This window comes from Oncorhynchus mykiss, chromosome 1, assembly GCF_057628025.1.
Source record: "Oncorhynchus mykiss isolate SJ-2025 chromosome 1, ASM5762802v1, whole genome shotgun sequence".
Taxonomy (NCBI): Eukaryota; Metazoa; Chordata; class Actinopteri; order Salmoniformes; family Salmonidae; genus Oncorhynchus; species Oncorhynchus mykiss.
In genome coordinates, this window is record NC_143022.1 from 35,425,237 (window position 1) to 35,486,184 (window position 60,948).

Genomic DNA, 60,948 nt, shown 5'->3' on the forward strand with positions numbered 1-60,948 from the left:
GTCATTTGTAGATAAGTGCAGTGCAAACTGTCACATCTTGGTGTTGAGGGGGGCCTGAGTAACTACGGGGTAAGGGCTAGGGAAATGGTATTCAAAGTCAGGGTCATGAACCTAAGCGGGGTCATGGGGGAACTGCAGTGGGTTCACCATCATTTTAATAAAATATATGACCATTCAAACGTATGGGGTCAGTTAGAAATGTCCTTGTTTTTTTTTTGTTCCATTAAAATAACATCAAATTGATCAGAAATACAATGTAGACATGGTTAATGTTGTAAATGACTATTGTAGCTGGAAACGGCAGATTTTTATGGAATATCTACATAGGCGTACAGAGGCCCATCAACAGCAACCATCACTCCAGTGTTCCAATAGCACGTTGTGTTAGCTAACCGAAGTTTATAATTTTAAAAGGCTAATTGATCATTAGAAAACCTTCGTGCAATTATGTTAGCACAGCTGAAAACTGTTTTTCTGATTAAAGAAGCAATAAAACTGGCATTCTTTAGTCTAGTTGAGTATCTGGAGCATCAGCATTTGTGGGTTCGATTACAGGCTCAAAATGGCCAGAAACAAAGCACTTTCTTCTGAAACTCATCAGTCTATTATTGTTCTAAGGAATGAAGGCTAGTCCATGTGAAAAATTGCCAAAAAACTGAAGATCTCGTACAACGTTGTGTACTACTCCCTTCACAGAACAGCGCAAACTGTCTCTAACCAGAATAGAAAGAGGACTGGGAGGCCCGGTGCACAATTGAGCAAGGGGACAAGTACATTAGAGTGTCTAGTTTGAGAAACAGATGTCTCACAAGTCCTCAACTGGCAGATTCACTAAAAAGTACTGGCAAAACACCAGATTCAACGTCAACAAAAAATGGCGCCAGAAGAAATGGCAGCAGTTTTACAGGCGCCTAACCAATTGTGCTACTATGTGGGGTTTTTTCGCGTTATTTGTAACTTATTTTGTACATCATGTTTCTGCAACCGTATCTTACCGCAAAAAAGAGCTTCTGGATATTAGGACAGAGATCACTGACCTCAGATTAGACAAAGATTTTTTCCACAACAAAGACGACGCACAAGACATTCTCCAAACACCCCACAGGACCGACATCCCCGTTATTTGCAAGAGGAAGCAACGCAGGTACAGAGGACAAAGAGCCGGATGCATGGTCAGGACCCAGCGAAGGCGACTGGGAAAGCTGCCGCTACAGTCAATACTACTCGCCAATGTGCAATCATTGGACAATAAATTAAACGAGGTACGATCACGAATATCCTACCAATGGGACATCAAAAACTGTAATAATATGATTCACGGAATCGTGGCTGAATGACTGCATGGATATTCAGCTAGCGGGATATGTGCTGCACCGGCAAGATAGAACAGCACACTCCGAGGGGGGGGGGGTCTGTGCATATTTGTAAACAACAGCTGGTGCACGAAGTCTAAGGAAGTCTCTAGATTTTGCTCGCCTGAAGTAGAGTATATTGTGATAAATTGCAGGCCACACTACTTGCCTAAAGAGTTTTCAGCTATACTTTTCGTGGCTGTTTATTTACCACCACAGACAGATGCTGGCACTGAGACCGCACTCAGTCAGCTGTATAAGGAAATAAGCAAACAGGAAACCACTCAAAGAGGCGGCGCTCGTAGTGGCCTGAGACTTTAATACAGGGAAACTTAAATCCGTTCTACCAAATTTCTATCAATATGTTAAATGTGCAACTAGAGGGAAAGAAATTCTAGATCACCTGTACTCCACACACAGAGACGCGTACAAATCTCTCCCTCGCCCTCCATTTGGTAAATCTGACCACAAATCTATCCTCCTGATTCCTGCTTACAAGCAAAAATTAAAGCAGGAAGCACCAGTGTCTATAAAAAAGTGGTCAGATGAAGCAGATGCTAAACTATAGGAATGTTTTGCTATCACAGACTGGAACATGTTCCGGGATTCTTCCGATGGCATTGAGGAGTACACCACACCAGTCACTGGCTTCATCAATAAGTGCATCGAGGGCGTCATCCCCACAGTGACTGTGCGTACATACCCCCAACCAAAAGTCATGGATTACAGGCAACATTCGCACTGAGCTAAAGGGTAGAGCTGCCGCTTTCAAGGGGCAGGACTCTAACCCGGAAGCTTACAAGAAATCCTGCTATGCTCTGTGACGAACCATCAAACAGGCAAAGCGTCAATACAGGGCTAAGATTGAATCATACTACACCGGCTCCAACGCTCGTCTTATGTGGCAGGGCTTGCAAACTATTACAGACTACAAAGGGAAGCACAGCCATGAGCTGCCCAGTGACACGAGCCTACCAGATGAGCTAAATCACTTCTATGCTCGCTTCAAGGCAAGCAACACTGAGACATGCATGAGAGCATCAGCAGTTCGGACGACTGCGTGATCACGCTCTCCGTAGCCGACGTGAGTAAGACCTTTAAATAGGTCAAAATACACAAGGCTGCGGGGCCAGACGGATTACCAGGACGTGTGCTGACCAACTGGCAGGTGTCTTCACTGAAATTTTCAACATGTCCCTGATCGAGTCTAATACCAACATGTTTCAAGCAGACCACCATAGTCCCTGTGCCCAAGAACACAAAGGCAACCTGCCTAAATGACTACAGACGCGTAGCACTCACATCCATAGCCATGAAGTGCTTTGAAAGGCTGGTAATGGCTCACATCAAAACCCTTATCCTTGAAACCCTGAACCCACTCCAATTTGCATACCACCCAAACAGATCCACAGATGATGCAATCTCTATTGCACTCCACACTGCCCTTTCCCAACTGGACAAAAGGAACACTTGTGTGAGAATGCTATTCACTGACTACAGCTCAGCGTTCAACACCATAGTACCCTCAAAGCTCATCACTAAGCTAAGGATCCTGGGACTAAACACCTCCCTCTGCAACTGGATCCTGAACTTCCTGACGGGCCGCCGCCAGGTGGTGAGGATAGGTAGCAACACATCTGCCACGCTGATCCTCAACACTGGAGCTTCCCAGGGGTGCGTGCTCAGTTCCCTCCTGTACTCCCTGTTCACCCACGACTGCATGGCCAGGCACGACTCCAACACCATCATTAAGTTTGCAGACGACACAACAGTGGTAGGCCTGATCACCGACAACGACGAGACAGCCTATAGGGAGGAGGTCAGAGACCTGGCCGTGTGGTGCCAGAGTAACAACCTATCCCTCAACGTAGCCAAGACTAAGATGATTGTGGACTACAGGAAAAGGAGGACCGAGCACGCCCCAATTCTCATTGACGGGGCTGTAGTGGAGCAGGTTGAGATCTTCAAGTTCCTCAGTGTCTATATCAACAACAAACTAGAATGGTCCAAACACACCACGACAGTCGTGAAGAGGGCACGACAAAGCCCATTCCCCCTCAGGAAACTAAAAAGATTTGGCATGGGTCCTGAGATCCTCAAAAGGTTATACAGCTGCAACATCGAGAACATCCTGGTTGCTGGTTGCATCACTGTCTGGTACGGGAATTGCTCAGCCTCTGACCGCAAGGCACTACAGAGGGTAGTGCGTACGGCCCAGCACATCACTGGTGCTAAGCTGCCTGCCATCCAGGACCTCTACACCAGGCGGTGTCAGAGGAAGGCCCTAAAAATTGTCAAAGACCCCAGCCAACCCAGTCATAGACTGTTCTCTCTACACCGGCATGGCAAGCGGTACCGGAGTGCCAAGTCTCGGACAAAAAGGCTTCTCAACAGTTTTTACCCCCAAGCCATAAGACTCCTGAACAGGTAATTAAATGGCTACCCGGACTATTTGCATTGTGTGCCCCCCCAAACCCTATTTTTACGCTGCTGCTATTCTCTGTTTATCATATATGCATAGTCACTTTAACGATACATTGATGTACATACTATCTCAATTGGGCCGACCAACCAGTGCTCCCGCACATTGGCTAACCGGGCTATCTGCATTGTTTCCCACTACCCAACACCCACCCAACACCCACCATCCCCTCTTTTAGGCTACTACTACTCTCTGTTCTCTAACCATATCTACATGTACATACTACCTCAATCAGCCTGACTAACCGGTGTCTGTATGTAGCCTCGCTACTTTTATAGCCTCGCTACTGTATATAGCCTGTCTTTTTACTGTTGTTTTATTTCCTTACTTACCTAACACCTTTTTTGCACTATTGGTTAGAGCCTGTAAGTAAGCATTTCACTGTAAGGTCTACACCTGTTGTATTCGGCGCACTTTACCGATTTTAAGGTTGTGTCATTAGATTTGCGGTGGGGTAGGAAGAAATTTGCACTCCAAAAATGGGGTCCCCAGAAGTTCTGGCTGAAAAAAAATGGGTCCCAGCTGAAAAGCATTGAATACCACTGGCTATTTCTAGACTGGACCATAGCTGTGTCCTGTGGTAACTTGGCCTTGATGGGGGCCATGCTGAGGGCCTAAGGTGTAGTGGATGGGAATACGGATTGTTTCTGGACCGGACCACAGTCAGGTGAGTCCTGCCTGGGGTCACATCTTGGCCTTGAGAGGGACCATACTGAGACTCTGGAGGAAGGTCTCTAAGGTGAACAGGTACTCCTGGGGGTGTCGTCCCAGGTGGCCTGCATGTGTTGACTCCTCCCACTTCCTGTCCCATCACCTCCATCCCTCATTTCCTCCAGTTACAGTGCCTTGCGAAAGTATTCGGCCCCCTTGAACTTTGCGACCTTTTGCCACATTTCAGGCTTCAAACATAAAGATATAAAACTGTATTTTTTTGTGAAGAATCAACAATAAGTGGGACACAATCATGAAGTGGAACGACATTTAATGGATATTTCAAACTTTTTTAACAAATCAAAAACTGAAAAATTGGGCGTCCAAAATGATTCAGCCCCTTTACTTTCAGTGCAGCAAACTCTCTCCAGAAGTTCAGTGAGGATCTCTGAATGATCAAATGTTGACCTAAATGACTAATGATGATAAATACAATTCACCTGTATGTAATCAAGTCTCCGTATAAATGCACCTGCACTGTGATAGTCTCAGAGGTCCGTTAAAAGCGCAGAGAGCATCATGAAGAACAAGGAACACACCAGGCAGGTCCGAGATACTGTTGTGAAGAAGTTTAAAGCCGGATTTGGATACAAAAAGATTTCCAAAGCTTTAAACATCCCAAGGAGCACTGTGCAAGCGATAATATTGAAATGGAAGGAGTATCAGACTACTGCAAATCTACCAAGACCTGGCCATCCCTCTAAACTTTCAGCTCATACAAGGAGAAGACTGATCAGAGATGCAGCCAAGAGGCCCATGATCACTCTGGATGAACTGCAGAGATCTACAGCTGAGGTGGGAGACTCTGTCCATAGGACAACAATCAGTCGTGTATTGCACAAATCTGGCCTTTATGGAAAAGTGGCAAGAAGAAAGCCATTTCTTAAAGATATCCATAAAAAGTGTTGTTTAAAGTTTGCCACAAGCCACCTGGGAGACACACCAAACATGTGGAAGAAGGTGCTCTGGTCAGATGAAACCAAAATTGAACTTTTTGGCAACAATGCAAAACGTTATGTTTGGCGTAAAAGCAACACAGCTGAACACACCATCCCCACTGTCAAACATGGTGGTGGCAGCATCATGGTTTGGGCCTGCTTTTCTTCAGCAGGGACAGGGAAGATGGTTAAAATTGATGGGAAGATGGATGGAGACAAATACAGGACCATTCTGGAAGAAAACCTGATGGAGTCTGCAAAAGACCTGAGACTGGGACGGAGATTTGTCTTCCAACAAGACAATGATCCAAAACATAAAGCAAAATCTACAATGGAATGGTTCAAAAATAAACATATCCAGGTGTTAGAATGGCCAAGTCAAAGTCCAGACCTGAATCCAATCGAGAATCTGTGGAAAGAACTGAAAACTGCTGTTCACAAATGCTCTCCATCCAACCACACTGAGCTCGAGATGTTTTGCAAGAAGGAATGGGAAAAAATGTCAGTCTCTCGATGTGCAAAACTGATAGAGACATACCCCAAGTGACTTACAGCTGTAATCGCAGCAAAAGGTGGCGCTACAAAGTATTAACTTAAGGGGGCTGAATAATTTTGCACGCCCAATTTTTCAGTTTTTGATTTGTTAAAAAAGTTTGAAATATCCAATAAATGTCGTTCCACTTCATGATTGTGTCCCACTTGTTGTTGATTCTTCACAAAAAAATACAGTTTTATATCTTTATGTTTGAAGCCTGAAATGTGGCAAAAGGTCGCAAAGTTCAAGGGGGCCGAATACTTTCGCAAGGCACTGTAGGTGATGATCTCCTCCATGACCTCAGGGTCACACAGCGTGTCGTTCTGGCAGAAGAAGATGAGGGCGACAGGGTTGTTCCTGAAGATGCCAGACATTGATGCCAGTGTTGAAGTAGTCGACCGTGTGGCATTTGAAGGCTCTGAAGTAGAGTATGCTGGCTCATTTAACCAGGCTCTCCAGCCGGGGGAATAAGTTCTTACTTAGACCTGAGGAGATAATCAAATACACACACAAGGTTTAAATGGCCTTAGGAGAGAGGACAACGTCAGCTCACTGGTTAACCCCTAACCAGGCTCTACTAGACAGTACTAGGCTGTCATACATGTGTTACACCTGACGGTATATAACCTTTAACCTCTAATCCCTGACCCCAAGACTCACCGGTAGCCATCCTCTCCAGTGAGCCCAGCACTAGGCTGTCATAGATGTGGCCTTTGATCCTCTTAATGAAGCTGTGGTACTTCTGTGTGTCGTGGGATATGTGCACCAGCAACTGGGTGAAGGTGTATCCTCCTATGGAAAAGGCGTGCACGAGTAAGGGGCGTGACACAAAGCGGTCACTCTGCTGGACATCCAGTACCCTTGCTCCATAGTCTAGACCCCAACCAGGCCACAGAAACTGACTTACCTAGAGCAGAGGGGGGATCGGAGGTGTTTTAGACAGAAAGGAGAGCAGAGAGAGTATGACGTTTCGTCTTTAAACTTTAATCCATTCCTCACCTCGCTCTCCACTATGAGCACGTCGAAGCCTGTACGGAAATAGATCTCACAGTACTTGGCCACAGCCTGGGGTCGCGACCCCAACCAGGGAAGCATTAGCAGCAGGGGCTTGGTTGGGGTGGGGGTACATGCTGCATCGTTCAGGGCAGACAGAGGGCTAAGGGGAGGCCCAATGGGAGACCCAGGTGAAGGATTAGGTGATGCCGTCTCGTTCAGGTAAAAGACGATGGTCTTGCTGATGCGGTGAGCTGTGATCCCACGGAAAAGCATGGTGACAGCAAGGTTTGACAGTGAGCGCTGAGTTAGGGAGCCTGTAGGGGGTGCTGGCAGTACAATAAGGCAACTGTGGTAAAGGCGTTGGTATGGAAGGGGAAAATAATGAGAAATTGAAAAATTATATTTTGTAGACAGATTTGCTGTATAAACATGATATAACATTATAGATAGCTAGTACTTCTATTGTATTGTAATTTGACCATAGTCAATTATTCATTCATTCAGTTATTTATGTATTAATTAATTGCAAGCTAGCCTATTGACAACTATGAGGTTGTTCTAGCTGTAGCAGTTGGACCCCTGACTTTCCAAAGGGCACACTGCATGTGCAAACATAGCTGCTTTTAGCAACGCTGTATTGCCACACTAGTGTTGCTGGAAATTGGATTGCAAAAAAAAACGAACAGTCTGCTGGAAGCCAGTAGTTAAATAACGAAAATGTAAATGTACTCTACAGGTAGTCTGGACAGTTGGTCCTTCTGCAGGTGGAAATGTATACCCACAGGAACATTTTATTAAACAGACTTCAAACCGTGAGTCCCTGTGTGGCTATCACGATTTGTTAACTCATCACCTAAGACATATGCACAAGACAGAAGTACAGTACATCCACGCAATGCATACATACTAACCGTGATCGTGCAGGTGTTCATTTTGTACTCAATGTGCCAGATGATAAAAAGTTCAACAGCAGTACCAGCGCTCTAAAAAGTAATCGTAAATAATAGCTACTTTCCTGCAGATATTTTGTCTCCAATTTCCACCAGCAGAAGGACCAACCGCACAGACATGCGGTAGAGTAAACTGTATTTTTACTCAATATTCTGGCTTGTAAATGAACTTTCCACGTTTTTGTAGTGCTTAGTTTCAGACTGTGTAACTAGCCTAGGAAGCCGATGGTGGCCGCTAGATCTGCACTATCGTCTAGGTTTGATATGCCCAGCTGGTAACATACTTGTGTCCCCCGTGGACCGGCTCGTACTTAAAGTATCCTCCATTCAGGCTGCAAAAGCATACTTTCCTCCTTAACTAGCTTTAATGGCAGTCCGTTGGGAATATGTGTGCCGTCTCAATAAAACACAATTTTCCACTAACGTTTTCAGATTTTCGGACAACATAGGATGTTGCACACTGAAAATATCAATAAAAAAAGCTGCTAGGTTAATTGGTCATCATTTCACATTTTGAAAAGGCATATTAACGGGCAATTAGTGGGCAAGATTAATTCAATAACTCAAAACATGATGATCTGTCAAAACTGGCATAGCTAACGTTAACTAGCTATTTTACCGCAAGTAAACAATTCCAATCACTTAGCTAGCTACTCATTTTTTTTGTGGTTTTACAAACTGAGGGTCGACAGGAACCTAGCTAAATTCTGATGTTGCTAATGGTTTAATATCAAATCCTGTATTGACACATCAAAACATTGGAAGGCTGCTGACTAGCTAGCTATCATATGAGAACATTCCTTACATGTGAAAATGCTTCACTCACTAGACGCTTCAGCGACTGGTATTCTGCCAGCAGCATTAATGACGTCACGTTAGTATGGTAATGACGAAACCCTGCAATGTGGATAACTCATTCAAAAGATATGGAATTTTAATCAATGGCCACTTTTATTGTGCCAACAAGAAAGGCAATGAGTAATTTATGAAAACAAATAAAAAATGTTTTTTTTTTTTTTTTTAAGACCAATAATCAAAAAATACTATATTGACACTGGTATGTTGAGAATATTGGGCTGTAGAGATAACTTTTTCACCTGTCTCAGCTAAAGTTGGGTGGGAAATAGTCAGTAGGGTCTCTAATAACCAAATATGGTTACTTTTTGGGGGGGACTGTCACACGGCCACAGCCCCCAATGCATTACACTGTAATAGACTGTACATAGGATACATTTGGGCTTGTATAGATAACCTTTCTACCTGTCTCAGCTAAAGTGGGGTGGGAAATGCTCAGTCTCAGCTGAGACAGGTATAAAAGTTATCTCTACAAGCCAGAATGTTTAGCATGTACAGTCTATTACAGTACATTGCATTGGGGGCTATGGAGGGGGCAGAATGAAAAGCCAGCAATTCAAATTGTATTTGTCACATACATGTGTTTAGCAGATGTTATTGCGGGTGTAGTGAAATGCTTGTGTTTCTAGCTCCAACAATGAAAAGCCAGCAGCAGGCCGGGTGACACAGTCCCCCTCCAAAACGAACCATATTTGGTTAGTAGAGACCCAACTGAGTATTTCCCACCCCAGTCTATATGAGACAGGTAGTAACGTTTTTTTTCTCTACCACCCAATACTATAAGTATCCTATATATACTATTGCAATGCAGTGAATGAAGTGGGTGGAGTAAGGAGTCACCAGACTCTATTGAGTAATTCCAACAACATATATTTGTATTTTATTAAACATTTTTCTTTAAATATAGCCTACACAATACCTTTCAACATACATCTGTGTAAAGTTAGAAAATAAATGCTGGTATAAATAATACATCAAATTATGTATTTATTTTTTCAAAGGTGGTTGCGATGTTGGGAAAAACTGTTTCCCAACCCTGTTCCTTCAGTACCCCCAACAGTTCACTTTTTTATTGTAACCCTGGACAAGCACACCTGACTCAACTTGTCAACTAATCATCAGGCCCTCAATGAGTTGAATGAGGCGTGTTTGTCCAGGGCTCCAATGAAAATGTGTGCTGTTGGTGGTACTCGAGGACCGGGATGGGAAACACTGCACTAGAGTGCAAAGTTTAGCATGTCTTTGCAGGGGGACTCTTAGTTTGAAGAAAAAAATCCACGCTCGTGGTGCCAGCACGATATTCTGATGCTAGGAGAACCATAACTCTTCAACGTGAGCCATGTCGCTCCGCCCCAACGTCCACGAAGTACTCATTAGAGACCGTACTCATGTAGTGATGCCAATTTAGCAATTTTGTTTCTAGATTTAGCAACTTTTCAGACTACCCTGGCAACCTTTTTTTTCAAATAGCACCTAGCAACAAATGTAGCTACTTTAAACATTTATTTGGAACTTTTAGCAACTTTTGAAAAGTGACTCAAACGCTCAAATCCACGCAATTTCCCTCTAAATGACACAAAAACGATGTTCTCTGTCACACACTCAGTCACAACACACGTGCCTGGCTGCAAAAGTGCGTTGTGAGTGACGTCTGCAGCATGCGCTCAGCTCGTGCATAGGCAGCAGCAGGCCAGCAGCAATTTCACTGTTGGCTGACTGCAGCAGCAGCAGTAGTACGAGTTCGACGAGCCAAACCCAATGAATATAGTTGGTCACGAATGTTGGATCTTGAACAGAATTTACAACATCAATCAACATGTCGCAATCAAAATTGTACAGGAAAGAGAGGGAGTCTGTACCTGAACAAATGCCAGCCGAGCTGGCCAGTCAATTTGAATAACGTTATTGTGTATTCAACGTAATGACGCATTGTTACGTTTTCACGCAATGATATCACAACGTAATTATTAACAAATCAACCTGCCTCTAGCAATTTACCCTGAAAATTAGTTGGCAACACTGTACTCATGTCCCAAGTCGGTGAAATCGTTCCTACACATGGGGGCGATGATCGTTAGGTCATCTAAAGAACGAGTTAAATAAACACTTTTGAGCACTCTAATTCTTATCCAAACAAAGACTATTTTATTTTCATTGAATAAGGTTTCATCACTTAATTCTGAAGATTTTATAACGGTTTCATTTTAGAGTGTTGTCAACAGTTTAGTGATAGTCCCTTGTATTTTTAACCAGCCCTTTACTGTAAAACCGAATTATTTTTCGGAGTGAGCGAAAACGCGTGTATCTTTTTAATTCCTTAAGAAAATTGGAAGGCTGTGCTTTTTTTCAAGGCGAAATCTGTAGATGAATGTATTATTGTGACTTTTCATTTGTGAATTCAGAATTGAAGAACTTGAAAGTTGAAGACCCAAATGGAAATACATAACTTTTGTACTTATGTATTATGTTTTTATCCTCGATCATTTTAACGTGTGTTATTTTCTCATAGTTGAAACAACCATGTGTTTGAAGAGTATTTCATTCATTCAATATGGCTGTTTCAGTATGCTCTGCAGCTTTTGCTGTAATTCTCATTGCCAGATATGAGCTGGCCTGTATCTCTCTGACATGCAAATCATGCTGCCTTTCTGACTCACACATATAGAACACATTGGGCCCCCAGTTTGGACAACTCATCCCCTGTCAGGCCTGACTCAGCAGTCATGCAGGCAGACAGTGAATGCGCGCTCTGGCGTGGTGTGCTTGATGTCTGTGCGCATGTGTGCATGTGCGTGTACGCGTGGTGTGTGTATGTGTGGGCGTGGTGTGTATGTGCATGTAGTGTGTGTTCCTGTGCAAGCTTGTGTGTGTTCTCCTGTTTTTAAGTGTGTGTAGGTAATTATTTGGGGGGTTGGCCATGCCCAACGCTGAGGTCATGTGTTTGGTCAGTCATTGTTCCTCTCCTGAAACCCTTAGTTCCGGCTGGTTGGTGCCTCCTGTGCAGTCATCACTACGAGTGTCAGTCAGCTCTGGTGTGGCTCTCCTAACGCCCTACAGCAGGGCTGGCCAACTGTTGTATGAAACCTGAAGACCGGTGTTTGGTCCCAGAGCTTCAGCTCAGCTGGCTAACACAGTTTTGAGTGGTACAGAACACCCCTGGTTTAATGCCTGGTAAGTTTTTCACCCCAGGTGACTACCCTGTACTCTGTGACCCTCCACCGGCTTACCCCACTGTGAGCAGGTCCTGTTTACTGTTATTGATCCATCATTGATCAATTATTGGGCCTCTCTCTGGTTATGGATCATTAACTCTGCTGTTTCCCAGGGACAGATAATGCCTCAATCCTGAGACCAAACTATCTCATTCTACACCGATGGCTGTCTTCCTGCCGGCCTGTGTGTCTGTTTGATCTTCCCCAGGTATATAAATAGGTCAGGGACGAGCTGCTCTACAGTAGCTACAGGAATAAATAAGAGCTTTCTGTTCCATCAGCGCAAACCTGCCTGATAGTCTGACCAACAGACAGGAGAGATGGAGGAGATATTGAGGCTGAAGACGATCCATTCATCATTGCTCTAAATCCAATTTATTTTTGGTCAGTATAAAAAAAAAGAACATCCTGGAATACTATATCTCAATGCAGCTCTGTTATTGCTCTATGATATTGCATAGACAGTGGCTAGACGCATTGGTTCATGCTCTGTGAATGCACTGCTGTAATCAATGACGCTCACCCATAATCCAAACCCCAGTCGGTCGTATACTAGCAGAGCAGATCTATAATATACTGTAGATACAGTACAATGGCCCATATCATCCTATTCAACTCTGGTCAGTCAGAGTACAGATTGAAGATGTACACAGATTAACACGGTCGTGTATGTGGATCAGTGTTTATTTTCAAGTATTCACAGAGGAATTAAATGAGGACATGAGCCTGGACTTTACCCCCCAGGGAGATGCAGTGCTATATCTATCAGTCTGATGACATCAACATGTTGAGTAGAAGGAGACAGATAACAAGAAATAAAGACAGAGAGAAGTGGGTATGTATACGTATGAGCGAGAACGAGAGATAGATAGATGGTGTGATGACAGAGGGCAGAGGACACACACTCCATAACAATATAAAACACCAGTTGTGCGTGCTAGGCTCACAAGCAAGTTACAAATTCCTTGTGATGTGTGTACCATCATTTGTGACGTGCTTTTAATTTGTAGTCACTTTTACACTGACTATTGCTTTTATGTAAAGTATCACGGAGAGGGTTGGTTTAAACTCAAGCCGCAAATTACATCCAATACACTGTATTGATCTGATAGTTAATTCTATATGCACAGTGCCATCCTCCAATTAATGATTTATTCTCACTGACGTGTGTGTGTACGACCAGACCGCACAGATAAATAATTTACACAGTGAGGTGTATCCACGGGAACCATGCATCCCCGGCACACATCAGAAAAAGAGAGATACTGAACGAGGGAGGGACGGAGAGAGAGGGGGAGAGTATGTGAGTGATACTGAGAAGAGGAGTGAGCCTATAACTCACACTCTCACACACACAGACAGATGGAGGGATCTATGTAGCAGCAGCAGAGGCAGCAGCAGTGTGGTGTGGGACAGAGGGGATTGTTGTTGCTTGGCTGAGCTGGGACCTGTCCTGTCTGATGGAGAGCAGAAGGATGCAGCATAGTAAGTACTACAAATGTGTGTGTATGTGTGGTATTTGTCTGCTGTCTGAACAATAAGAGGGTCTAGAAGACTGAGGCAGGGGTGGGGGAATTGTGAAGAGACAAATAATAGAGAATGATGGAGAGGGATAGCTTAAAGTGGTTGGTGTTGCTGTGCATATCTATGGTGAGTGCTGTGCTACTTTCTGAGTACATTGGCAGAGATAGGCAGGAAAACAATCTAAAGTAGCTATGCATGCATACATGGGAGGGTTTGTTTTTTCTAGTGGAGGAGGAGAGGACACTGCTATAGTTTCTTTGTATGCTGACTGCGAGGAAGGCCCTAAACATTTTTTAAGACTCCAGGCACCCAAGTCATAGACTGTTCTCTCTACTACCGCACAGCAAGTGGTACCGATGCACCAAGTCTGGAACCAACAGGACCCTGATCAGCTTCTACCCACAAGCCATAAGATTTCTAAATAGTTAGTTAAATAGTTAACCAATAGTCACCCAGACTATCTGCATTGACCCTTTTTGCACTAACTTTTTTGACTCATCACATACACAGCTGCTACTGTTTATTATCTATCATGTTATGTAGTCCCTTTATTCCTAGTTATATATACATATCTTCTTCAATTACTTCGTACCTCTGCACATCGACTCATTACTGCTACCCCATGTATATAGCCAAGTTATCGTTACTAATTGTGTATTTATTATTACTTTTATTATTACATGTTATTACTTTTCTATTATTTCTCTATTTTCTTTCTCTCTGCACTGTTGGGAAGGGCCCATAAGTAAGCATTTCACTGTTGGTCTACACCTGTTGTTTACGAAGCATGTGACAAATATGTGGTTTTATTTGACTTTGAGGTGTGTGTTGTCTGTGTTCTGCAGGTGAGCCTATTCTTAAGTATGTGGCGTTGAGGTGAAAGAAGTGTTCGTTGGGAATCATGTGACTTCAAAGAGAATATTACACTACAGGGACTCCATCATGGCTGCTGTGATGTGGACCTCTCTCCTCCTCTCCCTTGCTCCTCTCCTCCATCTTCAAGCCTTTACCTTGGCCCCAGAGGGCACCACAAAGGCACCATCACACCCACATACAGACAGACAGATCGATGACCCAGTACTGGCCTCACACAGCACTGTATGGCCCTCCTGGGCTCCTGTAGTCCCCACCGCTGGAGCCAGAATGGCCGACTCTCTGGACTCGTTAACAGGGCTGAAAGACTCCACATTGGCACCCGAGGAAACTGAGAAAAAGGACAACAAAGACGAGTTTCAGGGAACTATCAGTGACTACACAGAGACCCAAGGCTTTAATCCACTCACTAGACCTACATCACCAGCCCCAGTGAATGCACAGCTAGGGTCTACAACTTACTCGGACCAGGACCAACCCAGAGCCCAGGCCACAAACAGAGAGTTGTTAGCTCTGGACTTCTCAGCCACTCAACAGAGAGACATACTGGAGGGAGATATCATGGTGGAAGGGATTGGAGACGAGTTACAGGACTTCACAGAGGAAACAGGAACAGACATAAGTAAGAGTATCCCTTCACCCCCATGTCACAGTGATATGTCCACTTTTACAACACCCTCAGGGTGTTGGTAAGAATAGTCTCCCCTAGTATTTAAAGGATATTTGGCAGAATTGACCTATTTTCGATTTTGTAAAATACTGATGGTGAATGTACTGATTTACTGTGGCAGTGTGATGAGAGTAACCCCTTACAGTGCCTTGTGAAAGTATTCGGCCCCCTTGAACTTTGCGACCTTTTGCCACATTTCAGGCTTCAAACATAAAGATATAAAACTGTATTTTTTTGTGAAGAATCAACAACAAGTGGGACACAATCATGAAGTGGAACGACATTTATTGGATATTTCAAACTTTTTTAACAAATCAAAAACTGAAAAATTGGGCGTGCAAAATTATTCAGCCCCTTTACTTTCAGTACAGCAAACTCTCTCCAGAAGTTCAGTGAGGATCTCTGAATGATCCAATGTTGACCTAAATGACTAATGATGATAAATACAATCCACCTGTGTGTAATCAAGTCTCTGTATAAATGCACTTGCACTGTGATAGTCTCAGAGGTCCGTTAAAAGCGCAGAGAGCATCATGAAGAACAAGGAACACACCAGGCAGGTCCGAGATACTGTTGTAAAGAAGTTTAAAGCCGGATTTGGATACAAAAAGATTTCCCAAGCTTTAAACATCCCAAGGAGCACTGTGCAAGCGATAATATTGAAATGGAAGGAGTATCAGACCACTGCAAATCTACCAAGACCTGGCCGTCCCTCTAAACTTTCAGCTCATACAAGGAGAAGACTGATCAGAGATGCAGCCAAGAGGCCCATGATCACTCTGGATGAACTGCAGAGATCTACAGCTGAGGTGGGAGACTCTGTCCATAGGACAACAATCAGTCGTATATTGCACAAATCTGGCCTTTATGGAAGAGTGGCAAGAAGAAAGCCATTTCTTAAAGATATCCATAAAAAGTGTTGTTTAAAGTTTGCCACAAGCCACCTGGGAGACACACCAAACATGTGGAAGAAGGTGCTCTGGTCAGATGAAACCAAAATTGAACTTTTTGGCAACAATGCAAAACGTTATGTTTGGCGTAAAAGCAACACAGCTGAACACACCATCCCCACTGTCAAACATGGTGGTGGCAGCATCATGGTTTGGGCCTGCTTTTCTTCAGCAGGGACAGGGAAGATGGTTAAAATTGATGGGAAGATGGATGGAGCCAAATACAGGACCATTCTGGAAGAAAACCTGATGGAGTCTGCAAAAGACCTGAGACTGGGACAGAGATTTGTCTTCCAACAAGACAATGATCCAAAACATAAAGCAAAATCTACAATGGAATGGTTCAAAAATAAACATATCCAGGTGTTAGAATGGCCAAGTCAAAGTCCAGACCTGAATCCAATCGAGAATCTGTGGAAAGAACTGAAAACTGCTGTTCATAAATGCTCTCCATCCAACCTCACTGAGCTCGAGCTGTTTTGCAAGGAGGAATGGGAAAAAATGTCAGTCTCTCGATGTGCAAAACTGATAGAGACATACCCCAAGCGACTTACAGCTGTAATCGCAGCAAAAGGTGGCGCTACAAAGTATTAAATTAAGGGGTCTGAATAATTTTGCACGCCCAATTTTTCAGTTTTTGATTTGTTAAAAAAGTTTGAAATATCCAATAAATGTCGTTCCACTTCATGATTGTGTCCCACTTGTTGTTGATTCTTCACAAAAAAATACAGTTTTATATCTTTATGTTTGAAGCCTGAAATGTGGCAAAAGGTCGCAAAGTTCAAGGGGGGCGAATACTTTCGCAAGGCACTGTATATATTTTCTGTTCATGACATCCTACCTCTGATATCATGAAGCCTCTCCCTCTCTCTCCCCTCTCATTCTCTCCTCTCCTTCTCTCATCTCCATCTCTCCCACTCCATCAATCCTCCTTCTCTCCTCCCTCAATCTCCCCTTCATCTCTCCCCTCCGTCTTCCATCCATCGCTACCACCTCTCACTCTCCTCTTCTTTTCTACTCTATCACAGACACTTTATTTCTCTCCCTTGCTGTCCTATCTTCTTAAATAGCTACGCTGAGGGAGACTGTTAATGTGTTACTGAGGACAGTAAATGAGATGTGAATGAGAAACACAGTGGACTGGTGGTTTTATATAGGACATTGTAGAAGCCTCTTGCCCCTCCAGCCAGGGAGGGGTAGAGAGCATAGGTAGAGGGTAGTAAAAGGTCTAAGAGGGAGGGAGACAGAACTGGGTTAGCTCTGTGTCTCACATCTCTCTCTCTCTCTCTCTCACACACACACACACACACACACACACACACACACACACACACACGAAGAGAAGAGACCAGAGAAGGTCTTGTTGTAGAGCTCAGTAGGCAGTAGGCAGGCACATAGGGAATGAACTTGTCTACATTATTCAGATGTTATGTAATCATAGGGGACAGACATACAGTATAGAATAAAGTAGCAAGAAAAAGTATGTGAACCCTTTGGAAATACCTAGATTTCTGAATAAATTGGCCATAAAATTTGATCTGATCTTCATCTAAGTCACAACTATAGACAAACACCGTCTGCTTAAACTAACAACACACAAACAATTATAAGTTTTCATGTCTTTATTGAACACACCATGTAAACATTCACAGTGCAGGCTGGAAAAAGAATGTGAACCCTTGGTTTTAATAATTGGTTTACCCTCCTTTGGCAGCAATAACCTTAACCAAACGTTTTCTGTAGTTGCGGATCTGACCTGCACAATGATCAGGAGGAATTTTGGACCATTCCACTTTACAAAACTGTTTTAGTTCAGCAATATTCTTGGGATGTCTGGTGTGAACTGCTGTCTCAAGGTCATGCTACAGCATCTCAATCGGGCTGAAGTCAGGACTCTGACTGGGCCACTCCAGAAGGTGTATTTTCTTCTGTTGCATCAGTGTTTTGGGTCATTGTCCTGTTGCATCATCCAACCTCTGTTGAGTTTCAATTGGCGGACAGATAGCCTAACAATCTCCTGCAAAATGTCTTGATAAACTTGGGAAATCCTTTTTTCCATCGATGATAGCAAGCTGTCCAGGCTCTGAGGCAGCAAAGCTGCCCCAAACCATGATGCTCCCGCCACCATACTTTACAGTTGGGATGAGGTTTTGATGTTGGTGTTCTGTGCCTTTTTTTCTCTACACATAGTGTTGTGTGTTCCTTCCAAAAAACTCAACTGTAGTTTCATCTGTCCACAGAATATTTTGCCAGTAGCGCTGTGGAACATCCAGGTGCACCTTTGCAAACTTCAGGTGTGCAGCAATGGGTTTTTTGGACAGCAGTGGCTTCTTCCGGGGTGTCTTCCCATGAACACCATTCTTGTTTAGTGTTTTACATATCTTAGACTCATCAACAGAGATGTTAGCATGTTCCAGAGATTTCTGTAAGTCTTTAGCTGACAGTCTAGGATTCTTCTTAACCTCATTAAGCATTCTGCGCTGTGCTCTTGCAGTCATCTTTGCAGGATGGCCACTCCTAGGGAGAGTAGCAACAGTGCTGAACTTTCTTCATTTATAGACAATTTGTCTTACCGTGGACTGATGAACATCGAGGCTTTTAGAGATAATTTTGTAACCCTTTCGAGCTTTATGCAAGTCAACAATTCTTAATCTTAGGTCTTCTGAGATCTCTTTTGTTCGAGGCATGGTTCACATCAGTCAATCCTTCTTGTGAATAGCAAACTCAAATTTTGTGAGTGTTTTTTATAGGGCAGGGCAGCTCTAACCAACATCTCCAATCTCGTCTTATTGGTTGGACTCCAGGTTAGCTGACTCCTGACTTCAATTAGCCTAGGAGTTCACATACTTTTTTCCAACCAACACTGTGAATGTGTAAATTATGTATTCAGTATAGACAAGAAAAATACAATAATTTGTGTGTTATTAGTTTAAGCACACTATATTTGTCTATTGTTGTGACTTAGATGAAGATCAGATTACATTTGATGACCAATTTATGCAGAAATCCAGGTAACTCCAAAGGGTTCACATACTTTTTCTTGCCACTGTAGGTACATGCACCAACAATATTATGTTATTATTGATGTAATGTTAGTTATAAGAGTGTGCTTGTGATTATAAATAGTTACACAAATGAGAACAGCAATGGGGTCAATACTACCTCATCTGAACACAGTCTCTCTCTCCCTCTCTTGCTCTCTGTCCCTCCCTCCCACCCTTTCTCTCTCTCTCTCTGACCCAGTTAGAGATCCCCAGTTACAAGAATGTACTTTTATAATGGATTAGCTCTCTCGCTCTCTCTCTCTCCCTCTCCCTGATATTTCACCCAATGAAATTCCAGGGGCAAGTGGTTGATTTGGGCATCAGTTTCAAGAATGTTTGTTTCTGTTTTTGCAGGTGTGTTTCCAGAGGAGGGGTGGCCAAAGTCGGCCACCAATGAGTCGGCTCTCGTCGACTGCAGCCTTGACACCAGAACCACACCCTGCAACACAACTGATCAATCCTGGAGCCCCTTTTACCCCGATGACATCATCTCCAATCAATCCCAGCGCCCCTTTCTGTCTCTAAACCCTCCTCTCTTTGTACCTCTGTATTCTGATTGGAACTCAGCTCTGGCCACCTGGGGCTTTGCCTGGGAGGCCCACATCTACGGTCTGGGATCTGTGTTCACTGCATTAGGTCTGATATCTGTTCTCTGCCTGTTAGGTTTGCCCCTGCGCTGCCCCCCAGGAAGCCCCTACTTTACCCTGCTGCACCTGTTCCTCCTGGCCACCGGAGGCACTAGAGCATTCTCTCTCCTGTATGATGCTTATAGTCATCAGGACCACCTGCCTGCTCTGGGCTTTCTCCTCCTCTCTGAACTACCCTTCCCCTGCCTCACCTCTGCCTTCTCCGTCTGCTTCCTCCTTCTCTCCCTCCGCTCTCGCATGCACCTTTCCCTTCATTTTTCCCTCTCTCTCTCCCTCCCTCTCTCCACCCTGCACAGGCCTTGTCTCTTGTTCTTCCTCTCCCTGATGCACTTCGGGGCCTTCCTGGGCTCCATAGCTCTATTCCATGTCTTCCCCAGCCTCCCTGTCCTCCTCCTGCTCCCCCAGGGAATGTTCATCCTCCTCTGCCTCCTCCTCCCCTGCTCCTTCCTCCTATTCTACTGCCATGTGCGACAAGACGCCAAACACATCCAACGGCTGAGTGACAGCGAGGGAGAGGTAACAGGTTCCCCAGTTCTGGTGGGGCGGCTGTCCCGGTGCCCATTCGCTGAGGCTGAGGAGTGGAGAAGGGCAGCAAGGGCTGGAGTGGGAGGGGCTCTGTGCCTGTTAGGGTGTGGGGGGCTTCAGCTGTATGGGATGTTACATGCATTAGGGCTCGGAGGGGTGAGTGCTGGGGCAGGGTTCCAGCCCTGGCCTTGGTGGGCATACCACCTGGGCTGCAGGCTCTGTGAGGTGGGGGTGTGTCTGTCCCTGTCAATCATCGGCACTCAGCCCCTCCTCTTCTGTTGCTCCAACTCTAACTCCTCCTCCCGGACTAAACTCAACACCAACACCTGTCAGGGGTCCTGGGCGCGGCTGCCCTGTGCCTCACCGGCAGGAGGGCCTAGCCACCCACTTCCCCTCTCTCCCATCCTCCCCCCTCACTACCCCTGGTCCCTTGGGCAGAAAGAGAAGCAGGTGGTGTGTGATGTCATCAGGAAGCGCCAGTCCGAAGCCCTCCCCCTCTACACAATAATGGAACCCTCTTCAAATGGACTGAACCTGCATCCTAACCCTAACCCCCACCCTGGCCAGACCAAAACCTCCAGACACCCCAACCTCCCTGATCCTCCAAGCCCACCAGGGAGACTTCAAGCTGGGGTTGAGTCCCAGGGCTCCTCCCAGGGTAGTCTATGTCTGGACACTGACTCCACAGTGGACCTGCACCCCCCCTCTCCCATTGACCTGTCCCGCAGCATAGACCAGGCCCTGTACAGCGAGACCCTGTTCCCTCACAGCCTTTTCAGCCCCTCCAGGCTGTTCCACGCCTCTTCCAGCCTCTCCTTGAACTCCCCTGGCTCCCACCACAGCCAGAGTGCCTCATGGCCTGGAAACAGCTCAGCTGACAGTCCCCTCTACCGGACCTCTTCCTGTGGAGATGTGGATATGTCTCCTACACGGCCTCCCCAGCCGGGATGCATTCTCCCAGGCCACAGCGATCCCTGCTGTCCGCCTGAGTGCTGGTGGAGAGGTAGTAACTCCAGCTATCTGTGCCAGGAGTCCCTGAGTGGGTCTTCCCAGGGTCTGTTCTCCAGCTCAGGGACAGGAGGGGCATGGTCACACCCCCACACCACCAGAGGGCAGCCTTCCCAGAGCAGCCTGCCCAGGACACTCCCCCACGTTACCTATCACAGACGTTACCGCACCCTCAGCTCGGCCTCTCAGGACAGTCGGGGGGAGGGGCGGCTGGAGGGCAGAGAGGACCTGAGTGAAAGCAGGTTGCTAGAACGGGATACGGCCGTACAAGCGGAATTCGTCAACGTGTGCCGACAGATTGATGCTCTTAGCGTGTGCAGTGACACTATTGACCTGTAGGCAGATGCTACAGGGTTTGAACCATGCATCATCTATGTGCCACAAGGACGTAAGGATATGACATGTATAATGCACAGAGATTATATATTGACCTCTAGTGAGAGCTGAGGACTTAACTGATACGCTGCACTTAGTGTTTGAGTGATGTTAGCATTCAGATCAAGCAGCTTTTTCACTGCTACAACAGAAGTGTACAGAGGTAGAACTAACTATCAGTTGCCGTTTTATGGGGATTCTACACATAGAAAATAGACTTATAGATAGTTATGTTTGATTAGTTATAAGCTGTATATAACTGTACAGTTAGTTCCAAAATGTGCTAAATGAACAATGAACTTACTGAAACAACCAAAGTAGAACTGATTTGAAGAACTTTGAATATGAAATGTCAGTGTAGTGTTGATGATAACCATGCCAATATGCAAGATCACGTTATGCTTTAGTGCCATCTACTGGGGGAGAGGGAACATAAAGTGTAACTCATACATTATAGCTGTTTTTTAATAAACAGTTTATAAAGAATTTATAAAGCGTGTCCTACCACCAAGCAATACAACCGTACCTGTTTATGTCACAACAGCAGTATAAACTAGGAGTTATACTAGTGTTCAAGTGTCAAATGCAGCAATGGAACCCGATACCAAAGCAAAGATCTCACTCAACGTTTTTAATTTCATTGAAAAACGGCTCAACTTCGGATATTTCAAACCCTTTCTCTACAATGTGTAACGCGGTGTCGTACGGTGTATATATCATTAAAGACTGTGTAAAATATACAGAGTATACTAAACGTAAGGACACCTGCTCTTTCCATGACAGACTGACCAGGTGAATCCAAGTTAAAGTTATGATCCCTTATTGATGTCATTTGTTAAATCCACTTCAATCAGTGTTAATGAATGGGAGGAGACAGGTTAAAGAAGGATTTTTAAGCCTTGAGAAAATTGAGACATGGATATGTGCCAGAGGGTGAATGGCAAAATATTTAAGTACCTTTGAACGGGGTACTGTAGTAGGTGCCAGGCGCACCAGTTTGTGTCAAGAACTCTAACCCTGTTGGGTTTTTCATGCTCAACAGTTTCCTGTGTGTGTCAAGAACGTTCCATCACCCTGTGGAACGCTTTCAACACCTTTTAGAGTCCATGCCCTGACAAATTAAGGAATTTCTGAGGGCAAAAGTGGAGGGTGTAACTCAATATTAGGAAGGTGTTCCTAATGTTTGGTATACTCAGTAAATGTTTTATTGTAAATACAATGTACATGGAAAAGAGTTCTACTGGTATGTCATGCATCGTAGACGAGGTATGATAAACAAATTGGGTTTATGATGTTTGAAAAAATTATTCTTTCTAGTAATACAAACACACAGTTGCGGACAAATATATTGGCACCCTTGCACTTTTCTTAAATATTTCCCTATTTCTTCTAAAATAAAGAATAACTTGAATAACTTGTCTCCACAACTTTTTATTGGATTTTCAACATTGCAGAACCACATTTGAGTATACTTAAGTTTACAATTTGAATGGAGAAAATAATGCCACAGGTTTTTGGTTTTGGATTCCGTGTGCAAGGCATTTTTTTATTCGATTTTTTATTTAACCAGGCAAATCAGTTAAGAACAAATTCTTATTTACAATGACGGCCTACCAGGGAATAGCGGGTTTACTGCCTTGTTCAGGTACAAAACAACAGATTTTTACCTTGTTAGCTCAGGGATTCAATCTAGTCACCTTTCGGTTACTGGCCCAACTCTCTAACCACTAGGCTACCTGCGGCCCATCACGAAATCAGTTTATCAGGTGTTTTGGATCCAATGTTCAACCCAGTGTCTCCGTTGAAGGTTGTGGGTCTCCCAGCAGCGACCCCAACACACATAAAAAAAAAGACCCAGGTTCAAGAACAGATGCTGTTCTGCAGCATAGTCCAGATCTGAATCCCATCCATAACATATGGCAAGAGCTGAAAACAGCAGTTGGTGGAAGGCACCCCTTAAAACAGAACAATTTAAGCAATTTGCTGCTGAAAAGAGAGCCACATTGCCAGTAGAAAAGGTGCAGCAAGCTCATTGATGACTACAAGTGCTTATCTGCAGTTATCTTGGCAAAAGGCTGTGCAACCAAGTACTAGCTCCGGGGATGGCAATCATTTTGTTCATGACGTTTGTCTTTATTTTCTCAATTTAAATTGTGAACTTATGTTTACAAAAATAAAATAGGTTCTGTAATGAGGAAAATCCAATACGTTTTTTTCAATTTCAACTTATTTGAAAAGAAATAGGAATTATTTAACATTTTACTGCAGTGGGTTAAATCAGGGTCACACATGGTGATTCTTGGTAGGCTTAAACAAATCCACTTTGAAACAAAAGTATATACCACACACACATGGTTATGGGTTTAAAAAATAAAAAAGAAGACGTCTGTTTACCATGTCAGATATAGAGTTGAAATGTATTCAATTTTGAGTTTGCATCCCAATACTACACTTTATATGCATCACAGAAGACTAAAATATAACAAAACAGTTTGACACAGAACCACCAGATTTTCGTTGTTGAAAAATCGCAAAAACATTCCACCCATGAGGACAGAGGGCGCTTTGGTTATTGACTGCAGGAAAGGGCTACAAAAGGTGCCAATATATTTGGCCGCAACTGTACAATAAAATCAGTATGGGTGACACTCTAGTTAGACCTTTATGGACTCTGACTGTATACATTGTCATGATCTATAGGCCCTATCACAGAGACAGTTGTTTCAGTTGAACTACTTGTTTGTTCTGTAGTCAGCAGCAATAGTTTACACATGAATGAAATCTCAGTTCGTCTAGCCACAACTCTGTAGTGTAAGCCTTGAGTGTGGTTTATGTGGCTATTAAAACAGCTTTTGACAACTTTGGATGAGACAAATGGAGAGAGGAGGAAATGAGTGAAATAATGAGGAAAGGGTAGGAAGGGAGTGTGTGAGAAAAACAAAAGATCATATTGCCCTCTGCTGGTCTGGAAAAAAGATAATATCACTATGTCAGGAATGACATCATGGGCAGCAGCTGATGTAATGATATCATGTATCCTACTCAACATACCGTTTTGGGAGTGTAACCACAACATAGCAGATACTGTACATACACCAAATAAGGAGAATAGTAGATATTATATTCAAGTTAACTTCTTTATTCTGGTTCATGCAATAGCATGGTACAGCATTAAGGAATTAAGGTCTGAGGTTGAAATCAACAGAGGTGTAAAATACAAAGCATGATCAAAGAGTTAGCCAGCTAACTTAAGTAAGTTATTTCAGAACATTTAGTTACATGTTTTACAAATTGACATGGTATAATTGACTCAAAAACAACAAAAAAACATATCTAAAAAGTTTAGTTCTTAATGAACAAGAAATTCAGCCATTATTTCTGGCTTTGATCCTGATTTGTAGTATATCCTCTGGAGAAAACAAAAACAACTTTTGTGCAACTTTCATCACCTAATGTTCACTTCACACAAATATTAAACAACAAACTGGGAGAAGTTCTGTCATTGCGGGTGGGTCACTAATTTAACTGACAGTTATACTGTTATAAACTAGCTGCACGTCTTCTACAGGAAGGAAATTGAGGAAATTAAATAATCTGTGTCATCAGTAAAAAACACATGTCTTCAGTCACTGCCACAGGGTACATTCACCCTGGTAAACAAGACATTTAAAAGGTTGGTTTCCCAAACACAGATTCTCCATTGAGCATGCTTTTTAGTCCAGGACTAGGCTTAACCTGTGTCTGGGAAACCAGACCTCAGTATCATATATGACTAGGTATACAGTATTAGATTGTGGCCAACATGTACAGTCCATTCGGAAAGTATTCAGACCATTTGACTTTTTCCAAATATTGTTATGTTACAACCTTAATCTAAAATGTATTACATTCATTTTTTCCCCTCAAATCTACACAAAACACCTCATAATGACAGTGAAAATAGGTCTTTAGAAATTTTGCAAATGTATTTTTTTAAATAAAGAGAAATGCCTTATTTTTATAAGTATTTAGACCCTTTGCTATGAGACTCCAAATTGAGTGCAGGTGCATCCTGTTTCTATTGATCATCCTTGAGATGTTTCTACAACTTGGAGTCCACTTGTGGTAAATTCAATTGATTGCAGTGGTGTAAAGTACTTAAGTAAAAATCTTTAAAAGTACTACTTAAGTAGTTTTTTTGGATAGCTGTACTTTACTATTTATATTTTTGACAACTTTTACTCCACTACATTCCTAAAGAAAATGTAATTTTTACTCCATACATTTTCCCTGACACCCAAAAGAACCCCATACATTTTGAATGTTTAGCAGGACAGGAAAAGTGTCTAATTCACGCACTTATCAAGAGACCATCCCTGGTCATCCCTACTGCCTCTGCTCACTAAACACAAATCCTTTATTTGTAATCATGTCTGAGTGTTGAACTGTGCTCCTGGCAATCCGTAAATTAAAAAAAAAAAAAAAAAAAAACAGGAAAATCGTGTAGTCTGGTTTGCTTAATATAAGAAATGTTTAAAGATTTATACTTTTGATACTTAAGTACATTTCAAACCAAATACTCACTCTGACCGAGCTCAAGAGTTAATCTGTGGAGTTGGGAGAACCTTCCAGAAGGACAACCATCTCTGCAGCACTCCATCAATTTTTAAAATTGCCACTCCTCAGTGAGTTTGCCAAAAAGGTACCTAAAGGACTCTCAGACCATGACAAACAAGATTCTCGAGTCTGATGAAACCAAGATTGAACTATTTGACCTGAATGCCAAGCATGTCTGGAGGAAACCTGGCACCATCCCTACGGTGGTAGCAACATGCTGTGGGGATGTTTTTCAGCGGCAGAGACTGGGAGACTAGTCAGAATCAAGGGAAAGATGAACCAAGCAATGTAAAGAGAGATGCTTGATGAAAACCTGTTCCAAAGCACTCAGGACCTCAGACTGGGGCGAAGGTTCACCTTCCAACAGGACAATGACCCTAAGCACACAGCCAAGACAACGCAGAAGTGGCCCAGCCAGAGCCCGGACTTGAACCCAATCTAAAATCTCTGGATAGATCTGAAAATAGCTGTGCAGCGACGCTCCCCATCCAACCTGACAGAGCTTGAGAGTGAAAGAAGAATGAGAAAAACTCCCCAAATACAGATGTGCCAAGCATGTAGCGTCATGCGAAAGACGAGGCTGAAATCACTGCCAAAGGTGCTTCAACAAAGTACTGAGTAAAGGGTCTGAATACTTATGTAAAGGTATTATTTTTTTTATATACAGTTGAAGTCGGAAGTTTACATACACTTAGGTTGGAGTCATTAAAACTCATTTTTTCAACCACTCCACAAAATGTCTTGTTAACAAACTATAGTTTTGGCAATTCAGTTAGGACGTCTACTTTGTGCATGACACAAGTTTTCCAACGATTGTTACCAGACAGACTATTTCACTGTATCACAATTCCAGTGGGTCAGAAGTTTACATACACTAAGTTGACTGTGCCTTTAAACACCTTGGAAAATTCCAGAAAATGATGTCATGGCTTTAGAAGCTTCTGATAAGCTAATTGACATAATTTGAGTCAATTGGAGGTGTACCTGTGGATGTATTTCAAGGCATATCTTCAAACTCAGTGCCTCTTTGCTTGACATCATGGGAAAATCAAAAGAAATCAGCCAAGACCTCAGAATTTTTTCCCCCAAATGCCTGAAGGTACCACGTTGATCTGTCCAAATAATAGTACACAAGTATAAACACTATAGGACCACGCAGCCGTCATACCATTCAGGACAGAAACGCGTTCGGTCTCCTAGAGATGAACGTACTTTGGTGCGAAAAGTGCAAATCAATTCCAGAACAACAGCAAAGGACCTTGTGAAGATGCTGGAGGAAACAGGTACAAAAGTATATATATCCACAGTAAAACAAGTCCTATATTGACATACCCTGAAAGGCAGCTCAGCAAGGAAGAAGCCACTGCTCCAAAACCGCCATAAAAAAGCCAGAATACAGTTTGCAACTGCACATGGGGACAAAGATCGCACTTTTTGGAGAAATGTCCTCTGGTCTGATGAAACAAAAATAGAACTGTTTGGCCATAATGACCATCGTTATATTTGGAGGAAAAAGGGGGAGGCTTGAAAGCCAAAGAACACCCTCCCAACCATGAAGAATGGGGGTGGAAACCTCATGTTGTGGGGTGCTTTGTTGCAGGAGGGACTGGTGCACTTCACAAAATAGATGGCATCATGAGTGAGGAAAATTGTGGATATATTGAAGCATCATCTCAAGACATCGGTCAGGAAGTTAAAGCTTGATCGCAAATAGGTCTTACAAATGGACAATGACCCCAAGCATACTTCCAAAGTTGTGGCAAAATGGCTTAAGGACAACAAAGTCAAGGTATTGGAGTGGCCATCACAAAGCCCCGACTTCAATCCTATAGAAAATTTGTGGGCAGAACTGAAAAAGTGTGTGCGAGCAATTAGGCCTACATACCTGACTCAGTTACACCAGCTCTTTCAGGAGGAATGGGCCAAAATTCACCCAACTTATTGGGGGAAGCTTGTGGAAAGCTACCCGAAACGTTTGAGTTAAACAATTTAAAGGCAATGCTACCAAATACTAATTGAGTTTATGTAAACTTCTGACCCACTGGGAATGTGATGAAAGAAATAAAAGCTGAAATAAATCACTCTACTATCATTCTGACATTTCACTTACTTGACTGACCTAAAACAGGGAATTTTTACTAGGATTAAATATCAGGAATTGTGAAAAACTGAGTTTAAATGTATTTGGCTAAGGTGCATGTAAACTTCCAACTTCAACTGTATGTACATTTGCACAAAAAAAATGTTTTTGCTTTGTCATTATGGGCTATTGCATGTAGATTGATGAGGGATATATTTTTTTTAAATCAATTTTAGAATAAGGCTGTAACGCAACATAATGTGGAGAAAGTGAAGGGGTCTGAATACTTTCCGAATGCACTCAAATCCATCGCATCATATTATTAACACCACAGACTAGGCCAAAGTCACTGTACAATCACCCTGTCATCAGAAAACACACATAACATGAATGAAAACACACCCCAAATCTTAGTGAACTTCACACGAAAAAAAATGTGCGGTTCTCTTTCTTTTTTTTCCTTCAAACTGATGATAATCCAATGAAAAACAGATTCCAGCACTATCCACAGTATAGACTCCATGTGCAGTCTTAAGGCGCTGTGGTTATCCCTGATTGAAGGCTAATGCCTACCGTGGCTTTGGTCCTCTCTACAGTAGAGCCACACTAACAGACCTCTAGGCTATTCCATATGGTCATCAACACTACTGTACATTCAAATACATCTGAGACATAAGGACCATGATCAACCAAAACTGGTATAAAGAGTTCCAGGGTACGTAAAGTAGTTCACAGTATTCACAGTTCTACATGCGCTACATACCTTATACAGCCTGATGGCTCTGTGCCATCACCCAGGTACATGTGACCATTGAACGTTAGTCCCTAGTCCCTGTAGATTATGTCATAACATCAATCAAGTCAGAGGTGACTTTATGGTCCCTCAAAAGCATCTTACACAACACAGAGAAAGAGAGAGATAGTGGGTGGGAGGAGAAGAGAGGAGTCAGCGGTCTTATGTATAGCCAAAAGGTTATGTGATGGTTGAATTGAGTAGTGGTTGTAGGTAGGTCACATGTATCTGTTGTGCCTGGTGGCTGCTGGTGGGGGTACGCTGGGAGCTGCTCGTGTGCTTCTTCTCGCTCCTCCCTCAGTATAGCCGCTTCTCATAACTACAGGAGGACAACACACAGACAACAATCAGGAATGCAAGTCAAGTCTCATTGGAACTCATATTAGACTAGATATACTAGAGATGAGGGTTTTATCAAGTTGTTAGGGCTTTAAAAAGTCCTTATCTGTACTTCTAACTCTGAGTCTTCCTGAAAACAAAAAGATAACAAAGAGAAAATTGCAGTAGGAAAGGTTGTGAGCACAGGGAGAATGTACTTACATGGCACAAAAGAATATCTATGATGAGAGCATGAGTAAGAGAAAGAGACAAGACATTTTGACTTAACTTCCTTCAGTACTACTGTTATACTCAGGGTTAGGCAATTACAGTGCATTGGGAAAGTATTCAGACCCTGACTTTTTCCACATTACAGCCTTACTCTAAAATGGATTAAATTCTACAATCTACACACAATAACCCATAATGACAAAGCAAAAACAGATTTTTAGACATTTTTAAAATGTATTAAAAATTATAAAAAAAAAAAAAACGGAAATATCACATTTACATAAGTATTCAGATGCTTTACTCAGTACTTTGTCGAAACACCTTTGGCAGCGATTACAGCCTCGAGTCTTCTTGGGAATGACGCTACAAGCGTGGCACACCTGTATTTGGGGAGTTTCTCCCATTCTTCTCTACAGATCCTCTCAACCTCCATCAGGTTGGATGTCGAGCGTCGCTGCACAGTTATTTCCAGGTCTCTCCAGAGATGGCTCTGGCTGGGCCACTCAAGGACACTCGTGCTTTGTCTTGGCTGTGTGCTTAGGGTTGTTGTCCTATTGGAAGGTGCACCTTCACCCTAGTCTTAGGTCCTTAGCGCTCTGGAACAGATTTTCATCAAGCATCTCTCTACTTTGCTCCGTTCCATCTTTCCCTCGATCCTGACTAGTTTCCCAGTCCCTCCCACTGAAGAAAAAAAACACAGCATAATGCTGCCACCACCATGCTTCACCGTAGGGATGGTGCCAGGTTTCCTCCAGACGTGACACTTGGCATTCAGGCCAAAGAGTTTAATCTTGGTTTCATCAGTCCAGAGAATCTTGTTTATCATGGTCCGAGAGTCTTTAGGTGCTTTTTGGCAAACTCCAAGTGGGCTGTCATGTGCCGTTTACTGAGGTGTGGCTTCTGTCTGGCCACTCTATCATAAAGGTGGTGGAGTGCTGCAGAGATGGAGAAATTTCCAGAAGGACAACCATCTCCACAGAGGAACTCTGGAGCTCTGTCAGAGTGACCATCAGGTTTTTGGTCACCTCCCTGACCAAGGCCCTTCTCACCCAATTGTTCAGTTCGACCGGGCAGACAGCTCTAGGAAGAGTCTTGGTGGTTCCAAAATTCTTCCATTTAAGAATGATGGAGGCGACTGTGTTCTTGTGGACCTTCAATCCTGCAGACAATTTTTGGTACCCTTCACCAGATCTGTGCCTCGACATAATCCTGTCTCAGAGCTCTACGGACAATTGCTTCGACCTCATGGCTTGGTTTTTGCTCTGACATGCACTGTCAACTGTGGGACCTTATATAGACAGGTGTTTGCATTTCCAAATCATCTCCAATCAATTGAATTTACCACAGGTGGACTCCAATCAAGTTGTAGAAACATCTCAACGATCAATGGAAACAGGGTGCACCTGAGCTCAATTTCAAGTCTCATAGCAAAGGGTCTGAATACTTATTTACATAAGTTATCTGTTTTACATTTTTAATACATTTGCAAAAATGTCTAAAAACCTGTTTTCACTTTGTCATTATGGGGTATTTTGTGTAGATTGATGAGGAACATTTTTTATTTAATACATTTTAGTATAAGGCTGTAATGTGATACAATTTGGAAACCGGGAAGGGGTTCGAATACTTTCCAAATGCACTGTATATCCGCAAATGGCCAGTGTGGGTGCAGGATTAGGCCCCAGTTAAAGCGGTTACAATTCTAGCACAATAAATTAACCAATCATAGTCAAAACGTAATTACTTGCATCTGCTGTTACTGCTTTGGCTGGAGCGAAAGCCTGCACCCACAATGGACCTCGTATGGTAAGACTGCCAATCCCCGGTTTAAGTAGCAACTCCTAAACAACATGTAGTCAAGGAGATACGGACGCCACTGGTGAGAACAAACACACACACACACTACCACCCAGAGCAAAGTTAAGGGACACGTCGGACACCGGCACAGAACATGAGACAAAAGGACAGGTTAGTCGATCACAGAGGAGAGGAGCACAAGATCTATAAGGAATTCCAGAGGAAAGGATGTGTAAGCAATACCAGACTTACGAGTGCAGCCCGTGTACTCCCCCCTCAACCTGAGCTGACATGGTCCTCTTCTCAAACTTCAGCTCCCCAGAGTACATCATGGACCTGGAATAACATACAACAATACATCACAAAAAATGGAACAGAGACACACAGATCATATCAAAGAAGTGGAATACAATAACACAGTCTAACATCTGTTCATAGACAAACCGCAGTATGCAGAGGCTCTTGGCTCCGATGTCTTGGCAGCCATGTTGTATGCCAGCAATGAGATAGGGGGCAAATTTATGGATGGAGCCTTTATCCTGGACCGACCCTGACACACCCTGAGCCACCTTCACCTTGTCCCCCTCACTGTCGAGACACACACACACATCCCCCTCACTGTGGAGTTACACACATCTCTCTCCTTAGCCCTATTACTGAAAATAAACTAAACAATCTGTCTCCCTCTCGACCTGAAGTAGCGTTTCTGGCTGCTGCTGTTCTTCTCCATGGCGTCAAGGGAGCCCATCCCGCGATACTTCTTTAGTCGCACGCCGTCCGAGAAGAAATACTCCCCCGGGGCCTCCGTGGTAGCCGCGAGCAATGACCCCATCATCACTGAGGACACAGAGGTCAGGTGTCAGAAGTGAAAGGAGGTAAAAGTCTGACCATCAATAGTAGCCTATGATGTGGATTTTCCTGTTTACGGAAAAAGGTTAAATATGCTGGGTGGGTTCAACACACACACACACACACCTGTGGATGCCCCGAGAGCGAGAGCTTTGACCACGTGTCCAACGGTCTGGATGCCTCCGTCTGCGATGACAGGCACACCGAAACGCCTGGCATACTCTGCCACCTTGTACACTGATGTACCCTGGGGACGCCCACATGCCATCACTGGCACACAGCACAAAGCAACATGTCAGCAATTCACAAATAGTTTGTATTTTTAACTAAACAGTCAAACTTCTCTCCTCCCTCCCTCTCCTTCTCCCTCCCCATTTGCTATTCTGCTCTGTCTCTCCGTACCTTCCTGGGTGATGCAGATGGAGCCACAGCCCATCCCCACCCTCAGAGCATCCACACCCGCATCTATCAGATTCTTAGCCTGTGCTGCAGTCACCACTACAGAGAATGAAAATAGAGGATGGGGAGAAAGAGAGAGAGACAGAGAGTGAAAATGCAAGAGAGATTAACGTGAGAGGCATTGCTAGAGAAGGTAGAGGAGACTCACCGTTTCCTCCCACCACCTGTAGTTCAGGGTATTTCTGTTTGATGTAGTTGATCATGTTGATCTGATAGACAGAGTTCCCCTGGGAGGAGTCCTACATGGTAAACAGACATGGGTTAGAGAGGAGTGGAACGCAAAAATACAATATAATAACCCAACTCCTTCCCCAGACACACCAGCACCACCATGTCGACACCAGCCTGCATCAGCAGGTCCAGTCTGTACTTGTCCTCCTCTCTGGTTCCAATGGCAGCTCCACACAACAGCTGCTTCCTGGAGTCTTTAGAGGCCAGAGGGTAGTCTCTGTTCTTCTTCAGGTCTGTCCTCGCTATGATGGCCACCAGCTCATCACTGTCATTCACTATGGGCAGCTTACCTAAGAGAGACAGAGGACACAAAAGGAGAACTTCTCTAAAAATTATTTCATTTACCAAACAGAGATAGATATTTGATCATGTCCTGTCTGAGTAAAGAGTCTCTACAGAACATTGTGTTACTACCATATGGTACCTTTCTTGCTGCGCTGCAGGATATCGTTGGCTTCTTTCAGTGTTACACCAGCTGGTGCAACCACTAAATCTTCCCTCTTTGTCATGGCCTGCAAGAATCAATCATACATTTAAACCTCACAGGAATAGTATTCAATACGACAAGTCACCCAGTTAACAATATATGTGTTGACAATTGTAATGACTGTATGTCCAAACAAACATGTCATTCAAACACACACCTCTTCCAGGGGTTTGTCATGGTCTTTCTCGGAAAGGAAGTCGATGTCTCGGGAGGTGACGATACCCACCAGCTTGCTTCCCATCTTTCCTGTCTCTGTGACGGGGATGCCAGAGAAGCCGTGGCGGACCTTGGCTTCGAACACGTCTCCCACCGTGTGGTGAGGACTCATTACCACCGGGTCTGTGATGAAACCCTGCTCAAATTTCTGACCACAAATAAATCATGTAAGAAACATTATTCAGCAAATGTACCAGGAGGTTTGAGTGTATTCACATACTGTTACATTGTCACAATGTAATTTGACATGAGACTTTATACTGTTGATGTAGTGGTATATCAATATATTTGGAAATCAATATATATCTGTAGGTTGTACAACCGCTAGCCTCCATCTTACCTTGACCAAGCGGACCTCGTTGGCTTGGAACTCTGGAGTACAGTTATGGTGCATGATCCCGATCCCGCCCATGAGCTACGACACACAGTGAACTGACCAATCAGGGTTAGCCAAACAAGATGTTTGCCCAATGAGACTTCAATATACCAGAGTCCAGGTATTATCACACATTTTTGGGGGGCGCAATACATAAAAACCCACAACCAAAAATACCACTAGTATATGAAGTGTTGTGACAGATTTGTGGCCTTGTCTTATTGGTGTTGGCTGGATGAGAAGGTAAGGAGTAGCTCTATACTCACAGCCATAGCGATGGCCATGGAGGACTCAGTGACTGTATCCATAGGAGACGAGATTAGAGGAGTCTTCAGGGTGATCTTCCTGGTCAGAGCTGAAGTCAGGTCCTGGGAACAGGAAGTAGACAACGTCACACTAATATCACATTACAGGGATGGAAAAAAACGTAACTACAAAAATAATAGCACCCTGTCAACCAAATATCTGTGACTGAGGCAAGACCAATCAGAACATGCAATACCTCATTGCCATTAGGTGGCACCATGGACATGAGCTGTCCCTGTTAAATCCTGATTATACAGTCAAATACCACAGGGGATATACCCTTCTGGCAGTAAAGAACAAACAAGCTAAAAACACCAGCACCTGTAGCCTACTAAAGCAATTACACAGGACATGAATCTGACTCGCAGCCATGAGGGACTGGTGTTGTGGTTCTCATCAGTGTTGTTCAAAACAAATTCTATTGGTCGAGAACACACATTTTGCAGATGTTATGTTATTGCAAGTGTAGAGAAAATTCTTATGTTCCTAGCTCCAACAGAGCAGTACAAAACAATACACACAAATCCCCCCCAAAATAAATAAAGGATTTAAGAAATATAGAAATATTAGAACGAGCAATGTCAGAGTCCGGAATGTAAGTATATACGCATATGATGGTGTGTAAAAACAGTATGGACAGTATATGAACAGAAAAGGTGTGTACAGCAGTAGTTATATAGATCAAACCTTCATTAGAATACAGTATATACATATGAAGTGGGTAAAACAGTATGTAAATCTTGTTAAAAAGTGACTGGGCAGAGGCCAGCTAGTGGTGACTACTTAACAGTGTCCTGGAGATAGAAACTGTTTTTAGTCTTTCTGTCCCAGCTTTGATGCACATGTACCGTCTCTGCCTTCTAGATGGAAGAGGGGTCAACATGTCGTGGCTCTGGTGGCTGAGGTACTTGATGATCTTCTTGGCCTTCCTGTGACACCAGGTGCTGTAGATGTCCTAAAGCAGTGGTTCCCAAACTTTTTATAGTCCCGTACCCCTTCAAACATTCAACCTCCAGCTGCGTACCCCCTCTAGCACCAGGACCAGTGCACTCTCAAATGTTGTTTTTTTGCCATCATTGTAAGCCTGCCACACACACACTACACATTTATTAAATATGAGAATGAGTTTGCCACAAACCGGCTCGTGGGAAGTGACAAAGAGCTCTTATAGGACCATGGCACAAATAATAATATAATAATAATCATCAATAATTTTGCTCTTTATTTAGCCATCTTACATATAAAACTTTATTTGTTCATCGAAAATTGTGAATAACTCATCACAGGTTAATGAGAAGGGTGTACTTAAAAAGATGCACATAACTCTGCAATGTTGGGTTGCATTGGAAAGCGTCTCTGTCTTATATCATTTTCCACACACAGTCTGTGCCTGTATTTAGTTTTTTATACTAGTGAGGGCCAATAATCCACTCTCACATAGGTATGTGGTTGCAAAGGGCATCAGTATCTTAACAGCGCGATTTGCCAAGGCAGGATACTCTGAGCGCAGCCCAATCCAGAAATCTGGCAGTGGCTTCTGACTAAATTAAATTTTCACAGAACCGCTTGTTGCAATTTCAATGAGGCTCGCATTCAGATATCGGTAAGTGGACTGGAGGCAGGGCATGAAAGGTATAATAAATCCAGTTGTTTGTGTCATCCATTTAGGGAAATTACCTGCGTAATTGCGCACCAAACTCACTCAGGTGCTTCGCTATATCACATGACATTGTCCGTAAGCTTGAGTTCATTTGCACACAAAAAAAATCATAAAATGATGGAAAGAACTGTGTGTTGTTCTTGTTAATACAGACAGAGAACAGCTCCAACTTCTTAATCATTGCACATTGAGTAGCATATTGAATATAGTTGCGGAGAGTCCCTGGAATCCTAGATGCAGATCATTCATTTGAGAAAAAACGTCACCCAAATGGCCAGTTGTGTGAGAAACTTGTTATCATGCATGGGGTCAGACGAGTGAAAATTATGGTCAGTAAAGAACTTGAAGCTCATTTCTCAATTAAAAAAAAAAACGTGTCAATACTTTGCCCCTTGATAACCAGCACACTTCTGTTGTAAAAGCGTTACATGATCGCTGCCCATATCATTGCATAGTGCAGAAAATATATGAGAGTTCAGGGGCCTTGCTTTAATTAACAAAGTTAACCATTTTCACTGTAGTGTCCAAAACATCTTTCAAGCTGTCAGGCATTCCTTTGGCAGCAAGAGCCTCTCGGTGGATGCTGCAGTGGCGTCGAGAGCAACTGCTTGCATGCTCGTTACCACTCCACTATGTCTCCCTGTCATGGCTTTTGCGCCATCAGTACAGATACCAACACATCTTGACTACCAAAGTACAATTAATGTCACAAAGCTGTCCAGTACTTTAAAAAAAATCCTCTTAATTGACCCCCCATAAATGTCTTCCTTAATTGACCCCCCCATAAATGTAACGAACATATACCAGGAGCTGTGCCAGGCCCGCCACGTCTGTTGACTCATCCAGCTGTAATGCATAGATTTCACTGGCTTGTATGCAAAGCAGTAATTGTTTTTCAAAACATCTCCTTCCATGCCACTGATGCGTTATGAAACAGTGTTGTTTGATGAAGGAATTGTCTGTATAGTTTTTTTGGCCTTTCCCCCAGCATTGTCCCAGCCATATCCGCGGCAGCAGGAAGAATTAAGTCCTCCACAGTAGTATGGGGCTTGCCTGTCCTAGCCACTCGGTATCTCACCATATAAAATGCTTCTAGCCCTTTCTTATTAATGGTATCTGTTGCTTTTATTCATGTCTTACTACTCAAATTCTTAATTCTCACTCAAAATCTCCCACGGCTTGTTTTTGAAATTGGCATGTTTTGTTTCTAAAAGTCTGTGCAAGAGTGAAGGTTTCATCGAGTTATGAGATACTTTTGCACATAACACACTGTGGCTGAGGAAAGGCACTACTCCCAATATAAGTGAACCCCAAATCAATGTAGTTCTCATCATATTCGCACCTCTTCGATGGTCCAACGTCTCTGTCTGTTGTTCAGTGCTTTCCCGGGTAAGGGGGCAGTAGCTCTTTGACAGTTGTGAATCTGATGCAGCCAGTGTCCATGCTAGCTGGGCTAACAACAAATGTAGAATTACTGATGCTAGCATTGGATGTGCTCGTGGAAGCAGAACAAGCAGTACTACCAGCAGTAGTACAGTAGTACTACTAGCAGTACTACCAAGCAGTACTACCAGTAGAGCTGGTATGTGTCTCTATGGACGCGGGCTTACTTTTTTTAACCATTGATACATTTTTGAGCAAACGGAATGAGCAGCAGCTACGTTTGGCTACATATGAACCGTTAGTGGAATCCCCATGAGAGAGTAACGGTTAATGTGATTGGATGTTAATTATTTGACTAGGCTACCTGTATTTGGCATTGTCTTTGTTATTTCGCTGAACACTAGATGGTTTCATTTTATTTTTGGCAGTGAAACGAGGCTACTCAGGTGAGAAAAAAACCCAAGAGGTTATTTCCTGGCACCACTCCACCAGGGTCCTCACCTCCTCCCTGTAGGCTGTAATCAGGCTACTACTGTTGTGTTGTCTGCAAACTTGATGACTGAGTTGGAGATGGCCGTGGCCACGCGGTCATGGGTAGACAGGGAGTACAGGAGGGGGCTGAGCACCCACTCTTTTGGGGCCCTCGTGTTGAGGATCTGTGTAGCGGACGTGTTGTTGCCTACCATCACCACTCGGGGTCGGCCTGTCAGGAAGTCCAGGACCCAGTTGCACAGGGTGGGGTTTCTGACCCAGGGCCCCGAGCTTAATGATGAGCTAAAAGGGCCCTATGGTGTTGAAGGCTGAGCTGTAGTCAATGAGAAGCATTCTTACATAGGTATTCCTCTTGTCCTGATTGGGAAGGGCAGTGTGAAGTGCGATGGGGATTGCGTCATCAGTGGATCTGTTGATGCAGTATGCAGAAACAATTTGGACATCTTGAAGCAAGTGGGGGACAACAGACTGGGATAGGGAGAGATTGAACAGGTCCGTAAACACTCCAGCCAGCTGATCTGCACATGCTCTAAGGTCACGGCTAGTGATGCTGTCTGGGCAGGCAGCCTTGTGAGGGTTAACACACTTAAATGTCTAAATCACGTCGGCCACGGAGAACGAGAGCTTACAGTCCTCGTGAGCGACGGCACTGTGTTATCCTTGATTGTGTTTAACCTGTCCGGGAGCAAGGCGTCGGGGTCCGCGGCGTGGCTTGTTTTCCCTTTATAATCCGTGATTGTCTGGAGTCTCTACAAAATAGAATTGCAACTCTACTTTACCTCTGTACTGACGTTTTGTCTGTTTGATTTCCTTACTGAGGGAATAGCTGGGATGTTTGTACTCGTCCATGTTCCCAGTTACCTTAACGTGGTAAAATGTGTTGGTTCGCTCTTTCAGTTTTGCACGGATGCTGCCATCTATCCACGGTGTGTGTGTGTGTGTGTGTGTTTTGCCCTGGGCATGTTTGCACAGGCACAGAACCGGAGAATCCCTTTGAGGTCTCAAGTGTGTGTGTGTATGTGTGTGTGTGTGTGTACACGTTATTCAACTGAGAGAAACACTCAGCAACCTCCAGTCCTCAGAGAGACAGAAGACCACATGAGAGAAGTTGCTGCACGCACACAACTTCTATGTACGTCAGGTTATTATATCATATGTATTTGTATGTTCCAGACAACAGCAATGGAGTTGACTAAAGCTGTAGCACGGCTATAATATTGTATATGTAACTTTGTTGTTATTAGCAATGAAAAGGTCAAACAAACTCACCACGTCATCAGAGTTAAAGTCTATGAAACCAGGAAGAATCAGGAAATCACTGTAGAAAGAGAGGGAGGGGAGAGAGAGAAAACATTGTACGGTCAGACACAAGTCCTTTTGCCAAACAGTGAGAAAACTGATTGGTGAAATCTCCCCACTCCTTGCCTCCCATCACCAGTCCTCTGTCTGAACCCTAACCCCTGGCCAGCACAGCATCACATCCCTACACCCTTAACCACTCTGCATATCACACAAACACCCTCACACAGTGTGTATTGGAGATAAAGCCTCTTTATAATACTCCCACTGCACTGGATGTGACAATTTGATTGTCTCTCTGTGTAAACCTCCATTAGGGCTGATAACACTATTGTGCTCAGTCTAATTTTAAAGTAAGGATGCATAATGATCCTTATTCTACTGGTCTGGTCTCACCATATCATCTCAGCAGTCAGTGAGTGTTTGTTTTTACTCTCGGGGCAGCAACATGATGTCTGGCTCTGAAGTTTGCCAAATTATATGACCACAACAGTCAACCTGGCGGCAGGGTCTTATACATGCGTTTCAGAGCTCTCTGAGTTATCGGGAACTGTGAGCACATCTGTTATACTTCTGTAGTTGCCACATAAGTAAACAATTCAGCAATCAGCAACATGGACAGCATAGCGAGCAGCACTCACCAGCAACGCGGTTTCAGCACCGCTGTCATAGATAGCGCCACGCACCTGTCGAGGGTGTGGGTACAGGCTGAAGGCCTTTTCATTGACTCCCTCTTTCATAACTTTAAATTGCACAATTATAGCAATTTCAATCAATATCATTGGAAATGCTGCTCTCTAATTCTGGTAGAATGTATACAAAATATTACTTGTATGTGAGTCCGTCCCCGATAGAGAAGAGCTGCTGAGCCGTGAGTCCATCTTCAGGCACGTACCCTGTCCCTCCACTGATCAGATAGTCAGCCATGCTGAAACACACACACACACACTTATATTCTTTCCTCTCTCCCAATAACTGTCCATAGGCATAACCCTGTTGACCATAATGGAGGCGAAGAGCTTCTAGAATCTAGACTCTAATGCAGGATTTGTAGTTTTCACCCTGCAGATTAAACATGGACATATTTAATGATGTAATCCCCCATAATACCGTATCTCCATGTTTCATCTTCATGACTGTTTGTGAAAATTCAAAGAGCGCCTGGGTAGAATACATGATCTTAAGTAAACTACATTTTTGTTGTTGTTGTTGCTCAACAGTTTATCCACCTTTGCGTAAAAATGCATTGAAAGTATAGGGAGCGTTACTTTTTTCACTGCGACAAGCGGTCAGAGTTTACCCACCTATTTTTCTTTTAATCACATCACTGATGTGGAGAGCTGGCTGTAACCTACCGTTTCTTGTTTTTACGTGATACAAGGGAATACACTGAATGTAGTGGTCTTTCTTCAGCACCTTATGATTATGGATCACAAGTTTACCTTCAGTGTGGTTGTTTACCTCTTGATTACATAAATATGTTGGCTCTGTAGTCTGGATGTGTTGGCCAACCTACAGACTCTATAACCCTGTCAATGGAAACTCAGTCTGTGTGATGGTCATGCAGTAGGTAAGAAGCTTTAGTTACATCACTGTCTCCTGGGTAGCAGCTAACTGGGATTTATAAAGCTCACTGACCACCTCAATGAAAAAACCTTGACTGGCAGATTAATATTTTGGCAGTTACTGTAGTTCATGTGGATGAAAGCCATTAATTCACTAGACTAGTGGCTTCTGGGACCCTGTAAGGGCTTCGTTCCTGATTGTTAGGGCAATTGGAGGTTAGCTGATTATGACTGGCACAGTATAGCGGTTTTGTTTCTCATCTGGGTGTGTGTGTCTGACTCACCTCTCAGGTTCATATCCGGCTTGGATGCGTGTGGCGCTGTATCTCTGCGCGGCCGTCTCGTGGCCGTGAGGGTTGGTGTGTGTGTAGGCTCCATGGGTGTTGGCGTTGGGGTGTGTGTGTTCTCCTTCGAGGGGCAAGAGACGCGGCCTAGCGGGCTCAGTATCACCAACGATACAGCGGTAGTCGATCTGGTAGGTGTCACGCTCACCTTCACCAAACCGGTCGTAGCCTTGACCCTCCATCCCAGAGAAATCCAGAGGAAACCAAAGCCTCTCGCACACTTAAGGCCACACTCACGTCTCAAATGCACATTCAATGCCTGACAACTACAATGAGTCACACACCTGGCATGTCACACACACATCTGCACATCAAATGCCACAAGAAAAGTCTTCCCCAGTGTGTGTTCTTTCTCTAACACACAGCTGACACAGAGTGGTCTGTGTCACACTCGTTATAAGAAATACACAGACACACACTCTCACTGCTGTGTCTTATCTCTTATGACGATATCAGTAGGACAAATTGAAATCATCCGGTCTCTGTCTTTAGGGTATTCTCCTATCTTCTAGCTTCTCTGCAGATACAGTGCATGGGAGTTGAGGCCTGAGATAGAATGACAGTTCTCTCTCTCTCTTAGTCAGACAGAAGAAGGGTGGGTCACGTTGCAGGCTCAGAAGGCCTTTGAGGAGGAGCCGGTTTTAGAGAGCCGAGCTGGAGCTGAAGTCCCAGGTCCTGGGTGAGGCTGAGTGAGTGTCACCTAGATGTCCCCTGGATGTTCCCCGGCCTCAGGCAGTGAGGTGAGCCCCAACAAGGAGCGAGGAGAGGATACTGTGAGGGTAGAGCACCCCCCCCCCCTGAGTCCTGGAGAGTCCTGGAGAGCCCTGGGAGCTGAGCTAGCGGAAGTGTGAGAGACAGAGAGCAGTTTGTTTCTGAGACTACCAGACTCTTTTTCCTCCACTCTCCTCTCTTGTCTTAGCTCTGTTTGTGACTGTAGCAGACGTCAGTCCTACAAAGAGGATTGGAGGAATTAAAGCAGGAGGGGGCAACTAGGTGGAGTGGAGGGAGGAGAGAGGGAGTGAGAGTGGAGTGATAGAGGGGGCGGAGGGAACGGTTGGGGGTGGCGAGATGACACACTTTCCCTTCCCAGTATCGCCATGGTGAGGGGAGTGTGTGTTACCAGTCTCTGACAGCTTTGTGTAGGCAGGTTAGCTAAACTAAACTCTGTGCTGCTCTGAACCCATTGACTGAGCGGAGGGTGACTGGGTTGCTAGGGACGCTCTCAGGAACATCATCTGCAGATGACTGCTTGTGACAATTACTGAGGGATTGGACCTAAAAAGCCTCTTCAATACTCACTTACAGTCTCGCTCTCTCTTGTATACTCTCTTTCTGTATGCCCTTTAGGGGAGAGTGGGGTAAATTGAGCCAAAAGGGTAAATTTAGGAAACCATAAACAAAATTAAATCATTTGACCAAATATTTAGGAAGAGGTCATAATTTCCTCAGTCTCTATTAGCTTCAATATGAGGCCCTAAACCTAGCATGAAACTGCATCCTTATAACTGTTTGGGCTAATATAGTCCAAGTGTTTACCTTTGGGTAAGTTGGGCCAATGGCAAATTGAGCAAATTGAGCAAGGCATTATGGCTGGGATATGAGGTAACATCAGGGCCTGGCCTATGTTAAAAGTGTTGTTGTTTTTTTTAAAGGTGTTTTGTTAGGTGTTAAACCTAACATAATAACCTAATATATTTGGCTCTATTCACTCTTAGATTTGAAAATGCTAATTAGCATCAAAGTAGACATCCAAAACTACAAATCCCTGCAAGTAATTTCTAGCTGACACGTTTGTTAACAGGTATTGTGTCCATATAAACTTGCACAAGAAAGTTTACACAATTGTCCATTTAAAGAAATGTAGCCAATTTATTCACTACTACATTTAGTTAGTTAATACAGAGATTCTTACCTTTGCCTCGATTCGGCAGTCTCCTCCAGATCATCATGGCATTTGTAGCTCTTTGTGATAGCCGCATTAGCAGCGAATTAGTCTTTCATTTGGGGGGGGGGGGGGGGGGGTGTTAAATACCAGCGAATATATTGATAAAAGTCACCTTGTCCTAGAGAGATTTACACAATTATCAAAAAGTCACACCAGGGTAGGCCTTCATCCAAAATCCCCTATGGGAAAAACAATTGGAACCATTTTACTGTTTGACCACTAGGTTTTATGGGTTTTATGACTCATACTGTGGTAGTTAGTATAATGGAACTGACAGTCACGATAAGGGCTAAACTTACTCTATACCCGGGGCAAGTTGTGCCAAGAGACCACTTTTTTTGGGACAGGCTATGTTTTCAAATCTGTTGTTTACATGGATTTTGATTATTTTCAGGGATACACAACATTGTTAAATATATATTGATATCTTTGTTAGTAAGAATACTATATTTCCCTTGACGGAGTGATGCTGAATGTAAAAATTGGCTTGGCTTACCCCACAATCACCTAATTACGCTACAATATTTGTATGTGACCAATAACATTTTATTTGGTAGCCTGAAGCCTCTCTATTCGAATCAACAACTTTGTATTTTCTATTCCCATTGTCCATTTTGAAAAAATATATGAATATGTTATTCTCTGGATGTATGCCTATCTGTATTCCACATGTCAAAAATGCATGTTTGTTTTACATAAAACATGCCACAAGGCTATTTGTAACTCTGACGTTTCATAACGTTGTGCCTGCTGAACGCGCCCCTAGTGGCTTCTGAGATGATGACGTCTAAAAAAGGCGACAGTCACTGCAGTCGTCAAAACGCGACGACAATGGCTACATGTGTGATGCAACGTTGCTGGTCTTCCAACTTTACCTCTGCCTTGCTCTATAGTTTGGCACAGCTACCTCCCTCTGGGCTGGTATCCAGGGCATACTTACTACGGACTTTGTCCACTACCACCCGACTCTCATCAGGTAACGTTACTTGGCTTGTGGACCTCGTAACACAGGTGGTTCATAGCAAGAACGCATAGCACGACCGTAACGTAGCTAGTTAAGCGTGTAGCTATAACTGTTTTTCGGTTTGTGTCTACGAACTAATTCTACTTTTCTCCTGAATTCCGCAGCTCTTAAATTCACAGACAAACACGAATGGATACGAGTAGAGGGAGAGGTAGGAACGGTTGGCATCAGCAAATTTGCTCAGGTGAGTTGTTCTCACGAGCCTATGCTCCCACTGGTTCGTATGAGCCGCATTGGGACCTGTGGTCTTAACTATCCAATGTTAGCGTGTGTTGTGGCACACGGATCATGAAGTGACACATTTGGTTCATTTCTCATTATCTAAATCTGTCATGCAGGAGGCTCTAGGAGATGTGGTGTACTGTGGACTACCAGAGGTTGGCACACAGCTGGCGCAGACTGGTAAGGAGCAATTACTACCATACAGACTTGTGAGGAGGGTAACGCAACTGCTGGTCTTCTAGGGTTATACTAGTCACCCTTCCCCAAGACCTGTTCATGACCTGACCCATCACTGTCATTTTTTTAGATGAGTTTGGAGCATTGGAGAGTGTGAAGGCAGCTAGTGAGTTGTACTCTCCTCTAACCGGGGAAGTCACAGAGGTCAACACACTCCTTGCAGACAACCCCGGCCTTGTCAACAAGTCCTGCTACAAAGACGGTGAGCATACATACACACTCTACACCTGCAGACATGCATGCATACTCTAGTCTACACGTGCACACACACATCAGTGACTATTTTAAGGAAAGAAAGAATATTCAAGCAGGGCCGATGTCTAGGCTAACCTCTGACATGTAACCCCTGCTGGGACAGGTTGGCTGATGAAGATGACCATTGCCAACCCTAAGGAGCTAGATGCTCTGATGGATGAGAAGGCTTATGAGAGATACATCCGATCCATAGAGGACTAGCACAGCCTAGCCCCAACCCTTATCACCCCCTCACCTGCCTGTCAATCACTAGTAGAGGAAGTGCACCAGTTGTGCCATGACACTACACCGGGGAACCAACAGAGATGCCAGAGAGACTGCAGAGCTAATCTGTATTGACCTGCCAGTGTTATTGTGCTCTGAATGTTAAGTCTTTGTTGTACTGGTAATGACTGACTTAATGGAGATGCTGAGGACAAGTGTCTTACACCTGTGACATGTACAGTATGTGGATGAGTGATACTGTACGACTCCTGATGATTAGTCCTGATGCAACCTATGGAAGAATCTCAAGTCTTTTCCTTGATTCCTTGTCTGCTCTCTGCCTCCTTAATACAACAAATCAGAGGGTTTCACTCTGTTTTGAGGAATTGAGGGAAAGGCTTTTAAGATTCATCCTCAATCTCTCCTCGGGCGCTCAAGGCCTGCCCCGAGAACAGGGTATGAGGAACTTAAGATTGTGAATACTACTCGGAAAAATAGTCCTCAATTTCACTATCAAATACAGCTGTATTACAGCTGGATCAGTCCGTGTGCTAGGGGAGTAGAGGGAAGGGACTAACAATAAAGCACTTTGGATCTAGTGCAGGCTGGTTTCTACTGTATGTTGCGCCTCTGCATGTACTGGCACTATCGAGAGAGACTTAAAAATAAAACGTACACGTGTGTTTACTTTGAATGTATTCGTATTGTATCTTTTCAACTTTACTTCCCTTCAGCCTCCATTACAGAATGTTATTATAAATAGCTTTGGTAAATGACTCATTTAAATAAATTAGTGTAAACAGCAGTTTGTTCCTGTTAAAGCATAACCCATAATGTGGTTCCTGACATGTTGCAGCATGATTGCATGACCTGGAACATGCACCCATTTTGAAACAGTTTTGTAACTACCAAGGTAGTGTGCATGCTTTCCTCCTCTGACAATACAATATCCGATTCAAAGGGGGACTGGCAGATATCAAAACTCTTGAGGTAGGATACACTTGTGCTTCCTCACCATCAGGCGGCTATCGAGGCGTGAAGGACAGTCTTCCAACTGACTTTTTCCCAAACGTGAAAAGGCCACTAAACTGATAAGATGTCAATTTGTTAGTAGGTGAATGGAAGTGTCCTCCTCTCCTCTATAGTCACCTTTCATCCTCCAAAAGTTAGTGAATAAAACGGCTTACGCAAACTCTACCAACCCTGATGTCCTAGCCGTGTCTGAATCCTGGCTCAGGAAGGCCACCAAAAATTCTGAAATTTCCACCCCCAACTACAACATTTTCTGCCAAAGGGGGTGGAGTTGCAATCTACTGCAGAGCGAGACTGCAGAGTTCTATCATGCTATCCAGGTCTGTGCCCAAGCAGTTTGAGCTTCTACTTTTAAAAATCTACCTTTCCAGAAATGAGTCTCTCACTGTCGCTGCTTGTTACAGACCCCCCTCAGCCCCCAGCTGTGCCCTGGACACCATATGTGAAGTGATTGTCCCCCATCTATCTTCAGAGTTCGTACTGTTAGGTGACCTAAACTAGGATATGATTAATAACTTGGCTGTCTTACAATCTAAGATAGATGCCCTCAATCTCACACAAATTATCAAGGAACCTACCAGGTACATCCCTAAATTTGTAAACACGGGCACCCTCATAGGTATTATCCTGACCAACCCACCTCTGCTGTCTTCAACCAGGATCTCAGCGATCACTGCCTCATTGCCTGCGTCCGTAATGGGTCCGCGGTTAAAAGACCACCCATCACTGTCAAACGCTCTGTAAAACACTTCTGCGACCAGGCCTTTCTAATCCACCTGGCCCGGGTATCCTGGAAGGATATTGACATAATCCCGTCAGAGGATGCCTGGTGATTCTTTAAAAGTAGAACTGAAAATAGATATAGCCCTTGGTTCACTCCAGACCTGAGTGACCTTGGCCAGCACAAAAACATCCTGTGGCATACTGCATTAGCATCGAATAGCACCCGCGAAATGCAACTTTTCAGGGAAGTCAGGAACCAAAATTTTCACCATCAGTTAGGAAAGCTAAGGCTAGCTTTTTCAAACAGAAATGTGCATCCTGTAGCACAAACTCCAAAAAGTTCTGGGACACTAAAGTCCATGGAGAATAAGAGCAGCTGCCCACTGCACTGAGGCTAAGAAACACTGTCACCACCGAATCTACGATAATTGAGTATTTCAATAAGCATTTTTCTACGGCTGGCCATGCTTTCCACCTGGCTACCCATACCCCGGTCAACAGCTCTGCAGAAAAGCATGTATACGTTTAAAAATGGTAAGTAGCATATTGTTTATCAAGAGAATGTCTTGCACAACTAACTTAATTCATTTTGATCACTTTACACATTTATTTTTTGTGATCCACTGTAAACAATTTGCCTGACAACACATGAATGAAGGAGAGACAATTGATACAAGCACATTTTTGTCCACGTTCCCTCTCTTCCCCGCGTCTCCTTGATTTACCTTTGACCATTTTCAAAAGTAGGTGAGGAAGGACGCAGAAGTTAAGCAAATCAATTGAGGAAAGGCCATTGGGCACCACAGTGGCTCTATCGAACCTTTAGCCCCTGCCCTTATGGTCATCTGTGAGAAGTAGCCACTCCCCCAGGCACTGTGGAGAACCTGTCCTTGGCAGCGGGGGTCCTCTTTCCCCTTCGTTCAACTGCAAGGGGGCGTGGTAGTCCCTCCATCCTCCTCTGGTCTTGCTCCTGTCTTTCCCTCCTCTCTGCTCCCTCGTTTATCACGCTGGCTGTGAAGTCTGTCTGGTTCAGGAAGGCGATGGTCTCATTCCGCCTGCGGCTCACGTAGCCCTTCAGAACGGCATTATAGGGGTTAGAGGCAGCGTCTGGATCGTCTGATTGGTGCTTGAACTCCATACGGGTGATAACAGGCAGGAGGAACTGCCCACCTGTGTTGACCATACCTCCCTGACAGAGAAAGGGAGAGAAGCTGTCACTCACTCAATTTAGTTCACAGTGTGACATTTGTATATACTTTTTTTTTTTAAATATCAAGGCATACAAAAGCCATGTGGCCAAAGAAAGAAATCAAACAGGAAAGACAGTACTGAGGACCACTCATGAGACATAATATGATAGAAGCAGTGAGTTGACGTACACCCATGGCCTCTGAGACCAGGCGGGGGGGCAGGGGGACCAGGTCGCACCCCGAGCAGGGGTCCACGTACTGCCCAAAACGCCGCCTCACCAATGCCACGTCCTGCAAAGACTGGCTTCTCCTCTCCTCCAGATCTGTCACCACACGCTCTGGGTAGGACTGGCCTAGGACTACACCTAGAGGGAGAGTGCTGAGGTTTAGCTAAAGTGTAGATGGATAAGGGGAGTTAAACACCAACAAGTATATACATGAGAGTTGGGTTAGTGGTAAAGCTATAGTTTGGCTATGGTAAGGTTATCGTAACTCGACAGTTTGATAAGGGTAAGGCTATGGTAAAGTTATTACAATAATGTTAGGGTAAATTCTGGAAGTTTAAGTTAAGATTAGGAGGATAAGGCTGGTGCTGTTGTCTCTCACCGGCACGGCGCAGCATGGAGGCTGGGCACTTCCAGGGTTTGTGTATGTGGTCATCATGCAGCACCGCCAGCTCAGGGCACCACTTCCTGACATAGCTTCCGTAAGGGTCACAGGTTATGGCTGCGTCAACAGGGTGCATGACAAAGTTCCAGTGGTCCAGACCACACATGCCTCCATTCTGCCACATCATGGCATCTATGGCCACGTCAGCATCCACAAGGGTGTCCTACACACACACAGTCCAACATTATTATCAAATCAAATGTTATTTGTCACATGCTTTTGTAAACAACAGGTGTAGACTAACTATGAAAGGCTTGCTTAAAGGTCCTTTTCCAACAATGCAAAGTTAAAGACAAAGTAAAAACTAAATTATAGAAATAGCGACACTGAATAACAATAACAAGTCAAAATAACATGGCTATATGCAGTTAGCACTAGAACCGAGTCGAGGTCCACGGGTATGAGGTTATTGCAGGAGACACTATGTACATATAGGTAGGGGTGAAGTGACAAAGCAACAGGATAGATAATAGGCAGCAGCAGCAGTGTGTGGTGAGTGCGTGGCATCAGTATCCATGTGTGGGCATTTGTAGTGTGTGTGTGTTGGGGTGTCAGTGTAAGTACTGGTGAGTGAGTCCACTGTGTGTGCATAGAGTTAGTGAAAAAAGGGTCAATGCAGGTAGTCCGGGTAGCCATTTTATCAGCTATTTTGCAGTCTTATGGCTTGGGGTTATAAACTGTTCAGGGTCCTATTGGTTCCAGACTTGGTGCACTGGTACCGCTTGCAGAGAAAAAAAAGTCTATGACTTGGGTGGCTGGAGTCTTTGACCATTTTTTGGGCCTTTCTCTGACACCGCCTGGTATAGAGGTCCTGGATGGCAGGGAGCTTTGCCCGAGTGATGTACTGGGCTGTACTTACCGCCATCTGTAGTGCCTTGCGGTCAGGTGCCTTGCAGTTGCCGTACCAAGCAGTGATGCAGCTAGTCAAGATGCTCTCAATTGTGTAGCTGGAGACCTTTTTGAGGATCTGAGGGCCTGTGCCAAATTTTTTAAGCCTCCTAAAGGGGGAAGAGTACGCATCAGGTCCCACTTACATCAGCTACAGAGCGAGAGATCACACAGTCGTCCGGAACAGCTAGTGCTCTCATACATGGTTCAGTGTTGCTTGCCTCGAAGTGAGCATAAACGCCACTTAGATCATCTGGTAGGCTAGCGTCGCTGGGCAGCGCGCTGCTGGGTTTCCCATTGTAATCCATGATCGTTTGCAAGCCCTGCCACATCCGTCAAGCATCAGAGCTGCCCTGGTACGCATCGGTCTTAGTCCTGTATTGATGATTTGCCTGTTTGATGGCTTGTTGGAGGTCATAGCAGGATTTCTTATAAGCATCCGGATTGGTGTACCGCTCCTTGAAAGCGGCAGCTCTAGCCTTTAGCTCAGTGCGGATGTTTACTTATGACCCTATACAGCTTGTTGAGTGCGGTCTTATTACCAGCATCAGTTTATGGTGGTAAATATACAGCTATGAAAAATAAATATCATGGTCAATATTATTAGGTATTCTAACTAGGGTGAGCAACAACTCAAGACTTAACATTAGAGATCGCAAATAAGCTGTTAACAAAAAGACACCCCTCCTCCTTTCGTCTTACCCAAGTCTGCCACCCGGTCTTGACAAAGCATAGAACAACCAGCGAGCTGTACTCTGAGCAGTGCTTAATTTGAGCCGGATCCACGGTACCACTCATGGTGTGAAAAATAATTTTCACTTTTTGCAATGTTAAAATTATAGTGAATGCGTTCAAAGTTCATTCGAGTTGCCTCTTGGTTAATTCTCCTGCCCCCAGTTTCTATGATCTCTCTCCCTCTGCTCTGATAGACATGAGCCTGCAACTCTCATTTCTCCAGCATTGCACTTCATACTTTTTTCCCTTATAAAATTATAGCTGCGCAAAGGGTTTGAGAGGAACTGCGGCACACACGAGAAATTTAAATACATTTACCAAAGGTAGAGTTACTGCTCTGTTCAGAAAGAAATGAAATAATTCAGAATAGCCTACTACACTATGAGAAAGCCTACACTTTGCCACAGATGATAAATGGTTTATTTTCAAAATAGCCAAGCTGTGGAATGTAGCCCAATACAAGGCATAGCCTACAGTGGGGAACAGTGGCAAATATGTCAGTCAACAAACATGCAGACAGAACTGGCCTACAATCGTGGGAAAACACAAGTTGGAAAGCAAATGGCTAATGCTGAAAAGAGAATACTCTAATATGTCAGCTTTAGGCTACCAAAACATTTGATCAACTTCCAAATATTGTTTTCCGAAGTAAAAGGAGAGAGGCACGAGCGCATAGGCCTTCACCAGTGAGTGAACTGTGCATCATTGTGAGTCTGCGAAACTGGAAAGCTTTTTTAAGACTATCATTTCCTGATCTTGTAGCCAATAATAATGTGTCTCCACACAACTAGGCCTAGGCTATTGATGGATTCAAGACCAGGTCGTTTTCATTGATTCATCTCAGATTCTCAGTTTGTCAGTGTCAAAGTAGCCGGTCATTTCGATCATTTGTGCAGTATTATGGTGCTTTCAAGACAACTGGGAACTCGAAAAAAAAACTAGATCATCATGTCAGTGATCTTCAGGTCAGAAAGTCAGAGCTCTAGGAAGAGGCCAGTTCCCCACATGGGATTCCGAGTTGGATGACCGGTCACAACTAATTTTCCCAGTTGGAGCTAGTTTTTTCTCAATTTTCCAGTTGCCCTGAACGCACTGAAGTCGGGAGTCAGCAATTTCCCAGCTCCGAGTTGTTTTGAACTAAGCATTAAAAAATATGGATTTAACAAGTGACATCAATAAGGGATCATAACTTTCACCTGGTCAGTCTATGTCATGGAAAGAGCAGGTGTTCTTAATGTTTTGTACACTCAGTGTATATAATCCATGTTCTCGTTCAACCACGATTTTGAGAAACATAGGATATTACAGTTTTTCAGTTCCTGTTGATAGAATAGTCTCGATTGAAGCTCATCCAGTTTGTTCTCTAGTGACTGCACGTTCGCCAATAGAACAGAGGGCAATGTAGATCTATTTGCTGGCCGATGTATTTTTGTCAGGATGCCGCCTCTCTTGCCTTTCGGGGGCCGCTTCATCTTTCGATTCCCAGGGACTAGGGGCCTGGTCCCGAGTAAGCTGAACATCCAGAGCTGCCGACTCACTGCAGTAGACATTTTCATTAAACAGACAAAGCTCTATAGTCTGGTGTGTATGTGTGTGTGTGTGCGACCGTGTGAGTCTCACCTGGAACCAGCGATATCCCTCCTGCCATGGTAGATGGAGATAAGCTATGAGGAAAGAAGCCACTACGTGTCTCATATAGTTGTTCATCCATCCAGTCAGCCACAGCTGTCTCATTGCAGCGTCTACTAGAGGATAACCTGTCCTGCCCTTCTGCCACGCCTTCAGATGACCCCTCTCATTGCTCCACCGAAGGGCCTGATTGGACAGAAACCAAGAAGAGAGTGAGTGTCCTGCTTTCATTGGATACAAACTAGGAAGAGAGTGCTAGAGCTAGTGTTAACCCTGTCCTTGCCTTGTATGGTGGTCTGAGTGATTCCCAGGGCAGGTCTGGGAACAATGTTAGCTGCCAGTAGGCCAGGTCCCTCCAGGCCAGTTTTCGTATGAACTTGGGGGATCGGCAGCGCGCCCCTTTAGTGTCCCACAGCAGCCAGCGAGCACTCAGCTGGCCAAAGTGCAGGTAAGGAGACAGACAGCTGGTGTTCGGGGCATCCGCACGCCCTAATTCCTTCTCATATCTGTACACACCTGGAATACGTACACACACATAACATATCTATTCTGTAGGGCGGTTTAATTCTGAGTACAAGTAGAGAAAGGGAAATGTGTGTGTCTCACCATCATTTAGAAAGGCCTCTAGACGTGACTGGGCCCCCTCCTCACTAAAGTCCCATGAACTCCTGATGTTAGCTGCCCAGTCAATCTGGAACAGACACTCACATTAACATACAACCAACAATAACCCAGACTCCCATGTGCTTCAGTCCAAGGGGTTACTGACCGTGGTTCCATCCTTCCTGCAGGGCATTCGTGCCAGTCCTAGCCCCTCCAGAGGGCAGCCTCTGGGCCAGACAGAGGGTGAGGGGAGCGATATGGGGGGGTCCAGGGGAACCCCTAACCCTGGGCCAGGGTTCATCTGACAGCAACTCATGAAGTGGGATACAGAACCAATACCTGAGGGAGGGAAAGTGTGTGTGAGAGAGTTACTGCTGTGTCATATTAAATGTTAATAACAGTAGTAGTAGTTGTAACAGTAGTATTACCATACCTCTGAGTCCCACCCCCTCAGTAGTAACAGTATAAGGGTCTCTGAGACAGTAGGAGTGGACCATGTTAACCTCCACCCTGTCTTTCTGCAGCGCTGACACCACTACCTGGTCCCGCTCTCTCAGCCACGGCTCATAGAGGGCGCTAGCCAGCACCGTCTGAGCCCCCGTCTCTCTCACCAGACTCCTCAGGGCAAGCAGCGAAGAACCAATCCCCTCTCTCTCCTCATCTGGCCGAAGGAAAACAAGATGGCTGCCGATGTGTTCCAGAGCAGAGCTAAGACAGGACAGGGCCTGGTGCAGCCAGAATTTACCTGGTATGAGACAGAATGATTAGACACAGATCAGGAGACACAGAAGCCGAGGTAAAGAAATAATGACATAATATGTATATGTTTATACTTACAGGCCCCTCCCATAGCCACGGTTACCCCGGGACCCTCCTCCTCCTCTGGGCACCAGATAAAGACGGGGATGACCGGCCCTCCAGCCTCCAACGAGCCAATCACAGCTGGGTTGTCATGGAGACGCAGGTCCCTGCGGAACCACAGCAGCACAGGGGGTGGAGCCGAGGGGCATCGAGGCACACCTACCACCTGCTGGCCATACCCCTTCCTCCGCTGACGTCGGTTCTTTGAGCGCTTTGGCTTCTCAGATTGGTCCACTTTGCACTCCACCACAGTGACGTCATCTTTGGTTTGGTTGAGATTGGATGTCAAAGTGGCAATAGAGGCGCACACATCCTGAGTGACGTTAGACCACTTTATGTCTGTCTGTTTCTGGGTCTGGGTTGGGCCTCTCTGACTCTCTGTCTGAGGAGAGCTGCCATGTCCAGATGATCTTCTGGGTGATGTGGAGTCTTGGTGTTGAGCCTGAGTCTGTCTCCTTCCTCCTACTGCTGCTAGCTGGGCGTAGCTCGCACCCGTGGGCAGAGGGGCTGGCGGAGGCTGGCTGGAGCTACCATTAGGAGAAACTGACTGACTCTGAATGGAACTATTCTGGGGTCTGTAGGTTGCCGTAGCCTGGGTGTCTGTTTGACCCTGGAGTTTAGGGTCTAGGAAGAGGGGCTTGGTATTAGTCTGCTGTTGCCCTTTGACCTCTAATAGGGACAGAGCCAGAGCCACTGCCAACTCATCATCCTCATCCTGTAACAGACGGTTATGGTCATATAAACAGCTTTAGTCATATATACAGATTTACAATGTTAGAGGTTCAAAATAGTGAACCTCTAACATTGTAATTACCTTCTTGACAAATACAACTCTGCTGGAAAATCCAGCTGTACCAGCTCAGGCCAGTGAACAGCTCAAAATCCAATCTGGTCTAAACTGGATTTTCCAGTAGGGTAGGTTAGGCCTACAACACTAACAAAACACACACAACTATCAAACTAACAAATGTCATTGTGTTGAGACAGAGTATCTATAATACTTTTAGAATATGTCTGGACTATATATATATGTGTGTATATATATATATATATATATACACACACACACACACACATATATACATACACACATATATATATATACACACACACACACATATATATACATATATATATACACACATATACATATATATATATATATATATATATACACACACACACACACACACACACACACACATATATACATACACACATACACATATATACACACATATATATATATACACACACACATATACATATATACACACACACACATATATATACATATATATATACACACATATACATATATATATATATATATACACATATATACATACACACATACATATACACACATACATACACATACATACATACATACATACACACACACACAAACAGTCGTACCTTGGAGAAGTATTCCAAATAGATGGAGGTGAGGGTGGTGTGAAGCCTGTTGTGATCGGTGGCTAGGAGCTGGATGAGCGGCAAGAAATGTGTCCGTGTATCGTTGTGTCCCAGTACAGACACACACAGACTGAAGAAGCCCTCGGCGTTCTCTCTCCCCACAAGCAACTCTCTCAGCATCTGACGAACCTGGGACATGGGGTCCTCACCACCCGATACAGGCATGGTCTATTGCTGGTGATGAAAAGCAATAAAACTGAGAGGAATTCCCTACAGTCTCTCTTAAAATTCCAAATACCCCCCAAAAATCCAGATTAGGTCGTAATCATCCATGAGAAGACAATGTTAAAGGTTGTTGATTTCTTTTGCATTTTTCGATAGTTTTCAATTAGTGGTGATAGTGGGACAGAGAGGATCGAGTATGCTGCAACGTGAATGAGTTACTCAACAGCTGATAGCCAGTTACACAAGCTCAATCCCACGCTGTTTTGTAATTACATCGGATGTAATGCAATGTAACATTGTGACCAGTAGAGGGTACCCAAGTCTACAATATTACAGTCATTTCACTTCCTACGCTCATGGTGCTCCTGAGAAACACTCACAGCTTCCCTCTCCACACTAAAGACAAATAAAATCAACATCCCTCTCCCACCAAGTGTCTTTTATCCTTAATTTATTCTCTTGATCCTCATGCTATACGAGAGGGAGATCAATAGTGTTTAGACAAAGTATGTAGTCTCTAAGTGTGTGATCAATAGAGAACAGTGAGATTAGCTGGCTTCTCTCTGTCTCTCACTAACAGACAGATCAATGAATGGACCAATCTGCCATAAGCCTAAACACATCTGTCTGCCGTCACATACTATCAATAAAGATCTGTTTTGAATGTATACCTAAGAGATCAAAGAGAGAAAAAGATGTGACAGGAGAAGAGATGAGGGCTCTCCAGAGGGTGGTGTGGTCAGCCCAACGCATCATCAGGGCACACTGCCTGCCTTCCAGGACATCTACAGCACCCGGTGTCACAGGAAGGTCAAGAAGATCATCAAGGACCTCAGCAACCCGAGCCATGACTGATAAACAGCTTTTATCTCCAGGCCATCAGACTGTTTATCTGTCACCACTAGCTGGCCTCCTCCCAGTAACTTGCCCTGAACCTTAGTCAGTGTTACTAGCTGGCCTCCTCCCAGTAACTTGCCCTGAACCTTAATCAGTGTTACTAGCTGGCCTCCTCCCAGTAACTTGCCCTGAACCTTAGTCAGTGTTACTAGCTGGCCTCCTCCCAGTAACTTGCCCTTAACCTTAGTCAGTGTTACTAGCTGGCCTCCTCCCAGTAACTTGCCCTGAACCTTAGTCAGTGTTACTAGCTGGCCTCCTCCCAGTAACTTGCCCTGAACCTTAGTCAGTGTTACTAGCTGGCCACCTTCCGGTACTCTAGGCTGAACCTTAGTGACTGCTGCCCTATGTACATAGAGACATTGAACACTGGTCCCTTTATTCATGGTTACATACTGTTTTATCCACTTTATATGGATATACTGTATTCTAGTCCTGGCTCATCCTATACAACTACTGCTGTCCACACCTATTCTATTCATATACTGTCCATACTCCCTATACACACCAAAAAAGCATTTTGAAAGCATTCCACAGGGATGCTGGCCCATGTTGACTCCAATGCTTACCACAGTTGTGTCAAGTTGGCTGGGTGTCCTTTGGGTGATGGACCATTCTTGATACACACAGGAAACTGTTGAGCGTGAAAAACCCAGCAGCATTGCAGTTCATGACACAAACCGGTGAACCTGGAACCCACTACATACCCTGTTTCGAAGGCACAAAATATTTTGTCTTGCTCATTCACCCTGTGAATGGCACACATAGACAATCATGTGTCGATTGTCTCAAGGCTTAAAAATCATTCTTTAACCTGTCTCCTCCCCTTCATCTCTACTGACATCAACAAGTGGCATCAATAAGGGATCATAGCTCTCACCTGGTCAGTCTATGTCATGGAAAGAGCAGGTGTTCATATACAGTACCAAACAACACACCTACTGGACACACCTACTCATTCAATGGTTTTCTTTATTTTTACTATTTTCTACATTGTAGAATAATAGTGAAGATATCAAAACTATGAAATAACACATAAGGAATCATGTAGTAACCAAAAAAAGTGTTAAACAAATCAAAATCTATTTTATATTTGCCTTGATGACAACTTTGCACACTGGGCATTCTCTCAACCAGCTTCACCTGGAATGCTTTTCCAACAGTCTTGAAGGAGTTCCCACATATGCTGAGCACTTGTTGTCTGCTTTTCCTTCACTCTGCGGTCCAACTCATCCCAAACCATCTCAATTGGGTTGAGATCGGGTCATCTGATGCAGCACTCCATTACAAACCTTCTTGGTCAAATAGGGTCAATGTCCTGTTGAAAAACAAATGTCACACTAAGCGCAAACCAGGTGGGATGGTGTATCACTGCAGAATGCTGTGGTAGCCATGCTGGTTAAGTGTGCCTTGAATTCTAAATAAATCACCAGCAAAGCACCATCACACTACCTTCATGTTTCCCGGTGGGAACCACACATGCGGAGATCATCCATTCACATACTCTGCATCTCACAAAGACAGTGGATGGAACCAATAATATCAAATTTGCACTATGTTCTTCGCATATCTTTTAAAAATATTTTCCTAAACCTCAACTTCTAAATACTCTCCTGTAACCTGCCTCACCCAATGTGGCGTGGATCTGTTTTTTCTAAAGTATTTCTATTTACTTCGGATCTGGAATCGCCTCAACTGAAGCTAGACAGCCAACTAGCTACCAACTATCAGTCAGCAAACCACTGCTAGCGGTCATCAGCTAACCTTTAACTCGGAAAGCTCTCGCCAGTTCGTAGAACATGACTCAAACCAGAGCATAACGGACCAATTTTTGTCTCCATATACCCGGATTCCTACCGCAAACTCTGAACCTTTTCATCTGGATCTTCGCAACTAGCTAACCGCAATCCCAGGTGACTACTCCTGGCTAGCGTTTCCATTCCGGAGCAAGTAGCAATTAGCCTGAAGCTAGCCCGGCTAGGGTACCTGGGCTACCACCGAAGCCCACTCCTGGGCTACAATATCCGGACCCCTTCTACTGCCGGTACGGGGCACGGAACCCCGCCGATCCTCTACAACTGGAATGCCGACACAATCTGCCCGAGGATTCCAACTGGCCCCTCAGGCGCGACGTCCGCTGAAGGCCCATTCTGCTAACCTGCTAGGCCTGCTAGCTACCTAGAGCTACTTGGAACCCTACTAATCCATGACTGGTCTATCGACGTCACCGCACGAGGAGGCAAAAACAGACTTACCTCCATCGCGATGTCCCACAAACGCCCTCCTGCTAGCTTGCTAGCCCCGGTCTGCTAACTGCTAGCTTGTTAATCCCCGGCCTACTAACTCCTAGCTTGTTAGCCCCGGCCTGCTAACTCCTAGCTTGTTAGCCCCGGCCTACTAACTCCTAGTTTGTTAATCCCCGGCATACTAACTCCTAGCTTGTTAATCCCCAGCCTACTAACTCCTAGTTTGTTAATCCCCGGGCCTACTAACTCCTAGCTTGTTAGCCCCGGCCTGCTAACTGTCTGAATCGCCATTTCCCCAGCCAGCCCAACCACTCACTGGACCAATATGATCACTTGGCTACGCATGCCTCTCTTTAATATCAATATGCCTCATCCATTACTGTCCTGGTTAGTGATTACTGTCTTATTTCACTGTAGAGCCTCTAGCCCTGCTCAATATGCCTTAACCAACCATGTTGTTCCACCTCCTACATATGCGATGACATCACCTGGTTTAAACGTCTCTAGAGACTATATCTCTCTCATCATTACTCAATGCATTAGCATCGAATAGCCCCCGTGATATGCAACTTTTCAGGGAAGTTAGGAACAAATATACACAGGCAGTTAGGAAAGCTAAGGCTAGCTTTTTCAAACAGAAATTTGCATCCTGTAGTACAAACTCAATAAGGTTCTGGGACACTGTAAAGTCCATGGAGAATCCCAGCTGCCCACTGCTCTGAGGCTAGGAAACACTGTTACCACCGATAAATCCACTATAATTGAGAATTTCAATAAGCATTTCTCTACGTCTGGCCATGCTTTCCACCTGGCTACCCCTACCCCGGTCAACTGCCCGGCACCCTCCACAGCAACCCGCCCAAGCCCCCACCATTTCTCCTTCACCCAAATCCAGATAGCTGATGTTCTGAAAGAGCTGCAAAATCTGGACCCCTACAAATCAGCCGGGCTAGACAATCTGGAACCTCTCTGTCTAAAATTATCTGCCGAAATTGCTGCCACCCCTATTACTAGCCTGTTTAACCTCTCTTTCATATCGTCTGAGATTCCTAAAGACTGGAAAGCTGCTGCGGTCATCCCCCTCTTCAAAGGGGGTGACACTCTAGACCCAAACTTCTACAGACCTATATATATCCTACCCTGCCTTTCTAAACAGATTACTGACCATTTCGAATCCCACCATATCTTGTCCGCTATGCAATCTGGTTTCAGATCTGGTCATGGGTGCACCTCAGCCACGCTCAAGGTCCTAAACGATATTATAACCGGAATCAATAAGAGACATTACTGTGCAGCCGTATTCATCGACCTGGCCAAGGCTTTCGACTCTGTCAATCAACACATTCTTACTAGCAGACTCGACAGCCTTGGTTTCTCAAATGATTGCCTCGCCTGGTTTACCAACAACCTCTCTAATAGAGTTCAGTGTGTCAAATCGGAGTGCTTGTTGTCCGGACGTCTGGCAGTCTCTATGGCGGTGCCACAGGGTTCAATTCTCGGGCCGACTCTCTTCTCTGTATACATCAATGATGTCACTCTTGCTGCTGGTGATTCTCTGATCCACCTCTACGCAGACAACACCATTCTGTATACTTCTGGCCCCTCTTTGGACACTGTGTTAACTAACCTCCAGACGAACTTCAATGCAATACAACTCTCCTTCCGTGGCCTCCAACTGCTCTTACATGCAAGAAAAAATAAATGCATATTCTTCAATCGATCACTGCCCGCACCCTCCCGCCCGTCCAGCTTAACTACTCTGGACGGCTCTGACTTAGAATACGTGGACAACTACAAATACCTAGGTGTCTGGTTAGACTGTAAACTCTCCTTCCAGACTCACATTAAGCATCTCAAATCAAAAATTAAATCTAGAATCGGCTTCCTATATCGCAACAAAGCATCCTTCACTCATGCTGCCAAACATACCCTCGTAAAACTGACCATCCTACCGATCATCGACTTCGGCGATGTCATCTATAAAATAGCCTCCAACACTCTACTTAACAAATTGGATGTAGTCTATCACAGTGCCATCCGTTTTGTCACCAAAGCCCCATACACTACCCACCACTGCGACCTGTACGCTCTCGTTGGTTGGCCCTCGCTTCGTACTCGTCGCCAAACCCACTGGCTACAGGTTATCTACAAGTCTCTGCTAGGTAAAGCCCCGCCTTCTCAGCTCACTGGTCACCATAGCAGCACCCACCCGTAGCACACGCTCCAGCAGGTATATCTCACTGGTCACCCCCAAAGCCAATTCCTCCTTTGGTCGCCTTTCCTTCCAATTCTCTGCTGCCAATGACTGGAATGAATTGCAAAAATCACTGACGCTTGAGACTCATATCTCCCTCACTAGCTCTAAGCACCCGCTGTCAGAGCAGCTCACATATCACTGCACCTGTACATAGCCCATCTATCTACCTCATCCCCATACTGTATTTATTTATTTATCTTGCCCCTTTGCACCCCAGTATCTCTACTTGCACATTCATCTTCTGCACATCTACCATTTCAGTGTTTAATTCCTATATTGTAATTACTTCGCCACCATGGCCTATTTATTGCCTTAACTCCCTTATCTTACCTCATTTGCACTCACTGTATATAGACTTTTTATTTTTTAAATTATTTTTATTATTGACTGTATGTTTTGTTTATTCCATGTGTAACTTTGTGTTGTTGTACAGGTATGTGTCTAATTGCTATGCTTTATCTTGGCCAGGTCGCAGTTGCAAATGAGAACTTGTTCTCAACTAGCCTACCTGGTTAAATAAAAGGTGGAAAAAAAGAAGAAATAGAAATAAAAAACATGAGA

The 60,948-nt window shown here is 44.3% G+C and overlaps 4 protein-coding genes and 1 pseudogene across 5 annotated transcripts; 2 read left to right on the forward strand and 3 right to left on the reverse strand.

Moving 5' to 3' along the window:
• Positions 1-30: 30 nt before the first annotated feature.
• LOC118966666 (uncharacterized) lies at positions 31-7,287 on the reverse strand (annotated as a pseudogene).
• Positions 7,288-12,143: 4,856 nt separating this feature from the next.
• On the forward strand, positions 12,144-23,061 carry LOC110521608 (proline-rich transmembrane protein 4-like). The gene is made up of 3 exons (XM_021599287.3): positions 12,144-13,516; positions 14,401-15,050; positions 19,447-23,061. The coding sequence occupies exons 2-3, from the start codon at positions 14,498-14,500 to the stop codon at positions 21,609-21,611; spliced, it is 2,718 nt and encodes a 905-aa protein (XP_021454962.3). The 5' UTR covers positions 12,144-13,516; positions 14,401-14,497; the 3' UTR covers positions 21,612-23,061.
• Positions 23,062-27,851: 4,790 nt separating this feature from the next.
• LOC110521614 (inosine-5'-monophosphate dehydrogenase 1b-like) lies at positions 27,852-42,092 on the reverse strand. 2 transcript variants are annotated; one of them, XM_090230000.1, is made up of 16 exons: positions 41,070-42,092; positions 40,050-40,148; positions 39,191-39,239; positions 34,347-34,448; positions 34,045-34,119; positions 33,646-33,852; positions 33,426-33,513; positions 33,092-33,291; positions 32,919-33,009; positions 32,714-32,809; positions 32,438-32,581; positions 32,155-32,299; positions 31,907-32,050; positions 31,715-31,798; positions 29,657-29,673; positions 27,852-29,435 (listed from the first exon to the last, which is right to left on the reverse strand). In XM_090230000.1, exons 1-16 carry the CDS (start codon positions 41,309-41,311, stop codon positions 29,335-29,337), a joined length of 1,884 nt encoding a protein of 627 aa, XP_090086126.1. In that variant the 5' UTR covers positions 41,312-42,092; the 3' UTR covers positions 27,852-29,334. The 2 variants fall into 2 exon arrangements, with proteins under 2 accessions (XP_090086126.1, XP_090086128.1); XM_090230002.1 differs by lacking the exons at positions 27,852-29,435; positions 29,657-29,673 and adding an exon at positions 31,336-31,506.
• A 1,747-nt stretch (positions 42,093-43,839) lies between these two features.
• LOC110521627 (glycine cleavage system H protein, mitochondrial) lies at positions 43,840-45,710 on the forward strand. Its single transcript, XM_021599314.3, has 5 exons — positions 43,840-44,050; positions 44,203-44,282; positions 44,437-44,500; positions 44,628-44,759; positions 44,916-45,710. The coding sequence occupies exons 1-5, from the start codon at positions 43,852-43,854 to the stop codon at positions 45,011-45,013; spliced, it is 573 nt and encodes a 190-aa protein (XP_021454989.2). The 5' UTR covers positions 43,840-43,851; the 3' UTR covers positions 45,014-45,710.
• Positions 45,711-47,354: 1,644 nt separating this feature from the next.
• On the reverse strand, positions 47,355-55,233 carry si:ch1073-390k14.1 (uncharacterized). The gene is made up of 10 exons (XM_036976155.2): positions 54,766-55,233; positions 53,323-54,061; positions 52,919-53,230; positions 52,652-52,824; positions 52,489-52,573; positions 52,166-52,398; positions 51,874-52,068; positions 48,568-48,793; positions 48,151-48,326; positions 47,355-47,960 (listed from the first exon to the last, which is right to left on the reverse strand). The coding sequence occupies exons 1-10, from the start codon at positions 54,988-54,990 to the stop codon at positions 47,613-47,615; spliced, it is 2,712 nt and encodes a 903-aa protein (XP_036832050.2). The 5' UTR covers positions 54,991-55,233; the 3' UTR covers positions 47,355-47,612.
• Between the last annotated feature and the right edge of the window lie 5,715 nt (positions 55,234-60,948).

Coding starts and splice junctions, on each gene's coding strand:
- LOC110521608 (XM_021599287.3), top strand. CDS start 14,498: ATGGCTGCTGTGATGTGGACCTCTCTCCTCCTCTCCCTTGCTCCTCTC. Junction 15,051..19,446: donor GGAAACAGGAACAGACATAA/GTAAGAGTATCC, acceptor CTGTTTTTGCAG/GTGTGTTTCCAGAGGAGGGG.
- LOC110521614 (XM_090230000.1), bottom strand. CDS start 41,311: ATGGAGGGTCAAGGCTACGACCGGTTTGGTGAAGGTGAGCGTGACACC. Junction 33,292..33,425: donor CCTGCAGCGCAGCAAGAAAG/GTACCATATGGT, acceptor TGTCTCTCTTAG/GTAAGCTGCCCATAGTGAAT. Junction 32,582..32,713: donor CATCTGCATCACCCAGGAAG/GTACGGAGAGAC, acceptor GCTGTGTGCCAG/TGATGGCATGTGGGCGTCCC.
- LOC110521627 (XM_021599314.3), top strand. CDS start 43,852: ATGATGACGTCTAAAAAAGGCGACAGTCACTGCAGTCGTCAAAACGCG. Junction 44,051..44,202: donor TACCACCCGACTCTCATCAG/GTAACGTTACTT, acceptor TGAATTCCGCAG/CTCTTAAATTCACAGACAAA. Junction 44,283..44,436: donor GCATCAGCAAATTTGCTCAG/GTGAGTTGTTCT, acceptor TCTGTCATGCAG/GAGGCTCTAGGAGATGTGGT.
- si:ch1073-390k14.1 (XM_036976155.2), bottom strand. CDS start 54,990: ATGCCTGTATCGGGTGGTGAGGACCCCATGTCCCAGGTTCGTCAGATG. Junction 54,062..54,765: donor ATTTGGAATACTTCTCCAAG/GTACGACTGTTT, acceptor CGTCTGTTACAG/GATGAGGATGATGAGTTGGC. Junction 52,574..52,651: donor GCAGGAAGGATGGAACCACG/GTCAGTAACCCC, acceptor TGTCTGTTCCAG/ATTGACTGGGCAGCTAACAT.